The sequence below is a fragment of the Henckelia pumila genome, chromosome 3 (genome assembly GCF_033568475.1).
Source record: "Henckelia pumila isolate YLH828 chromosome 3, ASM3356847v2, whole genome shotgun sequence".
Classification (NCBI taxonomy): Eukaryota; Viridiplantae; Streptophyta; class Magnoliopsida; order Lamiales; family Gesneriaceae; genus Henckelia; species Henckelia pumila.
Window position 1 is genome coordinate 146,577,103 of NC_133122.1, and position 72,089 is coordinate 146,649,191.

Here is a 72,089-nt window from a genome sequence, read left to right on the forward strand (position 1 = left end):
CGATGTTCGCATCCAGGGCAGTTGTTGGACCTGCAATAGAACCTTATCATCATAAATATGATGATTTGAGTCGATTTCGCCAAGAATATGTCACATCAAAGGTTTTTCCCATTTAAACGACGGAAGTCACATGCTATATATTAAAGTTCATATCATGATGTTATTTGTCACACCTCAAACATTAAAGTTTATGTTAAAAATTGACTTGAACCCAACTCACCTCAAAAGCTAGCTCAAGAGGTGAGGGCAAGGGTTCCCAATAACTCTATCCTGTCGATGTGGGACAATATTTCAACACCCCACACGTCTAGGAATGAACATCTGAAGCGTGGAGATGTTAACAGATGGCCTAACTATAGGCAGCCCAATTATGGGCGGTCCAACACACACGGAGGGTCTGGGCTTCGATATCATGTTAGAAATTGACATGGACCTAACTCATCTCAAAAGCTAGCTCAAGAGGTTTGTGTTGCCCTTGTCTATATTAAGGGCTCCCAGAAACTCTATCCTACCGATGTGGGACAATATTTCATCATTTTAAATAAACAGTAATCATACAGATATTTACTTAATAAGATACTAACCTGAATCCCTGATGGTTGCAGTTTGTTCGAGTCTGGCAGAATGCAAAAGTTGAATGATTTGGTTTATCTTTTCGGTAATATCCTTGTGATCATTTCGAAGCTCTGCAGCAACACAAACAAAATTGGCAAATACTCAGTTTGGATAACCAATTATGATACTTGCAACATCACTGCACCAATTCTCAAGAGTTCCCTAACATGTTGGATATTATTACAGGCTCGAAACCATTTTACTGATTAAGAAACAGTTTTGTTTATACTGGTACAAATCTTGCAGGACATGAGCTGTTAATCGCTTCTGATTGCAAATCATCAAACTCATAAGAGCCGTGAATTCATTGTCAGACAGATGATGAATGTATGCAAAACCATGACTTAAGAAATGGAAAATAATGTGAGTACAGAGAGAGAAGCCTAAAAGTATAAATTTAAGTTTTCAGAAGGGTGTGCGGATGGGAAATGAGCTTCATTTCCAAACCGAAGCTGGTTTACTGGGGTAATACCATATTACCATGATAGGATGATATCCTTTGACACCCAATTGTAATTGTCATAATTCAATCAGGCATCCAATTAAAATCTGTTTCTGAAATATCATAAATGATAGATCTGATCACACTTATTTTCAATTACCGCCCACCACTAGATGCTGCTCGTGCCAATTACTTTATTTCCCTATCATCCACAGCATCGATTCACCTCACTTTTTTCATGCAATTACAATCAAACACTAGCAGGAAACCAACCAATTTTGGGTCATCATCTAACGAACAAAATAGAAAAGAAAAACAGCAAACAGGAGGAGGTACCTTCAGCAGAGGTTAGTAGTAATGGGAGCCAATTCTGTAGACCAAGAAACAGTGACAAGAATTCGTTGAATATTATACTATTAGAAACTAGATCTTCTAAACTCACTGCTGTTCCGCTCAAACACCAGAAAAGCATGCATTCACAAAATCAAATCTCTCTCTTTCAAAAAGATACACGGAGCATGATTCAATGAAGACCATTCTTGTATGTCAACAAAGATTGAATTTTTAGATTCTAAAAAACCTAAAACCTACAGGTGCAGCAACAGACACTATAGCTTACAAATAGCCCAAGACGTAATAATCTGAAGGCAAGCCAACAAAAATAAGAACTTGGCTTGGAATATCAATTGTCAGGCAAAGCTATTTATTAAAATTCATCATCGGTGACCAAATAATTCGTCAAAGGAAAAAAGTGTGAGCTAGTAAAATCACCAGCAAGTCGATGACGGTCTGCTCTCACAGTGGGGATGTCGATACCCGTCCTCGGGAACCCCTGCACAACCCCAAAATCCTTTTTTCAACACTTCTATTCAACAAAAACAAGTGAAGAAAAAAGAAAAGACCAATAAGGTAACGTTGCCTCGGAATCGATAAGATTTCCGGACAATCCAGGGCCATTTGGTGGCGCGCAGAGACGTTGGATAATGATATTCATCTCCTCCTCCATTGCGCTTCGCTTGTCCATCAATTTCATTGATTCAGCTTTCAAATTCGTCCCCACCATATCTTCTCGAGGAGAACTCGGTGATTTCGTTCGAATTTTGCAAAATTGTTGAACTATTACTGTGTGATGACTGAAAATTTAGGGTTTTGCAAATTCAGGATTTCCACCAAAATTGTCGGACGGGTAGCAACTAGCAATCGGATTGGAGCAAAAAAAATGGGATTATCGAGTTGGGCCTTGGCCCAGGTGATTTCTACTATAAGAAATTAATGTAGCTAGCCCATTATGCTTAGACCTCAATTCATATATGTTATAAATTAATTTTATTGTGTCGTGATACAAATTAATTATAACAAAATATTGATGTTTGATATATTGCTGAGAATTAAAATTTTTTTTTTACGCTTACTCGATGATTTAGTTAATGTTTGGATAAATTTCTAATAACTACTTCTCAATTTTTCGTGAACTTCTCAACTCTCCTTTGAAGTCGTATACAAGTTATAGTAGACGATTAATCTAATATTGAGCTATGATTTTACTGCATTCTTTGACTTGTCCAAATAATTTATCGGTAGGATAATCACCTCTGATTTAAAATATAGAATATTTAATAAACCCCTAATAAATTTAATTAATGATATTTTCATCTATTCATTAAAAAAATCATTGCCCTTAATTACAAAAGACAAAATGTCAATTTTAGTCATGTATGTATTGGTGCGTGACATTTTTAGTCCTATATGAATAAAAAAATAGTCCTGTAATTATGTTCTTTTGATCAATTTTAGTCTTTTCAATCTAAAATCATGTAATTAAATGAACAATATCATTGTTAAATTTTTTTTAAATACGTTGTCAGAAAAATTCTCGAGATATAAACGCATGGTTTACAACGTTGTTATAAATTTTAATAATTATATTATCCATTTAATTACTTGATTTTGATGAAAGGACTAAAATTGATCAAAAATACATAGTTACAGGACTATAATTGATTCATTGAAATATATCAAACTAAAAATGTCATACACCAATACATGCATGACTAAAATTGGCATTTTTCCATTACAAAATGTCCTTACTTTTTTATCTTTAATTGTAAAAATAATAATTTTTATACACTTTGGGATGGATTTCTATTCATTTATTCTCGTATCAATGCTCCTTGGATGTTGATTTTTTATATCAACGCTCCAATTTGACACACTAACTTTATATATACTAGGGGTCAGACACCTATAATACGTGTGTGACTTAAATATAACATTTTCTAAAGTGAAAACATTTCCGGGTTGTTTATGCGAAAGTTTTGTGAACAATGAGACTAAACCTAAAACAACTGTATTCGATTAGACTAGCATTCTTTTTTTTTTTCTTTTTTTTTTCAAAACAAAACATATGCATTATGTTAGAACTCAAACAGAAGTATTTCAAACAACGATATTAATAAAATTTTCACTTAATACAAGAAAATCACAATTAATATATGCATCTTCGAAATTGGAAGACCTCTTACTTTAATCACGTTATTTCCAATGCTTGTAAGAAATTACAAGGGTGGGGGACACAACTTCTTTCTTTTGGTAGTAAGCTGGCATTGATCAAAAGTGTTCTTTGCTCTATGTCTGTTTATTTGTTTCAGGTGTTACAACCTTTGGGCACAGTCTTACAGCGTTTTGAAATGTTATGTGTGAAATTCTTATGGGGTTCGAAATTACCTGGAGTACAGTCTATACATTGGATTTCTTGGGAGAAGATTTATCGTTCTGTTTCTGAGGAAGGATTGGGTATTCGTAGGCTCAAAGATACGGTAACAGCATTTTCCATTAAACTTTGGGTTAGATTCAGAACTGTGAAATCGCTTTGGAGTCGCTTCCTTCATTTAAAATATTGTCAATCTGCTCTTCCTGCTGCGGTGCAAATTGTGCGGCAAATGTCTTCCACTTGGCCTAGAATGATGAAAATTAGAAGCCTTGCAGAACCTGAAATTGGGTGGCATATTGGTCATAGGAATATCAGTTTCTGGTTTGATTCTTGGCTTCCGTCTAGACAAATCGAAGCCGGTCGACGAGCAATGACACGAAATGCACGCCGGGCCCTTTAGCTTCTTTGACTCCTATTCAAGGGCAATCTTGTAGGCTGGTCAAATGGTTTTTGAGAGATCGTAATTGGAATTCATAACGGCTTCTTATTGTGATTTCTCATGAGGTTTGCTTTTCGTGTTATGAAAGTGCTCATACAACCTTATTCAAGGATATCGCTATTTGGAAAAATTCTCAGAATGGGAGGTTCTCTGTTAAATCTGCCTGAGAGTTGATTAGGCACAAACAACCTGCTATTGGTTGGTTTAAAGTTTGCTGGTCTAAAATTTTTAGGCCCACCATTTTCTGCCGGAGATGGTTTTACAAATGGCTTTCGATTGATGATATTCTTATGACCAGGGGAATCAGTTTAGCATCGAGATGCCAGTGTTTTCAGGATCAGGAGACATTTGATCACTTATTTTTTTCGAGTGATGCTGCTATTAATGTCTGGCATTTTTTTGCGAATCGTTTTGGAGTTCATAATCCTCAAAACTTTTCGAGCTGGAAAATAGCAGAGGATTGGTGCAGGGATGGGCATGTTAGGGAATTATCTGGTTTCTTTGGAAAGCTAGAAATGACAACAAGCATAGTGTTTGCATCCTGTCGGTCAGAATTATAACGCATATTAATGAGTTTATGGCTTCTATTAGTTGTGCAGGAGTTCTGAAGCCTAGGCATTGGAATGGTTATGAGAATGTGGCTAGATTGATGGGGATGGTTTTTCAAGTTACTCGTTCCACTTAAATTCGGGTAGTTAGATGGTTGGCGCCACCTGCTGGTCGCTTCAAATTGAATACAGATGGGTGCTCTAAATGTGGTGGAGAGTCGGGGATTGGAGGTATTATTAAAAATCATTTGGGAAAGCCGATCCTGGCTTATCATGATTTTATTGGTTATGGTTCCAACACTAGGGCCGAACTTTGTGCAATTTTAAAGGGGCTACAACTTTGTGAGCTTTATAATATATTTCCGTTATGGCTTGAAGTGGATTTCTTGGTGGCTTTATTCATCATAGATGCGGATAACACTTGTTGGAAATTCAGCAATCTGCAGATTCAAATTCAGACGATCATTCATTCTTTAGTAGTCATGAAATCTCATGTTTATAGGGAAGCTAATGCTGCTGCGGACGAATTGGCTAATGTGGGTGTGGTTAAGGGTGCGGCTGTTTTACATCCTTCAGACATCCATGGACAGCTAAAAGGGATATGCAGATTAGACATATCTGGTTTACCTTATGTTTGAGTCAAATTTGTTTTTTGTAATTATTAATTGCGGTTGTATTTGATTTTTGTTTTTTTTTATCTAATAAATGGGTAGAGTCTGCTTAACCCCCGCCACAACAGGCGGCTTTTGTAAAAAAAAAAAAATCTAAATATTTAGGATGAGATGATTTTTCATAATTTCGTTTATTTTTGGATTTAAATATATTTAATTTAATGATAGTACCGAATCGCAATTCCTGTTTGACAATTCAAAATATCAATAGTGATGTATCTGTCAAGTATCACCTTTGATCTTAATTTGATAATACATATATTTAGATTTGTGAAAGATAAATTGGTGTAAATTGTAATACTAATTTGTTTTGAATGATGTTAAATTTTTCTTTATGTAATTCAAATAAAAATGGAAGTAGATCGACTTTAAGATGAGAAGTTGGAATCGACATTCAGAATTCAGATTTTAAATTGAGATAAGGAGAAAGTTAAAATTATATATAAGGAAGTTAACATCAATAAGAACCTAGTTTTATAAACCAACTAATTTAAGTTTAAGGTTATAAATGACTATGCTTGGTACTTCCGAAAGGCCATTTAAGAAAACTCACCCTATAATATATCTATTATATTATTGAGATAGGTTTTGTTTTTAATTATAAAATTATTCTAATAAAGAATTCGAGATATGTTATAATTTAGCTTCAAAAAAATATGATGATTTCAAAAGTAACATATAATTGTGTATGCGCATATAATTTATTTATTATTATATTTATTGATAACGAATATATATATCATATTACATATATGCTAGTTTCTTTGTACACACAATGTATGAATACTAATCATAATTGTAAAAGGTATTATTTTGTTATGATTTTTAAAATCAATGTATTTAAGATGTTATATTGTGTAAATCTTATTAATTTGGGAAAATCAATGTATTTTAAGATATTGTATTGTTTAAATAAATTTTCCGAATGTGGAGATATTATATTAAAATCGACAACTTTAAAAACCTTTTTCATGATAATTTTTTATGTTATGAGTTATATTTAAAAATTAAAAAATATAGATAAAGATAAAAAATTATCAAGACATAATATATATAATTTACTAAAATAGGTTTAATTAAAATATTTAATAATTTTAAAAAATGGTATTTTTTGTTTATAAAAAATATTTTTCACACTAAAGTTAATTATTCTAAGCTCTTCCATTTTAATAACATATTAGTCATTTGCACGCGTTACATACTTGTACCGTTGAAATAATTATTTAAACATGATAATTTTTATTATTTTCAAATTAATGAATTTTAAAATTATTTTTTTTATCAAGAGTGATATACAAATTTAAAATTTAGAAAATAGATATAAATTTTAAAAATATTTAAATAATTAAAAAGTGGATAATGTTACACCAAAATATAAAAAATAGTTACTCCAAGAGTTTAATATCTTATAACATATATCATAGTATAATGTAGAACAGTAGAAGTAATTAGGAGCAAGATATAAATAAAACGAAAAATAAAATTAATATTTGAATATATTAATTAAAAAGAGAAAAGCCATGTTTGGTTCCGTCGACCATATTTTTTTTTTAATTTTTTGTTTTTGAAGGATTCCGTCGACCATTTTGTAATGCCAAATAAATAACCCCGTTGAAATTATCGCCCATTGCTTCTGTATTTTATTAATTAATAATAATAATTAATTGGAAGCGGCTTAGTTCACATTGTCTCACGTTCCAAACTAATAATATATATCCATACTCTGTTTTGGAGAATATTTAACAATTATTTTAACATTGGAAAAAAAATCATATTATTATTATTAAAAGGTATGGTATGAATTTTATATCTATTCCAAAGCAGTCTAAAAGGAGTCACACCACTTATCTCCTTATTTTTCTAATTTTTGATATGTTCAAGTTCAACAATCTTTTATTTGAAGTAGCAACCGATCTTTTAGTAAAATCCTTTTTATACCACAGTGCTTTCTTAAATTTTTATTTGATTTCAGATCAGTTTGGATACAGAAGCTGTAACTTAAAAAAATGTTTAAATAATTTCAATTTTTAAAAGTGTTTTTATTTAAATTTTTAAATAGAAGTAAAAACAGAAGTTAAAAAACCAAAAATTCTAACCAAACACTTCATTTTTTTAAAAGAACATTTTTTTAAAAAATGCTTTGTTGAGTTGGCTCTTCACGTCTTAAAATATCTACATCTTATCAAAATTAATTAATTTGAAACAATCGTAAAAAAAAAACCAGGTCTCTTGATCGATATCAACTATAAAAAATAAAATAATGGAATCAGGTTAAAGATCTATATGATAAAATTGACTCGAAGACTATCTCATAAAATTTTTATGTAAAAAAAAATTAGGAAGAGATTATTTATTTATTTATTTTTATATAAATAGATAAATGGGAATTTGATAGATGAAAACTTGCTAACAAAATATTGGGGGCGCACTCCCCATCTTGGTAGCAAGAGAAACAAGATATGGTAGCAAGTAGTAGACTGATACTGAATTGGTAGCGACCTCTATAAATAGCACGAGAGTGGCACGCTCTACAATGGCCGCCATTAAAATTCTCTCTACTTCCCTCAATCTCATCGCTTCTACCTCTTATTCTTCTTCCTCCTCTTGTCACTATCGTTCTTGCCCCTCAGTTTTTGCCAAATTCGGATTTGCCCCCGTCTGGGACATTTCCGTTTCTATCCCACCAGTCTCGTCCAGAAGAGCGAAGCGAATGGCTCACTCCATTGCTCGTGCCACTCTCGGCCTCACTCAACCGAACAAGATCGACCCACCTAAGGTTTTCCTTCCATTGAAATGGTGTTGCTTGCTTTTTTTTTTTTTTTTAGTTTTTGTTTGGTAGTCTTTGATTGTATTCTGGAGCATCTGTAGAGTTTGCTCTCTATTAGTTTACTTTCGTAATGAATCTAGTGGGTAATTTTGTTTTGCAGATTTATGATTATGATAGAGTTGCTTGCTCTTTTTTTTTTGCTTGTTTTGGCTGAAATTCTTATAATTTTTTCTTGATCTTTTTATTTTAATAATTCCAAATTAGATTGGTTGTCTCTCTGTTTATGCAATATTTCCTGTGTTTGTGCTTCACATCTTAGTCAGAAATCGGTACCATGTTTGTGTTATGATACATGTATGTATGTGAAAAAACTTTTCTTTTGTTTGGGGGATTTTAATCTTTTCGGCATTACTTAGTTGGTTTTTTTTTTTTTTTTTTGAATGGTGTAAGATCTCTTTTGCTGCAAAAGAGATTGATTTGGTGGAATGGAAAGGAGACATACTCGCTGTTGGTGTCACAGAGAAGGATGTGGCCAAAGATGAGAATTCGAAGTTCAAGAATTTAGTCTTGCAAAAGCTAGACTCACACTTGGGTGGATTGTTATCCGAAGTCTCATCCGAGGAGGAATTTGCTGGAAAGAGTGGTCAGTCAACAATTCTCAGGCTTCCTGGTCTTGGTTCGAAAAGGGTTGGTTTAATCGGGCTTGGATCAGCTTCTGCTACTTTGGCTTATCGTGGTCTTGGTGAGGCTGTTGCTGTGGCAGCCAAGTCTACTCAGTCAAGTAATGTTGCGATCACACTTGCTTCTTCTGAAGGCTTATCTTTGGAATCAAAGCCAGCCACTGCTTCAGCAATTGCTGCTGGTACCTTTGTTTTCCTTTGGTTCCTAGATATTACCCTGACACATGAAATTTTTTGTTTCTATTTTGGAAAAAGCTAGAATTTATGATGTTTTTCAAATATATACAGGAGCTGTATTGGGAACTTTTGATGATAATCGGTTTAAGTCCGAATCAAAGACACCAGTCCTCAAATCTGTGGATATTATTGGACTTGGTACTGGAGCTGAGATTGAGAAAAAACTCAAGTATGCCGAAAATGTCTGTTCAGGAATCATTTTGGGAAAAGAACTTGTGAATGCCCCAGCAAATGTAGTCACCCCTGGTTAGTATCTTTTGCTACTGGTGTGTTTTCTTCGTTTTGAATCTTTTAATGTAATCAGAGGGCTAAGAACATGAATCCCAGTATCCACGGACATTTGCTCTCTGGAGATATTGTTTCCTTTGGACTTTTTTCTACAGTATTTTTTAATTGAATAATATTTTGGCCTTTATGGCATAGTATTTTTTTGTTACATTTCAGTATGGGGTTTTTTCAGGAGTACTTGCTGAAGAAGCCAAAAAGATTGCATCACAGTACAGTGATGTTTTTTCTGCAAAAATATTGGATGTAGAGCAGTGCAAAGAGTTGAAAATGGGTTCCTACTTGGCCGTTGGTGCTGCATCTGCTAATCCTCCACATTTCATCCATTTATGTTACAAACCTCCGAATGGAGAAGTCAAAACCAAGCTGGCCTTAGTTGGAAAAGGCTTGACTTTTGACAGTGGAGGCTACAATATCAAGACGGGAGCAGGCTGTATGATTGAACTCATGAAATTTGATATGGGTGGTTCTGCAGCAGTTCTGGGTGCAGCCAAAGCACTTGGCCAAATCAAGCCTGCTGGAGTGGAGGTTAGCCATCTTGACCTGATTCATGTGCATCTTTGTGTTTTCCATCTATTGCTGCCTATTATCCACATTGGCTATAAATCGGCCTATTTGCATAGGTCTTAGCAAATGACTCAAAACCTAATATTTTGTTATTTTTTCGCAGATTCACTTCATTGTTGCAGCTTGTGAGAACATGATAAGCGGGACAGGCATGAGGCCTGGAGACATTGTCACAGCTTCAAATGGGAAGACGATTGAGGTAAATTTTCATTTCTGCATGCTATGGATTAACCTTTTCTTTTCTGTTCAGTTTGTTGAATTTTAGAAATATTTTTACATCCATTTATGCCCTTGTTTACAGAAACATTAATGTGTGTATGGGTTGGCTGGTTTTGAGATGTCTTTTTCATGGCATGCTTTGAACAGTTTTTTGTGCACGTGTAAACTAATTCCGAGTCTTCAGTCCGTTTGGAATAGGATGTATCTCAATTCACTGTGAATGTAAATACGAATAACTAATAAGTTTTTTTAAAAAAAGAATAACTAATGACTGTGCTTATTTGTACAAGTTTGTAAATTAAACAAATGTCGGGTTATGAGTTTGGTTTACTTGGCATTCTTAATCTAGTTTGGCACCATTTACTTATTTACCTATAAAAACACTTTCAAGGCTAGTTTACATGAGTACTACAGTTACTCTGATTGTTCCATGTAGATTTTAGTGTATGGACTGATAATAAAAATTAATATCAAATGAACCTGTCTTTGACAAGAATTATTATTCTGACATCCTCCAACAAAACACGAGGCATTCAGTATGTGTAAGTACTTTCATTGGTGTTTTACATCTCTCTAGTTTTAAATGGAAATACTGAAGTCCTAGTTTCTATTTATTTTGACAAAAGGGTCTTTCTTGTTTGGTTCTCCTATCGTGTTCATACATTTGTATACACGATCCTCTCTGGTTTCGCTGGTCATTTCTCGATTAAATTCTCATCAATCCATGTTGCAGGTAAACAATACTGATGCTGAAGGAAGACTCACCCTAGCTGATGCTTTAGTATATGCTTGTAATCAAGGGGTAGAAAAGGTATACTAAACTATGTTTTATATGCATTCTCGTCCTTATGACACTTTTTGGGAAGATCTTTATCGTTTTCCTTCGCAGCTAACATCCTTTGTCCTGGAAAGATGCCTTAGTACCAACATTTTTATGACATTATGTAGAGTGATGGTTTCTTCTTCCTGTATTTGATGCTCCTAAACAGTGAATACATACTTGCTTATTTGAACTTTTGGAAGTTACACCAAGTATGGTGAGGGGAACAAATTGAAAATCAGGATGCTACTAATAAATTGAACGTGCCCCTTTTTACCGAATCAGTTTTTATGTGACCTGAATGTTTTTACGGTCCAAGTTTCTATTTGCCATCAGACAAAATCACGAGGTTGTGTGGAGTATAAAAATCCCTTGATTTCTACACTAGACTTCGATGCCATAGCTTATTTTGATGCTAAGTGTTGCATCAAACATTTACTTGGTTTGCAGATAGTAGATCTTGCAACGTTGACAGGAGCCTGCGTCGTTGCTCTTGGACCCTCTATTGCTGGTAAATTCGTTAACATCTATCTTATTCGATATGTTTTAATTGTTTTGGACTGGAGTAATATCGAGGAAAAAAAAACAAGATTGTTATTTGAACATTATATCAAATTACATTTGATTTATTTAGATAGCTGAGTGTAAATTTGTTTTAACATATTGTGAGGGTATGGACGCCAAATGTTTCTGAACTAATGAGTACGTGGGAATACTGTCATACAGAAATCAGCGATATTTTTTTCTTGAATACTGAAAAAACAGGCATTTTTACACCAAGCGATGACCTTGCGAAAGAAGTCCTGGCAGCCTCAGAAATCAGTGGTGAAAAGCTTTGGAGAATGCCAATGGAGGAAAGTTATTGGGAGTCCATGAAATCGGGGGTGGCTGATATGGTGAACACGGGTGGTCGTCAAGGTGGTGCCATCACTGCGGCCCTTTTCTTGAAACAGGTCAGCACTCAGATGTTAGGAATTGTTTTCTCGTGCTTCCCCTCTAAAGAAAATAACGATTCATGATCTTTGATAAAAAAAAATAAAAGAGAATTGCATCACGATACATGGGATTGGAATATATTTAAAACAATGTAATACACTTACGTGGTGCATTATGTATGTGTTCAAGAAGAAGAATACTGCTTTATAATATGTGATAGGATTGATTTTATCGCTCTATACTGCAAATTTTGCGGTTTGGTAGCAGGTCTCTAAAAAGACAATTATCTCGCTCATAAACATATCTGGGCTGGGCTAATTAATATACGACAAGGTTACCTGATATTGTAATCATTGTTGATCAGCATGAAGCGAGCGTGTATCATTTTGGGAAGTCCAACAAGTTTTTTAATTGATACAACTTGTGAGCCTGATCTTGCAAAGATTCATTTAGATGATGCAAAACTAATTGCTAAGAGAGAGACGAAAAATATTTTGAAATGGAGGATGCTATGGCTTCTATTGGCTGCTCCCCTGCCTCACCCAAGGGCGTATCGATTAGTTCTCTGTTTAAGTCAAGAAATCCGACTGTTTATTGTTTTCTACAGTTTGTTGATGAGAAGGTGCAATGGATGCATATCGACATGGCTGGCCCCGTTTGGAGCGACAAGAAGAAAAATGCAACGGGATTCGGTATTTCGACTTTGGTTGAATGGGTGCTAAAGAACTCTTTGTAGTTTGAGTTTCTATGTTGCCTGGCAGGAGATGCGTTTTTGAGAATTGATATTGATGCATTATTCTTGATTGGAAAATGCATACTTTAATCGTTGTAAGAAATCCAGGCCATTGCCTCTCTTGGGCTTTTGCTTTGCGAGATTGGAAGGCCGGATGAGCCATCTTTGGCCTCTTTTTTCAAGTATTTACTCCAGTGGAAGACAAGGGATGTAAAATACTCGGGAAAATTATATTCACCTAACATTTTTTTAATGCAATAATTTGATAGGCTGATATAATCCATATCTGAAATGAAAATTAATACTTTTAACATAAAAAAATTATTATTTTTTCATGAGGTTGATCGAGTAGGAAAATTGTCTCACAAAATGACACACCTAATAGTAGTTTTTGTGCATGATTTATGAGCAACTTATTGTCTCATTGATCAAGGTATTTTCCTAATCATCCTAATTTACAAGTATATAATATCTCTCCAATATTGATAATTTACGGCGGCTAACAAATTAACTGACATTATACTCATTATTTATCGGCATTCTCCCTCAAGTTGATAAATTAAATAAATATTTATCGTTTTCAATTTGGATAAACTTATTTGCAACAAAAGGCTACTAAATTCTTTGATATAGCTTCCGTATGCACACTCGTAGCTTGTTTCTAGTCCATCAATAATCCATGACAAACAAGGTAATGTCGTTGCCATCCGCAGGATACTACCCTGTGAGTGACGTGGCGAATCGTGATTGGGTAAAATCAGTGACCACTGATTTTACCCAATCACGATCCGCCACATCACCCATAGGGTACCACAGGGTAATACCTGTGGGTGCCATGTACTAAACCGACAAATGGACACTTGAGGATGATTTCATACCAACTCAAGTCTTAGTCGTCTTGGACTCTTAGTCTTCTCCCAATTTTCCTGTTATCAAGGCAACTCTCAAGTTATGAAACACTACGCATATTATTAACAAATTATTTTCTTACACACGCTTTCTATTAACCATATATTCATTATTGTAATAGAAATTTGATGATGATGTGTGATTAGATATAGTTTGTTAATACATTCTTGTTGGTTTAAACATCAAAACTTTTGTGAAACCATGGATTTTATTTTATGACACTGAGTCTTCTGCTCAACCGATGTTTGGGGTGTAAAAAGGAACATTTTTTTTTTGAAAAGTTTTTTTTTTTTTTGAAAGAGAGAGGAAGCGGACACGATTAATTGCTTCTAAGTGCCAAAAATGTAAAATTTAATACAAAGAAAGTCAAAAGAAAAAGAAAAATAAAAAATGTTGACAACAGCCAGTGAAACGTGTCTCTTCCCATGTGCCATTCGAACAGCGACGGAGCCCACATTTTTTGTCTTCGATTCAACTTGATTCAACTCTACAAGACTAATTGCATTCACACCTTTTATGAAAAAAGTCTAAAAAACATAAAAATTTTTAAAATCGAGCACATTTATATCCTCTCATAAAAGTTTTTATGCTAATTTTAAAAAAATATATGGTGTAATATGCTATTAACAACTCCTGCAACGCGTTTGCTTTCTTTGTTTGCTTGCTTTTTTTCACTCCTCTTCCATTCCTCGATCCATGTAGGCGAGGAAACAACTTATCTCTCATTTTCTTGGATGAATCATCAGTAAGAACGATGAGTGTTTCTTTGACTGTAATGACCTTTAATCTTCTGGAGGACCAGCCAGAGGACAGTCCAAACTCATGGCAGAAGAGGAAAGAGTTATGTGTGACAGTGATAACCAGTTATTCTCCAATGATTCTTTGCACGCAGCAAGGTCATTATATGTGTGTGTATATCTATCTTAAGTAAAGATTCAACTTTTGATTTGGATCTTGATTGGTTTAAGAAGTTTCTTTTCTTGACTTTTGCTGATCTGGGCTTTCTTGACTTTACATTACGCGGATGGTTCGCTTACTTTTCTAAGTTGTTAATTTTTTTTACTTGTTTTGTGATCTTGGTGTGATTTAATGAGTTTTTCACTTTCTTTTTTACCCTTTTGCGTATGATTAGGTGTGAAGTCACAGTTAGACTACCTACAGCAATGCTTGCCAGGTAAAGCTTAAAATGGTTTGGTATTTATTTTCTAGTTAATCGAATCATTTGGTTGGTTATGAGCTTCAAAGTTATTTAGAATTTTTTCTTATTTTTCGGTTAAAGGAGGTTAGGGTTATGCCATTGTGTCCTTATCATTGGAAGTGGCCTAATTATTTTTTTCTCGAACTGATCAAATTATTTTTTTCTCGAACTGATCAAATTGGCTGAGGTTGGGAAGCTATCAGATTGTCTTGATTTTTACTTTTTTGGGTTGACATTGGTACACATTGGCAATTTTTTCTGTGTGTGAAACAAAGCTAGAATGTATGAGATGACTTTACTTTCTTAGATGCCATGAGCCTTGTCAAGGCAGAGACGTTGGGGTTCGAGCAGAATTAGTGGCCTCCCCTCGAGCATTAACCATATTTAGTAGCTATCTGAGTGACTAATAATGTATTGTAGATGACTAGAGGTGTCTTCGTCATCGTGGGAATAAGGTTTTTTATGCAGATTATACATTGTTTTACCCGGGTTTACCATATTACAGTTGCATCTATTTCAGCTTAACTGTTTGCTAATAAACACGTGCAGTGGGTCTTATGTAATTTAATTTTACGCAACCTACACTTTCTTTTCCATTATATCTTGGGGACAGGTATGCATGACTGATTCTGATCTAGAATGACATCCCTATTTTTTAGCTTATCTTCTATCGGCATTATCCAACTATTGACAAATAAATTATAGCATTCTACTGCCGATCGGAATTGCAACACTGAGATTTTTCATTCTTTCTCATTACATCAATGTAATCTTTGATAATATATTGATGGAAATAACTGATTTGGCAGGGTCATCTACATGTTTCTGTTGAATCTCAAATTCTTGTGGAAATAAGATTATATTGAAAGACAACGATGTTAAGCACAACCATATCAAATGTCAACAATAAAGAACTATGAGACAAATGAGCTTAATTAGTGGCTATTCTGATAAATCAGAGGCAAAAAACATATCTGTTGTGATAGCTTGTGCGTTAGGTATTCCTTTTCCTATCTATTCAATAAAATGGAGACCAACCAGAACATGTGAGTTGATGTGATATAATTCTTAAGGTCATGTCTATCGACTTGGATTTTGTATTTTTATCTGGGAAGCTTCATCTGCTACATTGTTAGGAAATCCTCAAACACCATAGTTAGTAAATATGTGAGATCGATAAGGTGTCATGGGAATTTGAGGTAAACTTTAGAGTATGTATGTAGTGAACGTGTCTATGTCTGGATGATTTATTTCTTATGGAAGTGAATAGTGATTGGTTGGATCGGGTCGTATGGAGCCATTGGTTCCCACCACTAGGACGGAAAAAAACAGCTTATGTTCATGGGAGGTGGAGATGGGTACCGATGATGGTAAGAGTGAGCCGAAAAAAAAGATGTCTAAGTTTTTAGAAATTTTTTTGTAAGAACTATCCAGCTCTTGCGGGAACCTTGTGTAAGAAAGATGTGGATTATTAGTGATATTTGAAAAATAGATTTAGTTTCTTTCTTTTGAGATATCAAAGGCATTCCTATTGATTTGAGACAGAATCTTGGAGAAAGATGGTTTTATTTGCTTTGAGTTAGTAATATTATCTTCTTGTATAAAGAATTTGAAAAGGAAAAAACAGAAACAATTTGCAGTATCTTTCACTCTTGTTATTAATGGTCTTTGCTCGTCTGAAATTTTGATAAAAGGTACATTGATTCTCTTCTTCACACTCATGAGTTCATAAGGCTGTCTATACCTTTGTTATTAATTAAAATTCAAACTGCTAATTAACGGCCTATGTGTTAAGAAATTGGACTTGAACCTAATTCCATCCCAAAAGCTAGCTCAAGGGGGAGGGTTATATATTGAACTCTCAAGCACTCTATATGTGTGACATCTCAACACTACCCTACACGCCCAAGAATGAAACGACTAGAGCGTGGAGATATTAATGGGCAGTCCAATTATAGGCAGTCCAACACATACGGTATGTCTGGGCTTTGATACCTGTTAAAGATGATGAACTTAGACCTAACTCCACCCCAAAAGTTAGCTCAAGGGGTGAGTGTTATACTTGTCTATATATTGAACTCTCAAGAATTCTATAGTGTTGAAGTACACAAAAAAAAATAGGGCATGCTAGATTCTACAAACGGATAGACATATCACTAGATTCACACCTGAGATTTTCTGTGAATAGCAGTCATATCTACCCCCTATGGTCCTTTTCTATTTGTAGGAGCAAATAAAAATTGTTCGGAGAGAGGGCTGCGAAACTGGATTTAAAAAAAATACTAATTGAAGGGATGTTTCTTCAATCAACAAGTGCTAGGTTAATAATTCAATATATTGAGCATGTTTCCCATCTCTTCTCGAGAAAGGTGGGCTGTTATTAATTGATATTCATGGTTTAAATTCTCTCATTATTCACTTCAAGCTTTATTTGATATGGGAGTTATTCTTTTGATCGACAAGGTTATGAACAATTTGGAGTTTCAAGGAAAGGATTTGAAGATACCTCGGATCAGCACTGCACTATCTTTTATGACAAGGATAAGGTGAATTTCATCTTTAGAAAATCATTTTGGTCTTATTCTTCATCATCAGCCTAGTTGAGAAATCAAGTGTTCAGATAATATTTTAGTGCTTGATGTAGATTGAGTTGTTGGAAGGTGGAACCTTCTGGTTGTCAGAGTCACCTTCAGTTCCCGGAAGCATCTCGTGGGGTTCCACAGATCCGTGCATTTCAACATGGGCTATATCCTTTTACAATTCCATAATATTGTTTTTGTCAAATTTAGAAAATTTTTCTTCATTCATGTAACTCGTGGCATCACATCTGTATTATTTTCCTTAATAAATTGTGTACACGTTTCAGCTCAAAGGAGTTGAGCCACCCGGTTTTTCATTTCAGATAGTGAATACATACATGGATGAGCTTAGTCCTCGTGCTCGAAGACGTGGTGCTTTACTCACATGGCAACATATTGCATCCTTACCTCCAAGCCTTCCTGTTGTATACTGTGGGGGTTTTAACGCACAGAAGGAATCAACAACAGGGCGTTTTCTTCTTGGAAGATCAAGGTATTACTTTCAGTCGCTGTCTCAATTTCATTGTTTGATGAAGGTTTTCGATATACTTAAGTTGGTGACATCGCCACTTATTCATGAGCTGTTAGAAATTTTTTTTACCCTAAAAATCTGACTTCATCGGATTGATATGCGAAAAAATCAGTGACGACACCTGATGTTTACACTTGGGGTCTCATAGTTCTTATGTAGATATCAGATTACCTTATTCCTCTTGGTACAGGTGCTAACTTTCTTGAAACTTGATAATGAGGTCTTGGTTTTTATCCTTGCTATTTCATTTTTCACTTGTGGTGTCATCCCCGTGTCATTTTATGTCACTGATGGTCTATACTTTTGTCTTCTTCATTTGAACACACCCCATTGCATGTTCTGCCTCTGCAGCTCCGTAACTTCCTCATTGCCGCCTACTTTAGCAACTTTTCCTCCCGTACTCTGTTCAGTTTTCTTTGTCAAAAAATATCGAGAAACACTGTGAAGTAATGCATGATGCACAACACCAAATAGCACAAAAATTTATTGGATTCTTGTATAAGTTGAAAAGGGTTCAGTGAACCTTGAAAGCAATATAAATCTTAATATAAAGATGTTATTAGACTGCAGCCCAAAGAGGTTGAGCATTCTAGCATGTCAAGAACGATGGGTTTTTGCTTGAAACACCCTGTAGTGTTAGCTGCAGAATTTCTACCCTGATCCTCGAGAACACAGGGTCAAACTTCTATTTCTGTTGAATTCTGATATCTCGAAATAATTTTATTGAGGTTGCTTGAGAAACAAGTTGAAATTTATGACAGCACGAGTTTGCATGAGTCACAAGAATCTGTGTTATGGTTGACATTAATGATATGAGAACTCTCTAGATTTGACCAAGCCACAAGAATCTGTGTTACACATTTTTTCCCTTCTCCCTGTAGTTATCACGAACCATTATCGTATTCTAGTGTTTCTAGCATCCATAAGGAGTGAATTAAGAAAAAAAAATAATATCAATAGGATTTTTCGTATCTAATGGCAATGATGTCTTTTCTCCTTTCTCACCACAGCTCCATGACGAAAAGGATGTGCAAAACTTGAGTAGTTCATGCACTTAGTGGACCAGAAAAACCACCATAGTCGTCCCTCTTGCATGACACGGTTGACATTGGTGTTCTTCATTTTTATTTTTATTGGCGTCTATTCTCATTCTCCATGACATATACACACTTTACAAGGTACCATGCTTATGGAGAAAATCTAATGAAACCAAAACAAATTCTCATTTAGAGAGCAAAAGTGAATTATTTTGGGCCTTGGATTGTTGTGAGACTGGATAAATGTTCAAAACATCAAACTCTCTTGTGTGTTGATGCCAAACAAATGTCAGAAGCTCCGTCGTCTCCTCCTCCTCCTCCTCCTTCAAAATGTGTTTACAACTAATAGGTTTAACCATAGGCGATACTTATGCAACTCTGTTCAAGTTGGAGCTCTGTATTTTCTCCGATTTTATGTTTGCTGCTTTTACAGGGAACATGGTGTTGTAGGTGATATGAGGGATGCCTGGCCCAATGCACGTATGAGGAAAAATGTATCTTTAATTCGTACTTACCATGGATTCAAAGGTATAATCTTCGCACTGCGCCACCATCAAATACTAAACTGAGGTCTGATTGCTTGGGCAACGTCAATTTCCTCCACAGTTATTGGTGTTGCCTGTATAACACATCAATCAAACACTAGTGGTTGGCTTTTTAAAAAAATAAAAAGATTTGAGAACGGCTGTTTTTTCAATTACATGGCATAAACACAGTCCTTGCATCAATAATTTTTATCATATTAATTGTGTTATCAGGTGACAAGCAAGGAGTTATTGAGTTCCTAAAGTTGATTTTTCGAGCGCTTTGCCTTTGTTGGGATCGACAAACTCAAGATCTTCACATAGACTGGATTCTTTTCAGAGGAAGATCATTGACCCCTCTCTCGTGTGAGGTGGTTAGCGACAATGTCGATGGTTATTATCCGTCGTTGCACTATCCTATATTTGCAGAATTCATGCTGCCACGCACAGTTAGATTCATCGAAGTGCCTACTCCAGAATGAATTAAAGACACCTTACAGTTTGGCTTCATTTCTGCAAATTTCCTTGTTTTGTTCAATATTTGGTGGTTTACAGTATTTGCTCTTTTAATAACTTTTTGTTCAACATTATAATCGTCTTCGTGTTTCATAGCTTTATATTATTATTATTATTATTATTATTATTATTACTATATATCTATACAATATAATAATGAATGAACCCTTTAGAATAACCACTTTGGTCAAATTAATAAATGGACAAAAATCTCCTTGCTACTTATAAAAACCATCTTTCAATTATATTTTTCAATTTAAAAATATAAAAAAAATGTTCATTATTTTTAAATGTAAAATAAACTATTTATGCACGCGAATTTTCGCGTGCGTGAATTACTAGTCTAAATAATCTGTCTATTGGACAAAACAGGACACAATGTTTTTTTGTGTCAAAATTGCCTTTATATGTTACAAATATTACATGCGTGCATCAACACACTAGTTATATATAAAGAATTTTTCTTTTATAAAAAAAACACACATTTTTTTTCCAAAATTACCCTTATATTTTATAAATATTACACTTTTGTTTTTTTTTTCCCTTTTGCTTTTTTTTTTTTTTGTTTCGACATTTCATATTGCAGTTTAGTCTCTCGATAATTTTTACAAATATGATATTATTTTTTTGAATATAAATCAAATTAATTAAAAAATATTATACAATCATGCAACGCGTACATCGATACACTAATTATATTAATGTTTTTGTACAAATTAATAAATGGACAAATTAATAAATGGACAAAAATCTCCTTGCTACTTATAAAAACCATCTTCAATTATATTTTTCAATTTAAAAATATAAAAAAAATGTTCATTATTTTTAAATGTAAAATAAACTATTTATGCACGCGAATTTTCGCGTGCGTGAATTACTAGTCTAAATAATCTGTCTACAAAACAGGACACAATGTTTTTTTGTGTCAAAATTGCCTTTATATGTTACAAATATTACATGCGTGCATCAACACACTAGTTATATATAAAGAATTTTTCTTTTATAAAAAAAACACACATTTTTTTCCAAAATTACCCTTATATTTTATAAATATTACACTTTTGTTTTTTTTTTTTCCCTTTTGCTTTTTTTTTTTTGTTTCGACATTTCATATTGCAGTTTAGTCTCTCGATAATTTTTACAAATATGATATTATTTTTTTGAATATAAATCAAATTAATTAAAAAATATTATACAATCACGCAACGCGTACATCGATACACTAATTATATTAATGTTTTTGTAGTTGTAGAAAACATTTAAGCCAATAATTTTGGTCCTTCAGAAATAATTAAATAATTGTTGTGTGCACACTAGTTATGTTTTTGTAGTTGTAGAAAACCATTAAGAAAATAATTTCGGTCCTTCATAAACAATTAAATAACTAATTATTAACTTTCAAAAATAGAAACTTAAATTGTCCCAAAATCCCATTGGACATATAATATTTTCAATGAGCCCTTCATATTCCACCACAGCTCGCAATAGATTTCAGGGTAATTCTTATGCCACGGATTCAACTCAAAAATCAGTAGAACATTTAAATCATGCAATTGTCAATAAAATTCAGAACTATTTCAAAATATACAATTGTACGCTTGAAGTCACCAGTCATAACTCATAAGAAGTTGGTTGACAACGATATTGACAAAACATCAAACAGATCTTCACAAAATATTTTTTTCCCCAGTTACATTAACATAATACCATTTTCCTCACAATTGCAAGTTCTTCCTGGTACATATTTTTCACCATTAACAAGCATCTAACATCACTCGTTAAAAAGTCGAAATACAAGATCAATCAGCATCTGCAGTAAAATCAGGTTCTGGGGGCTTCTGCAGTTTGACCAACTCTCGAGCACTCTTGAGATTTCGATTTCTATGAACTCCACGAAGAGCATTTGCAGCAAATCGAGAAGCCAGGAATGTTGCACCGATGCTGTATGAGCCTCCACTAGCATTGCTGCTAGCTGCAGCTAACTCTTCAGCTTCTTCTTCCTTCTTTCTAAGTTCCAAGATTTTCCTCTTTGAATAGCGACGCCAAGCTGCTTGAATGAAGCAAGCTGCCCAAGTACGCCATTGCTGTGAGTAGAAACGGAAAGTGTGCTGGACTTGTCTACTGTGGAGACGTCTGAACTGACCAGCGACAAATTTCAGCTCATCAGCTGAAAGGGCAAAAGCTTCAACTTCAGTTAGAGCCTTCACAGTTCGAGTAGAAGACGGTAGATTAGAACCAGATTTGGGATCGAGAGCCCAGGTCAATAGCTCCTCCCCACAAAAATCTCCTTCTTTCAGTAAACTTCGGTTGAAGAATCCACTTCTTCCACCATCAGTAGTCACACTCTCAAGACGACCACGAATAAGGAATATCATCTCGTCAACCGGATCTCCTTCCCGAACAATGTAAGTATTATCCGTGAATAGAGAAGGCTTGAGCCTCTCACAAATGGCGTCAAGCAACCTCTCATCCATATTCTCGAAGAGAGGGACCTTAATGTATTGGAGATTGTGGATATTAGCAAAAATGCAGATCTAATTCATCAGTAGATAGGATCCAGAAATGGGAGGTCGTTTTAGGCCAGTTTAAGGAGCAAACAAATAATGAACATTACATCATGTGACGTGCATGTAGAAGACAATGCTTCTGTGAGTTAAAAGAATTAAAATCAAAGTAATCAAGTTACCCTTTTAACGAGGGCCAGACAGAGATGCCTTTTTATGTCTCTTCGAAGATCCTTGGGTAGACTTTGCACCAAACTTTCTTCATCAACTCCACGTGTTTCCAACCACTTGTATTGGTCGTAACGTCTAACTCGCTCCCTGAGATCTGGGGGGAGCAAGCGATGATGCATCCATTGCTCTGAGTCACGCCGTTTTACTCTCATCTCTTCAAGTCGAATAGTAAGTGACTGAAGATATGTCTGTAACAGTGATACAACCAAATGTGATTCCTCCATTTTCAGGTACCAAACATTATGAATTCCTCAGGATTATAGAGATGGTAATACAGCCATAAGTAACAATTGTCTCATACAAGAAACACTGGCATTAGTTCAAAATTAAAAAAAAAAACTGGACATTGCTCTGAAAAACCAAAAACAAAAAGGAACTAATTCAAGTTTGAGGCAACAGAAATCAAGTATAAGAAGAAAGGCGAGTTTATTAAATTACCTGCATGTTTCCAATTAATAATGCAAAGAGAAGAAGTCCCAAAATGGCAAGGGCGATGCTGAATATAGACTCTCCAGGGTAGGTACTGGTTTGAAGCCCCTGGCCAAGTGTGCTGTTGAAAGAAAGATGAAAAAAGCTGTAAATGTTGGAAGAGGCAACTTGAATTACAGTGGTCGGTGAAAAATATTTTCCTGTCCAAAATACTAAAATATGAGAACCCAGCAAAATGTGTTCAGTAGTACACAAGTACAATATTTTATTTTTACAAAGTTAAAGCTTTTGGACAGAGAAGCAAGGATTAGGAAATGAATGCTTATTAATAAAGCCACAAGATATTATGAAGGCCAACTAAGACACTCTACTTTGTTCTGTGTAGCCATAGCAAAGTGGTACAAAAGACAAAATTATATGCAGAAATTATAGAAAAACATTAAGGCAAGGAGTTAATGAATTGATCAAATACAGCAGAATAAAATAAAATGTGCAATAGACCGTTCACTGATTGAAGGGTAGATTTGTTCATGAGTCTACTCTTCTCTAATACAAAAAACAAGGAGTTGGCATCTCTGAGCCAATCTTGGAGTAAAAAGCCTATTGGCTACAACATATTCCTCTTTTTATTGTCTCTTTTCAGCTATGAAAGCAGCAACATTTATTAATTAAACCAATTCTTTCCAAAGATCGTTAAAAGCAATATGCCCTTCTCCACAGTGCAACAATCTTCCAAATTTTCATACAAAGGATTTTAGCTAGTCTCAGCACTTTAAAGGTGAGCATGTCTTGTTTCATCTCCAAAATCCACACAATAAAAAAAAGGAAATGAAGAAAAATAAAAACTATCAATGAATCACGACGAGAAAAAAAGCATCTGCACTTGGTGAACACATCTTAACCACCGTGAATTTGGCAGGTCAAAGACGCACTGTGACAAAACTTCAAAATTACAGAAATCCTCAGGTTGGATTTAGATATGTGAGTAAGCTTATGCACAGAAGTTTGTTCACCTCAAATTTTGCAGCCCCCACCACAGACAATAACAGTATTTTGACAGGAAGTTTGTAGATGAAACAATATCAGATGACAACGCCTGCCTAAAAATTCCAAAATCAAATGGCGGATTATCTTGATCATCCACAGGGCAAGCCGAGCTTAAGACAGTACTGCTGATGTTGCTCCAGGCATCATAGCCATTCATCTTCTGATTCCCGCAATACAAGAAATCTTTGTGGCATTCAGTGGTGTTTTTACAAGCTTTCTGCCAGCAGGTATCATTACGTTCCACGGACAATAAATACCAGAAAGCTCCAACTATCTGCAAAAACCCCATGCAGAAGATGATGGTAATGTTTACTTACAGAAAACATAAGGTGGAAATGCAGATGAATATTAATATCTGCAACAAACTTCTTGAATGGTGATATTTTGATGATATTGGCACTTAAAACGAGAAACTAAACTCGAAAGCAACACCATAAAAATGTTCAAGCAATATATGGTTTACATTTATTTTATTCAGACACATGTTTACTAATTTCATGAACTACATTTATATGCTACAAATATCTAATAAATGAATTCGACAATATAATTTCAACAGAATAAACAGACCAAGGAGCAAAAGGACCTGAAGGAAATTGCTGATATTCCCCACATCTATGTTTAGTCCGCGACATTAGCATTAAATAGGTGGAAACAGGTTTAAATTGGTTAGAATAGGGAAATGGTAGCGACCTCTTAGATCTGTAAAGCACATCCCCAAGGATCTAAATTATCTATGTTTCACATGAAACAAATTCAAAGCATGAAAAATAGATCGTATAAATTTGACCCTGAGCTGAACAAAAGTGAAAAAAACATGGAAATAAAATGGAAGAGAGATCATGTATTACATAAGACAATAATTCATTTGAACCTACAAGTATGTGTCCCAACTCAAATTAAAGTCTTAAAGAATGGAGAATATATAAAATAAGAGCGCCGTTTTATCCACAGCAACAGAGAATGTTAATGAGAAGAATATTTCATAAAGAAACCAGACCCACCAAGAAGCGCTTTGTCCATAATGAGCCACTTAGGGCCAAGATATGGTAGAAGTTACACGAAATTCATTACCACTAGCTATGGTGGAAAAGAAAAAGGTGTCAAGTTTTTTTTTCTCCGTTAATACATTCAAATAACATAACACCACTGACTCATTGTTAGGGGCTTGGAAAATCATCCAAAGCCCAATATAAAGTTTGTTTACACTAGAAGGGCTATGCGGCCCATTTAGGAACTCACGTGGTAAAGGGGAATATTAGAGGGGAGAGAGAGAGAAGTTGGTTACTAATTTTATTTGTTTATTCACTGTGTTGCACTAGCTTTGCTAGGGAATTTACAGAGATTTCTCTGGGAAAATACTATCTATATTCTACTTATATTTTAGCTCATTTGAATCGATAACCCTCTATATTTTCTTCTGTTTGTTGTTTCCATTTGAATCAAAGAACCAGCTTATCACTCACAATTACAACAGTTAATGCATAAAAGTATATCTCTAAATCTTCAACTTTTTCACTTCTCGTTTAAACTTAGAGCTCTTCATTTCCAGATTTCCTTTTGCATATGCCAGATAAGAGAAGTTAAAAAATCCGAAAGGTACATTATTGATAGGTCAGATAGCAGTATAAAGTAAGCATGGACATTTTTTTGCAGGAAATTTCTAGAGAAAATTCGAAAATATATTTCATATGATGGCTTACGTGACTGGCAAGCATGTATAACAGCAAATAAGAAACTGCACCAGCCCATGCAGATTCAGCGAAGACACCAGAAGTCCTTTTCAATTCCGAAGTCAATGGAAAAATTCTGAGAAATCTGGGAATATACTGAAGCAAAATGATATAAAGTAGTGCCTGTTTCGTCGCCAGTACATCAGAGCCTTTTGAACTATGCAGAAATCTCCACACGACAATCTGAGCAAGTTCAACAGGATTTAGAAGTATTAATGAACAAAAAATCTCCAAACAACTTCCTCAGATATCAAACATATTATCACTAACAAGAATTCCACAATAATAAAATCAAAATAATCAAGTCGTTTATATCAAACAAAATAAAAAATAAATCAAATCTTTCTGTGTGGCTATGAAACAAAAAGCTGAGGGAGTTTTCTGCAGACCTGTGGTAGGGGCAGCACAGCAAGGAAATCGATGATAAAATGGCACTTCAAGTATCGTTTAGCGATTTTTGCTGGATCTATGACAAGTTCACCTCTCCCAAACACTCGAGATGATGGAGCAATATAAGCTGTTCGAAATTGGAGAGCCATGTGAATAAGATAGAAAGCATCAACAACTGTCCGCAGTGTCGTAGCGGTGATCGCTAACTTTCGATCTATATCTAAGCAGGTTGATGATTGACCAATAATGGGAAGATAGAAAAAAAGTGGATCAACGGATACACCCAGAATACATGACATTACAAAAAGCTTGTTCCAAAGTGTCAGAAATTTGTCTTGAGGGTCAAATATCTTCTTCTCTGAAACTTTGAGATCTTCGGGAAATACTGCCCGAGAGACGCCAAATCCAAGGGACCGGCCTATGGATTTTAGTCCTTGGGATCCTTTCCTCATTCCTCTCTTAAAGGACTTTGCTGGAGAGCGAATTGGACGCCTAACACGGCCAACACCATCAATATTGAAGCCACATTTGTTCGATACAGCTGAAGATGACGGGGAAGAAAGTCTGGAGTCCAGGTCGTCCAACCTTAACATAAAAGAGCCCTTCGTAATCACAACACAAATAAAAGATACAGAAACAACATCTCAAACCATGTAAGCATGCAAAATGATGTGTAGCTATTTGTGCGGCATCATTTTCTGAGAAATTGATTACATCTCAAGATAATGCTCGTGTTACTTGAGATTCAACCTCGCTTTGGAAAATAATATGTAAGAAGACAAATTTTTTTTTTGATAAGATCATAAGAAACGATAAGTGGTCTGTGCAATCTAAGAGGACACATTTTAGATTAATTATAAACCGATCTTTTCCCCAAGTTAGTTAACTGAATTCTATCAGAATTTGTGGTGTTGCATTTCACGCCGATGAAAATCTTTCACGCCAAGAACAATATTCAAGAGGACATGTTTTGCATTAGTTAAAAACTGATTTTTTTCTTCCAAGTCAACTAATTTACCTCCTTCAAAATTTGCGCCATAGCTATTCACTCTGATGAAAGTCTACTCTTACATAATGTTTAAGAAACGAAACTTCTTCGCTTTTTTTCTCTTCAGGGAAATAAGCAACTAAAAAAACGTCATATTTGTGACATAAAGAAGATAAAATTTCTTGGAAAAATTAGGATTTAAATAAGTTTCGTAGGAGAAAGAAAATCTTCCATTTCATAACTTGTGCGGGTAAAAAGAATAGGATACCTTTGAAACTTGTCACGCGGCCCACTGAGATCAAACATAGCGTGTAACACACAGAAAACAAAAAATCAGCTGCAGAAAAAAAAATTAAGATTACAAATGAAAGTGGTGAAAGGGCTTCAAGTTTCTAAACACTTTAGACCAGAAATTTCTATATGCCACATTGTTTTACACTTTAGACCAACCCACATACTACTTTCTCTGGAAATATCAAATCGAACAAATGAAATCCAGAAATAGGTACTCTATTTGTTCAACATAGAATATCTCTAAAAGAACCAGGAAGCACTAGCTAAACACGGCCCAAAACACCCCAAACATTCATTTAGATTAGAGCAAATTCCGTATACATGACAAATAACAACAGTGTTCAATATATCAAAGCTAATCCACTAGAAAAGAATTGTATTACACAGCATAAAGGAAAAACATAACCATGCTGTCGATAAGAACTACAGTGATAGTTGAAGTTGTATATGTTTCGTGGCATTTCTCATAAAATGATAATAGAAAGAAAAAGATTTTATTGAAAGAGGCCTGAATACAAGAAAACCTTTTTCATTAAATAAGATAAAAAATTTCTAGAGAAACTTCTCGTGTAAGATTGGCCAAAGAATATCCAGATCAAATGTTCCGCAGAGCCTAAAATAAACATAGTAACATACTACTCACCTAAAACCCCATTTATGACTTCTGAATTTATAATGAAGAGATAAATAATCCAAGGCCGTAAAAATCATACTAATTTAGCCACAGGTATAAATCACCTAAATAACACTGCAAGATCCAATCAGACTTCCATAAAGCAGAAACATCATAAAATAAAACTCTCCAAGGACATATGATTTAAATAAACCAAAATCAAAATGTATCCGCTTAAGTTCTAAAAAGACAGCAAAGAACAATACGGGGCAGAAAATCATAGTTTAATTTATGGTAAAACCAGGCAGACAAATGAGTATCATATCAACACAGATACCCATTTCTTATGCCACAGAACTGCATTTCCATATTTTTCCAATACGTTTTTATATCTTTCCGAAGGTCAATTAAATCAATGTACCGAACAGATTCCTTAAACCCAACAGCTAAAACTACACACAATCCATTGATGTGTAATTATCACAATAGAAACCATAAACTTGATCAACTCCTGAAACAATTTTTTTTTAAATATTTAATTCTATATTTCTACTCTAGAACACCTAAAATGACGAGTCATAGATACCATCAGATCAAAAAGATTGAAAAAAAATAAGGAAAAATAAATCTAAACAAGACTTCAAACACCAACTCTGATTGTACAATAGATATCACAAAACAATAAAAATCATTCAAAGTTTTGAGATGGTACAACTAGAACTCAATTATATTAAATGTTCCACAGATAACAAAAGCAGGAAAGCACAATAAATCGCAATTCAGATACTGAAAAATAAAAAAAGGAACGGATCAGAGACGAAACTTACAGCATAAATCTTGAGATGAAGCAATTAATTACAGCGAGAAAGGTATGTTTGAAGTTACAGAAATGAAGTCAAGCATTATCTAGACGACGACTATTCATCACCAGCTTCGAAATGACCGATGTGCCCTTTGTTTGTCTATCTGTTACCTCGTGACCTTCTAACATGGATGGATATACTTATTTTCGCTAGTTGTTTATTTATTATTATACAAAAAATCTTATTAATTGTTTCATTATTATTTTTGTGAAACGGATCTTCAAATTATATATGATTTATTAAAAATTATTTTTTATATGAAAAATGTTACCATTAATTCTAGATATAAGCAAATTTGTCAGTCTTAATGATTCGTGAAATTATGTCATATGAGACCTATTATTATTATTTAAAATAAAGTTTTTTTAAACAAAATGTTTTGAAACATAAACATTCAATTTTTTTTAAAAAAACCTATCGTTATATGATGTTTTTAAAATGAGTGGATCTCTGTGAGACGGTCTTACAATTAAAAGATTCATGAGATGTTCAATCATGTTCATATTTATAATAAATATTTAATAATATTTTTAGCATTAAAATATTTTTTTTTCATGTGTAACTCAAATAAGAGATCTGTCTTACAAAATTGACGAATCGTAAGATCGTTTCACAAAAGTTTTTGTGTTTAAAATATACTAGTGATATGCATATGTGATACGCGCGCTATGCAATTTTGATTTTTGGAAAGCGGTGTTTCAAACTTATATAATGGTTTTTCAACTGTGTTATGAAAGAATTGAATCTCCTCTGATTTATGGTGATTATTTTTTTCTTCTTTTTTTTTTGGGTTGATATTTGTATTAGTTTAGTTAAAGTAGGATGAATATAGATATAAATTGATATTGATGTCATATTGATTGATTAAATTAATTAGTATACACGAGTCAAGTTTAATTAATGGTATAGATATTAATATTTTTACTAATAATAAAATTCTACTTTAATTTCTATTTAAAAATAAAAACAAAAAAACTTTTTAACATTTATTGAAATGTCAAAACAATTTCTGCTTTATTTAATGAAAATACTTATATATATTATATATAATGAGAAAAAATCAATGTGTTTTATCAAAAAAAGAAAAAGGAAAAAAAAGAATCAAATGGAAGCTTTCATTCAAATATCAAAATCAATACAATATGCAAGATGTATGATGTGGTCAAATAAAGTACTTATCTGAATTAAGTGAATTCAAGGGTGTGTAGTGAACCCTAATAATAAAGTCGTTGATTGTCATTTATGTCACGAATAGAGTGTCAGAAGCCTCATGCGATGGGGAGTGCTCTGCGAAAATCCGACACTCAAGGCAGCGCTATCCAAAACCAAATAAGGAAAAAATCTTTGAGAGCATAATGAAGGAAACTTGAATGTAAAAAAATAAAATTAAAAAAAAAAAGAAAAAAGAAAAAGGGAGAACCCCCTAAAATGAAATGAGAGGAAGAGATGTATTTAATAGACCACTTGATTAGCTTAAAGCTAATAGACTCTTTTGTCTGGGTTTGAGCCCTCTGTAGGCTTGCCTCTTAATTTTGATGGATTTAGTGACGAGCTAAATTATTAAAATTGGGTAATATATTATTATGTATAATTTATTATATTCAATTTCACGTTCTTTTTTTATATTATTTATCAAATTATTAATTATTTATTTTACATCAATCAAATCATTAATTATTTATCTTATATCAATCAAATCATTGAATTTAAATTACTATATTATCCTTTATAAATAATTTTATTCATATTTTATTTACTGTTAAAAGAACAAAATAATAATTTATCATTTTTATATAAAATTTAATCAATCAAATCAAATAAACTCAAATAAACTATAATCTATCAAATACTATATTAACTATAATTTCTTATTTATTTTCTATTGCATTATACTATTTATCTATGTATTATTTATCTCACCACTCAAACCAAACGGTACCAAGCGATACTAAGTAAATGTTTGTGCGATGTCCCCTTTGTTTTAATTTTTCAATCCTTCATTCATAAAATATTGCAAACGTCTCTTTCTTTTCTATGGTGTGAAAGCTTTGACAATATGCACTTCTAGCCTGTTTTCACTTTTTCGCCCCTTGCTCTTTATATTTTCACAATTTTATTATGATATTCTTTTTTTTAAAAAAAGAAAAAAAAAAAGAAAAAAAACTTTGAAACTTCCACGAGTTTGGCCATCCGAATTTACCCAGGACAGACCAGAGGAAATATCGTCCTCATTATAATTAATCGGCAAAATTAAGCTGTGATACTTGCTTTTATTTTTATTATTTTCTTTTTCAAAAACGATTATGACATATAATGGAGATGATTTTGTTGAAAATAATGATAGATATATCGAACATATATAGGGACCATAACGCCAAGAACGAAAGGATAATTATTTCGCTTGTTTATATGTTGTATCATTGGTTGCCACCAAACAAAATCACGATAAACTCATAAAAGTAATATTAATTCATTTAATAATGTTTTCCAAATTACATTTACTTACGCGAGAAGCACACATGCACATGAGGGATGGGTTTTCGGTATACCGTATCAATAATATTGATAAGAAAAAAATTCATACCGGTATCGATATCGAAATTCTGAAATTTTGATAAAATCCATAGTGATATCGTATAGATACCGAAAAAAAATTCGATATACCAAAAAACTGTCAATATATTGAAAAAATTTCGATACGATATCACGAAAAGTCGGTATTTTGGCTCGGTATCCTAACCCTGCTCACGTATAAAAAATTATGTTTCATTGATACTTGGGAATAACAATATTTTTAATCTTGTTATTGATATTTTTTCACTTTTGATTATATTAATAGTAAATTGGTATTTTCATTTATGTAGCTTACATTTTTTTTTTGGTTTTGTTACGATGAATTTTCATTTATTCTCATGTGACTTGTATATTGTTTTTGTTTTTTTATCATTTAACTTATATTTTCTTTCATTTTCAGTCCTTCCTAATAAAATATAACCTTGGCCAAAATATTTTTTGAAAAGTACTAACCCTTCCAGCAGCGTATTTGAAGTGTTTCAAATACACTAAAGAATGTGTCTTTTTTTTTTTTTTTTTTTTTAAAAAAAAAGTTTGACCAAGTTAACTATCTCTATTCTCGATAACACACATTTGTGTAGCCAAAATTTTTATGTTTGAAATTAATTAAAAAAATATATAAAAAAATGCATGTATATAAAAAATAAATTGCAAATGAACACGATGGTTGGGGAATTACTATACCTACGTGGGTACCACTACAAGATCAAACTCATAATTAATTAGCTTGCCAAAAAGTATCGCATCTAAATCTCGAGGGGAAGAATTCCATACAATATTTCCTTCAATTTCAACGACAACACAATCCATATATGATATGTAACCTTAAAATGATGTTGTACGTTTCTTAGTTTCGGGGACGAGTATTTTCCGGTAAGGCGGTTGCAGCGACGACTTTGGCAACATCAAGTGCAGTAGCCTCCGGTTTCTTGTTGGAGGACAAGGTGAAATAGCCAATGATAGCCGCACAAGCGAACCCGCCGATGGCCATTCTTTTCGGGCAAAACGGCATCTTGCTCCTCCGGTGGAGAACCTCTGTGTTATGTTGTGTTGCCCCGGGCATTCGTGGCGGCCCATGGGGCAATCCCTCCGAGGCCACGGTGGGGGTGGCTGCCCCCGCAGCCTTGATCACTGGCTGGCCTTGCCCCGGTGGCGGTGGTGGCCGCATTCCTTTTGGATTCACATTCCCTGGTGCTACCATGTTTAATATAATTAACCTTGTTATGTGTTGTTAGTTCGATATATATATATATATATTTTGTTGATGAATTTGTACGAGGGGAATTGAAAGATATAGGGGTGGAGATTGTTACATGTTTGACAAGTGGAGTGCCATCAGTGAATCAAGCATTGTAACAAATTAAACAACGATTCATTTTCATTTTCATGCTGTTGAATCGGTCTCTTATATATTATCCGGTTCTTTTGGTTATAGTTTAGTTCGTGGTTTCTATAATATGTTCGTGCCAATGTCTCTTGTACGTATTATTTTTTTTTTAAAAAGATGGTACATGTCAATTCTAAGTCATATTGGGATTATATATTGGAAAAAAACGTGTTTAACAACTTATCAAATAATTGTAACATGAGTTATTATGAATTGATGATAATATTTTAACTTTTTTGCTAATCTTTTAGTTGATATGATCAATCACGCATATTCGTGATTTTTTATTAATCGTATCCAATAACAAAACCATATTTTTATTTTTGCCTTAACTAAAATTTTATAAGCTCTCTATTTCTGATCTATTTTTATGTGTTGAATTTGTATCTTTTTAAATGTACGAATAAATCTCCAATGTCTCTTGTACGTATTATTTTTTTTAAAAAAAAGATGGTACATGTCAATTCTAAGTCATATTGGGATTATATATTGGAAAAAAACGTGTTTAACAACTTATCAAATAATTGTAACATGAGTTATTATGAATTGATGATAATATTTTAACTTTTTTGCTAATCTTTTAGTTGATATGATCAATCACGCATATTCGTGATTTTTTATTAATCGTATCCAATAACAGAACCATATTTTTATTTTTGCCTTAATTAAATTTTTATAAGCTCTCTATTTCTGATCTATTTTTACGTGTTGAACTTGTATCTTTTTAAATGTACGAATAAATCTCCACAACTCCAATTGTGAATTTACACTTTAACCCTTACCAAATTGAAAAAAAAAAAAAACACACACACACTCGCACAACCCATTGCTTCACGCCTTTTCGTCCTTCACAACCCACACTCACGAATCTCCACCCTTCACAACTCACAAACTCACACCAAAATTCCAACGCAACCAGAAACACTCAACAACAAACATTCCCTCACAATTGCAATTGCAAAGGTCCTAAGGCTTCGGATCAAGATCGGTCATCTACGTACCTCCTTCCTCTTACGCCAACCAAGTCCGACAGGTAATTTTAGTTTTAATTTTAATTTTAATTAAATACATTTTAAAGCATCCCCATATGAAATTCTGCAACTTTTATTAAAAAATTCTGCAAATACGTTATAATTATGCCACCGTATACCTCCAACTAAATGGTAAGCAAGATTTAATTTCCAATAACAAACCTAACATATTTTAATTGAATTCCACCACAGTTAACTTTCACAATGCCTAATTATTAATAGTAATAATTAATAAAGTTGTAGTGCCAAATTTCTTACTGATAAGTTTTACAAATTCCAATTCTCTAAACAATAATTAGTTTACATTGTTTAAGATTAAATGTTCAGTTAAATTTTCAGAGTAACGATATAGACACATAATCTTGGACTAAGTGAATTGGTGTCTAAATGTCTATGTACACATTCAAATGGCCAGCCCTAAAATTCTGCATATTTTTTTATAATTCAGTCGTACATGGTTAGGAAATTTAAATAAAAAAAATGTATAGTAACAAAAATAGAGACTAAAGATGCTATAAGCTTAGTGGAATTAATGGCAAATGTTTATCCAAAACTGATTTAATGTGCTTTGTTTATTATTTGCTCTGTCTGTTATGTTATGTTATGTTATGTTATGTCTGTGTGTGTCACCTCTTGTTTATAGAGGATCAATGTGTTGCATATGCTAGACAATAATGAGTGAACTCCTGTTTTCCTACGAAATAATTAAGATGATATATCTTAATAAATCATTGATATCAGATACAATCATTTTTCTTAAAGTTCAAAAATATAAATATGATTCAAAAATTTGCATCCCTAATTCTCCATAATTATTCAAAGATTAATTCTCTTCACCATTTTCATTACAGGTTCCCAAGCTTCATCAAACTAAAATTAAAATCAAAATTCATCATGGGCCGAAAAAATTCAGTATATGATACAACATTTTACCAACTCATTTACTTTTTGGATTTTATCAGATTCCTATAATCATTTCTCATTGCATCATTCTGTATTTCTAACCTCAATCATGTAACGAAGTTCTTAATGGGTTGAAAGATAACAATTCCTCTTATTTCTAATCTGATTTTTTTTATCAACAGGTTATTGGAAAGTAGTAGTTATAAGGCTATCGATAATATGCCATCAAATTCTACCTCGCAAGGTATAATTCTCTTCACCACCTATTATGAACCTCACTTCAAAAAAAAAAATTTGTTGCCTCACAATTCTTACTTGATGTTGTCCACTGTGTTAATATCAGAGCCACTCGCAGCAAGTGCCCCAAAAGTAAAAAAAAAAAAAAAAAAAGTATGATGACGCATTTAAGCCAAGCAAGAATTAAAGTAACAGAAAGCGGTTCCATCTCAAAAAGGTTTCTCAAATTTCATTTCATCATTGTCCTGTTTATTGTCATCAATTGTTATGTTGTAAAAAAACAAATGATCTTTGCCCATATTTATTTACTTGTATATATCATTTTGTACGGTAACTTCTCAAAATCATTTCATGAAAAAATAAATAAATTTGATTAAAGTTCTTTTAACATTTCTATACAATTTCAGATTCGCTATGCAAGTTTAGAATGGATTAAAAATATCTATCACCTCTGAATTTATCACTATTATTATTGTTATATGCTATGATATATGTTAATATGCATTTCATTATCCTTTATTTTTTCCACTCAGAAGGGTATCAATTTTCTCTTGTTTTATTATCGTCGTTATTGTGATACGATATAATATTTAAAAATTATTTTCACCAACAGCTTGTTATTCAAAGGTGGTCAGATGTTACCTCCCAAGGTATATTTCTCCTTGCCACCTATTATGAATCTCACAGCTCGAAAAACAATTAGTTGTCTCCCATTTTCTACTTGATACCGTCAACTATATTAATGTCAGAGAAATTTGCAGAAAGTGCCTCTAAAGACAAAAAATGACCCAGGAACGCATCTGAGACAAGAAAGAAAAGAAAATATAGAGGTTACAAATCAACCAGGTTTTCGATAATTCTCATATAATAAACTGTTAAATTGTAAATAAATATAATAATTACTTATCTTTATTTTCTTATTATTATTTTATAATTAATCTCCTCAAAAATATTCGAGAGAAAAAAAATGATTACAATTGTTGTATCATTTCTATACAATTTCATTTTAGTTGCACACGTTTGTAACTTGCTGGAAAACATCTATTGTCTCTTAAATTTTAACTGTACTTATTAATATTTTTTTTTGTTTATTTTATCAAAAAGGTATTATCCAATGATGGTAGTCATGTGCCTATTGATACATGCACACAAAACATATGCCCCAAGGTATATTTTTTAAGATAAGTCTTATATATCATAGAATTATCAATTACACCGTGTTTTAAATTTCATTCTGCTAACTATAATAATTATTTACAGACATATTTGTAGAAAATACTTCAGAAAAGGACAAGACAGAATCCAAACATTCAAATCCGCTTATTCAAACACGTCCTCAACATATTCAGAATGCATTACAGCCAAAAAAAAAAAGAAAAAGAGAAAGATAATGTCACGTCACTCATAGCTGTAAAATATCAAGGTAAAAAAATAATTATTAGTAATTTATTTCTTCATGGATTTCCTATGCTATAATTTTATACATTTTTTGCTTTCAGAATTAACATATAATTATATTTTCTGATTGCCATAGCATGTAGGAACATTAGAATTACGTGAAATAAATTCAATGATCATATGTCATAACTACGAGGCAAAAAAGTTTGAATTTGAAAGCCCCACGTTCTGCTGTGATAATGGTAAAATCAGATTAGAAGCCACAACCATTCCAAATGAATTATTTGAATTGTTACGGACACTCAATCTCAAGAAGCTGAGGATTTTCGAAAAAAAATCAGAGTATATAATAGTATATTTTCGTTTACTTCTTTTGGTGTTAAAATGGATACAAATCTTGCTTTTTCAAGACGTGGAGTCTATACATTTAGAGTGTTAGTACATGCTTATAAGAGATAGAAGATAGATAATATAAAAGATAAACCAAAGTTATTCCCAGTTTCTCTCTGAAGAAAAAAAAAACTGGTGGTTTTCTTTTAATAAAGGAAATGAATAATTCTGTTATTTTTCCTATCAATTCACTTCAAACCAACCAAAAAAATGTAAGAAATAAAGTACTGGTTCTTAGACAAGGACATCAAACTTCCACAATGCAAAGTTCAACAACAATTCGAAAGATGATATTCATGGATGATGAAGTAAGTTGAAAGGTTTAATTTTAATTTAATTGTTCCATTTGTTTTTGGTGAAACAATTGTTTTTTTATACCTATCGATCTGTTCAATCACATTTTATAAATTTTGATGATTTGAATAATTTCAAATATCAATTTTCTTTCTTTTTAAATCGAGAGAGACATACAACATTTAAAAATGACTACTAAATTATGTAAATGAACGTGATACCTCTGTAGCACAGCCAACATCTTTATAAGTATTCTTTTTATGAAAAAGTGTTATTATATTTATGCAAAAATGTTCTGAAAATTATAATATATACGCAAAAGTGTTCTGAAAAATGTAATATTTTGCCTATTAGTTGTAATAACTCAAACTACTGAATTTGCTTCTGTTTTCTGTTTCATGGGTATAATGATTCATGGTATAATGTTTGAAAACATTATACAAATATTTGAAGATCAGATCAAGGTCAGCAAGACGTATATCATCGAGAACCCAATTTTCCAACCCATACAAACAAAGTATCCAAATGTGAATAAAAGAATTGAATTGCAGCTGCATAGAGGGATACTCGTAAGCGAGGCACAACCACAGTTGATATGTGACAGCTTGAACTTTGAATTCAAAGAATTTGCTTATATAAAAGCAAATCTAGCCACTGATAATGAACATGGTAAATGTCATTATAGCTGTTGTTTTATATTTATGAGAAAATGATGAATTTGTTTAAAGTCTATCCCCTTTTGTGCAGATGTTATTGGAATTTTGATAAAAGTTCGGCAACTCAACCGTTATACAAAACAAGACAAGATCACATTTAGTTACAGAAGGAAAATAATTTTGATGAACTCAATGTAAGTTCATTGAACATAATCACCTCATTCAATAATTATTTATAAGTATTTTTTCTTGCAAGCTCCAAACTATCACAATAAACTTATGGGATGATCTGGCACTAAATGAAGGACAAATTCTGGAAGAAAATCGTACTCAGAACTCAATTGTGGCCTTCTGCAATCTTAAAATGTGTATATATCATGGTATTGTCATTAAAATGTTTATCATTTACTTCTGTCGTGTTCATGAATAATTTGGGTCATCATCTATATGGTTTTCAAAAGGGATTTCCATAATATAACAGTCCATAAATGCTGACAGTTTTATTATCTTAAACGGGACATGTATTACTGCTTTAAGGAAAATATATGTTAGATTGAAAATAAGTCAAAACCATGGTATGAAGCATGTGCTAATTGTCTGAAAGCAGTCACTAAAATAACAAATGGAATTAGTTGTGCAAATTACATAAACCAAATTGTTCAAGCATACACTCATATGTTGAATTGATGTTGAAAAGTATCTGTCAATACTTTGATGTCATGTCAATCTCTATAGGTATCGTTTAACAATAACGGTGCTAGATAATGACACATTAGCAAGACTTACATTATTTGAAGATGTCGCTTCAGATTTTATTAGCTGCTCTGTGAAGGAATACATTGAATTACTTGATAAGGTATACATGATTGTAACCATAATTTTAAATTTTGAAGTTCTAAATTTATTGCTTACTGAACTACCCATTGAAGTTATTTACTAATCTGTACATTGAAATTATATATTAACATGAATCAAATGAAACAAAATTTCTCATTGCTCTTGACAACACAATCAAGGGACAACATGTGTTCCTTTTCAAGATGGATCAAAAAATTTATAAACAAAAAAATACACTATATATAGTAGTGAAAGCCTTCCAAAAGCCACAAGCATAATCCTCAACACAAAAATATGTGAAACCCAAGAGGTGCTTGCCAGTTGTCGGAATCACAAAAGGAAAAAGAAGAGAGATTCATTGAAAATTACAGAAAACCAAGATGATGTGAAGGTATCAAAATCACCGACAGATGAAACCATTGAAATTAAAAATGACAAGAACATATATAGCTGTATTTACTCAAAAAAAAAGACGGATGTTGAATCAAAGGAAGGATGCTGGAGTTAAAGTGATTAACATGAAAAAGAGAAATTATTGATTACTTATATTTTATGTTATGTGTACTATTAATATTTAAAAAATTTTCTCCCAATAAAACAGTTATATATATATATATATGAATGATTATTTAAAAATATGTTTCGGTATTTGTGGGTATTCTATGAATTTTTTTTCCAATAAAAATTGTTTATTTTCGTCGCATTACTATCATATATATTTTACGTGCAACACACGTACACTTTTTCTAGTATATAAAAAATATGAAAAGAACAGTGCTACCAAGCTACCATCCAACGGAGCAACACATGACTCCGTCTTAAATTATATACTCCCTGAACAAAATTTCTAAGTCCGCTCCAATATTATACAAACACAGAATTCCCTCTTGTCTCATATAAGCTATTATCTGTATCATCGATGGACCAAAACTCTGATATGATTCTATCATGTTTGATATGAAGTGATTTATCTAGCTATTTTGTTCCCATATACTAAAACGACATATCGTTTCAATCATTATTTTATGACGAATTCTTCCAGCTTACTTGTATGTGAGAAATTTGTATATGAGAAATTTGTCCAGTGGCCATTTTCTTTTGATAACCTCCTTGTGTGTGTGGATCAAATAGAAATGTATATGGTGAATTGGCAAATATATATAATATAGTTACCATCTGAAAGGAGGAAAATAAAAATAAAAATAAAATTAAACGGCGGCATTAAATCTAGACATAGAATCCTGTACGGAATTGGATCCCCTACTGTGGCTGATGCTGTGGGGGGTAAAACGGCAACGTTTACCCCCACAGTCAAATTTCTTTTTTTTTTTAATATTTAATTATATTATCTATTTTTATTCAAATTTTTGGGATTTTTTGCAAATTATTTTTCCCCCTTATATCTTTTTTATTATACATTTTAAATCATTATTGTATCTTTTTATTTTCTTATATCATTTTATTATGCTTGAAAAAAATAATAAAAATGAAGTACGATATTAAATATATATAAACATTTAAACATATCATAAATTATATGTAAAGTTAGAAAAATCAAATTAAATTGATTTGTTTTCTAAATATTGAAAATTAAATTTATAAAATTAATAATTGAATATTAGATTTTTATCATAATAAAACACATTATAGTTGGACAAATTAAAAATAAAAAAAAATTAAATATATAAATATTTTAAAGTATAATAACTTATATGTAAAGTCTAAAAAAATAAAATATAAATTATTTATAATCCGTTAATTCAGTTAACTGATTTTTTTAATGAAACCAATAATCAAGCTGAATTAATCAAAATTTTTAGAACTAAAATCAAATATCTGAATTAACCAAACTGATCAATTTTTGAATTCATTCAGTGGGTTAATTCGGTTTAACTAATACAATATGCATCCATAATTATCTTGAAATCATTACTTTTAATAATAATATATCTACTAAACATTTTTAATCAACTGTCTTTCTTTTTGATATTATAAAAATGTTAGTTGAAATGAAACAACAAAATATTTGAATTATTTACGTGTGTTTTCATATTAAGTATTAACATTAATTCGTTGGTGTATTATTATATAATATTGAAATTAAATTATAAAAAAAAAATGTTACAAGAAAATAATAAGATAAAATAATAAGATTTTTTTAAAAAAAATTAAAATGTATAATAGAAAGACCTAAAAGTAAATTAAAAAAAATAAAGAGATAAAAAACCAAAAATTTTAGAAAAAAACCTAAAAATATGAATAAAAATAAATAATTAAATATTTAAAAACAAAAAAGAATTAAAAAGAAAAAAAAAAAAAATTTGGCTGTGGGGATAAACGATGCCCCCCACAGTATCCCCTACTGTGGCTTAGCCACAGTAGGGGATCCAAATCCAATCATGTACATACGTTCTGATGTTTTGTTTGGTAATATTTTTTTTAAAAAAACTAACTTATAAATTGTTTTAAAAAAAGTTGGATATCTTCAACTTATTAATTTTTTACATTAAGATCTTATTTGAATCTCTTTTAATATAAATTATGTTAACTAATACCATTATGATTACTACTAATAATATTTTAATTTGAACAACATTAATAATAATTAATTACCATAGCGTTGCTATTAAATAATAAATATTTTAATTTTCTATTATACTAATAAACTAATACATCTAATTATATTAATTATTAATTAATATATAAATAATAGTAATTATTATTAATATTACGTGTATTGATATTATCTTTAGTACTATTACAATTACAAGTACTAATAATAATAATAATAATAATAATAATAATTATCATTATCATTATTATTATTATTATTATTAACATAATTATTATTAATACTCATGATACTATTATATTATACTAATAATAGTTATCATATTATAAGTAAAGCTACGATAGATTATAATCATGATCATGAATGAAAAAAATTGTCAATTCAACAAGGATGAAATTCACATTTTTGTATTTTACATGCATGAATCCATGTATGCAATGTATATATATGTAAAATATTATTGCCATATTGGACATCGAAATAATTAATTAAATCTTCTTAAGTCATAGAAATGCCACATGATTTTTGTATTTTACATGTATGATGTATCCATGTATGCAAAAATGTAAAATATTGCCATATCGGACATCGAAATAATTAATTAAATCTTCTTAAATTCATAGAAATGCCACATGCGAATGCTCCTGTCATTCCAGAACGGATCCATCATGCAAGTTAACAAATTAGCCACTAATTAAGCTAATTACCAAATTTAAAAAAAAAAACTCCATTGAACATAAAAATCACCCTAATAAGTAATAACAAAATCATAACAATGCCAATCCAAATTCAACAAAATAAAGAAACACAAAACAAAGCAACAACATTAATTATGGTCTAAGTAACACAAACACACGCCATGCAAATTAAATAATTGTCTCACGAATTAATGTACTACCAGCTACTCGATATTTCTATAATTAAATCGAAGATAAAACTCCCACCGCAACAGCTCCGGTGACAAACCACCACGTCTTCGGTCCGGAGACAGCGGCGGAGGGTGCCGGAGCTGGTGCAAGGTGGCCTGCAATATCCGCTGGCAAAGGTGCCGGCACCACCGGCTGAAGGCGGCTGTGGTTGGCCGACATGACTTTGATCTCAAGCTTTTGGCCTTTCTCGCAGTGGCCTTCTGCACCACTGATGAAGAAAAATGGGCCACTTTTGTCTAATGCGATCTTCGTATTTCCGTCGCTGTAATACTCGATCGGGTTCGATTTGTTGCAGTTGACGTAGTTTTCTTCCGTCACTTCCAGCACTGAATCTTTCTTCGAATCGTACTTCAACACTTTGCCATTCAAAATGAGAGAAAAAAAAATCAGCGATATATATCTTGCATGTTACATTACATATACATATACACACACACGAAAGGTTTCTTGAACAGGGAAAAAAAAAAGAAGATGAATGATCTATGCGTTACAAGTAAAAGTTGTTGAAAAGCAAAATTAACAACCAAATGAAAGATGGCTTTTTTAATTTGACCCACAAATTTATGTATTTTTGTATACAAGTATACGCGAAACTTCAAATAAAAAAATTCCAAGTGATACATTAATGCAAGATCCAAAAGAAAACAATCTGGGAAAATGAATTGAATTACCAATGGAATCGCCGATTTGGAAGCGGATTTTGGAAGCCCATTTGTTGAATTCATCGGAAGAAGAAGGGACTTGCCACTTGTTCTTATTTCCACCGACGACGAATTCTCTTGCTTCGGAGATGACAAACAAGGAAAGAAGGAGAGGCAAGCAGCGAACAAGAGAAGCCATTGATATGATTAATTGAATTGAATGAGAGAGCAAAAGTAGTGATGAGAAAGGAGAATTAAGAGTAGGGTTTGGAGCTCACACATTTGCCTCCTATATATAGTGACACACCAGGTGATTGGCTGGCTTGGTTCGGGAATCTTTTGGGGCCTATTGGTTCAGGTTTGGTTTGGCTCTTTTCCTGAATTTAGGGATAATTTTTTTTTTTTTTTTTTGGAAAAAAAAAGAAGAAAAATTTGAATTTAGTTACGTGAGAAATTTAAAAAAAATTCTGTGACGTGGTATCTTGAATGTTGTTTTTACTCTCTGGAATATGAAACGAAATTTAAAAGAAATCCAACTTACTGTATTAATTAAAACAGAATTAAGTTTGATTATTTTCGGGACAAAAAATCAAAACCAGTCAACTTAAAGGATTATTTTTGCTATCTTCCCTTAATAAATAGCACATATTAATTAGTTTTTTAATGGTTAATTAAAATGAAAAAATGATAATAATAAAATATGAAAAAATGTTGAGTTATTTCAAAATAATAATAATAATAATGACAAAGTTATAGAAACGAATTGAGCAAATAGGTTAGGCATTTCCGAGGCTCCAAAGGCCGAACCAGAACAAGTGACATATGCTTGCACGAAATGTGGGATTTTTTTTCGAACGTTGGGTGTAAATTTACTTGGAGGTAATTATTCTTCATAATTAGCAAAAAATGTGAGCCGTTTCATGTCAATTTTTGTGATTACCGAAGAAGGCGTTAAAACAGAAATTAAATACTCCTATTTAATTATTTGTGTAAACTAATTAAATTTGAAAAAAGAGTCGTTCAAATTTTAAAATTGTTAACATCAAATTTCCGATAAAAACAGTCTTAAATATTTATGATGGCATTTATTATTCTCATTAAACCGATTAGTGATTTAAGGGAAAATTCAAAGCTAGCACTAGCAACTAATTGATTTGTATATGTGTTTCTTGTGATTTTATCAAGAATCGTGTTGATTTTCATTTGAATTTTTAATAAATTTTATGCGGTAAAATTGGTGTTTTAAGAAAATAATTGTTGTTGGAATTTAAATATTTTTTTTAATTTGTCTCACATATATGCATTGAAGGATACTATCTACTAGCTAGTGATGCATGTGTCCTTATGTATAATATTAGTTTTTCAAGTTAAGTGTTTTAGGTATCAAAATAGAGATTATATTACCGGTCATAGGTGAGCAGAAACTGAAGCAATTAATTATCCGATGGTTTGGATCGATTTTTAGTTAATTATATTTTCATTGATTTTAAAATATGTCAAATCCAAAAAAACTTGGTTTGGAATAAATTCTACTTTTTTAAATATTAGAATAAATTCTACTTAAAATTCCAAATCAAACCGATCTTATACATAAGAAGATTATATGATAAACTTTGTCAAAAACAAAACTTGCAATGATTTTTTGAATCACAAGTACTTGTTTTGTTGTGATTGATTTTATTTTCGTTTTAAACCTATTTATTAACACTTTGGTTTTTATTTTTAATGATATGGTTGTCGGTATAGGTTATAAATTATAATGGATTCTTTAGGTTATAAATTATAATGGATACTTGTGGAATGTGATCTTTTGAAGCTAAATTTATAATACACATTATATAGTTAAGTACTTTCATGAAATTAAGCTGCAAAAACACCCAAAGAACGCATTATATGTCGTTTTTTTAATAGAAAGAACCTTAAAATTAGATTAACCAGATTGAAGGGAGTGAAACATGTTTTATACGCACACACATATATATGTATAATATAATAATACACATAAAATCGGAATATATATATATGTATATAATTTCCATCGGTAAATTTTAAAAAGTACACATAAGAATTTTTAAAATATGTACATGCATGTATTTAGCATGCAATATGCAGAGGTTCTTGAATTAATTCGTAAAAAAATTAAATAAATTGTGATACATCAATGTTCACTTCTATAGTTTTTCTTTAATTTTTTTAAAAATAAAACATCAATAGTTATGATTCTAAAAAACATCAATAGTTATATAACTGAAAATACACCAGTTGTACTGCTGCTGCTGCAGTATTTATCTAAATTTGATTGTGCAAACAATTCAAGCAAAAGGGCATTAAATATATATAATTCCCCACAAAAATTAATGTGTGGATAATTCATTATTAAGTTTCATGATCGACACCTACATGGAGCTTCTATTATATAAATCCCATGTTAATTTTATTACATATTCATCTTGCATTAAAATTCAAACGTATATGGACTACTTTCCAATATAAAAATAAAAAATTTCCAAGCATGGACACGTCGTCCCCTAACAACTCATAATAAAACATTATATTATATTGGCATCAATTACCAATTTTAAATAATTGAACATGTGAAATCAGGGCGGAGCCAGGATTAAAAATTACCTGGGGCTAGCTCCGCCCAACGTTAAATTATAAATTATATAATAAATTAAATAAAAAAAATCAATATATGTTTTTTGTTTAAAATTAAGTTGATGGTATTTTTTTTCTTTTAATTTTATGATTTACCCAGTTGTAAATTCAAAAAATAATTATTTTTCAAATTTCACAATTATTCAACGTTTGGTTTTTTTTTTAACTAAAATATCGCAATACAAGCCCAATAATAATTTTATATCAATATTTTCAAATATCGCAAACAATAGATTATTTTCTCAAAATTCGCAACAATATATTTTTAGGCTAAAAATTCAACCTCGAAAATTTATTAAATACACCACATTGTATTAAAAAAACAAACACATTGTGTTCCGAAATATGTAAATAATAAATCAGTTATATATTTAAATAATATAAAATTTAAAATTTTTATTTAAAATAATTGTTAAGTTATAATATGTTGGTAGTTTAAAACCTTATGTTAATGGGAAAAAAAAGCCTCAACAAGTAAAAGTAAGGAGATTTCGGTCAAATTATGTGAATAAATTGACAGAAAAACTAGCAAATAAATGTTTCAATATAGGATGTATTCAAGTTGAAATTTGAAAATTAAATGGTTCATTAACATATTAAATTAAATTAAGAGATTTTATATTTATTTTGTAAATGATATAAGGGTTAGCTGAAATTTTCAATTTTTTACATGGGGCTACAAAACACAAAATATATATATAAAAAAAGCAACACTATTTTTTTTTTAAATTTAGGTGGGGCTGGAGCCCACCCTAGCCCATAGGGTGGCTCCGCCCCTGTTGAAATTCAATAAAATTTGCGTATTTTTCACAATAATTCAATAATGATAATGATTAGCAACTATCTCTAATTCTCTATGAAATCTTGTGTGTGCATGTGTTTCTGTATTGGCATATATATATATATATGTATGTATGTCTGTGTGTGTGTGGGACATGAAAAGCGAGTAATAAAAAAAACCAATACTTGAAGAGTTAAATTAAAAAAAACAAACAAACAAACTGACATCGTATATAATATCTTGACCATTTTGTATTTGCAGTAACCCGTATCCAGTTTTACAAGATTAATTGGTCTAAACATGTTTAAATGGGTAAGACATGATCGATTAAGGAATTTTAATAAGAACAAACGGACCAAGAAATTTGATCCAGAACATCCAAAAATAGTTAATGGGCTTATTTGGGCTCGGGTGATTCGAAGAGTCCAAACCCAAAACCTTGTAGGGATCGGATGGTCCGAAGAGATCGGATGCAGCGAAGGAGTTCGGAATCTCTGTAGAGTTCGGATTGTCCAAACCTTGGATCGGATCGTCCGAACGTGGTTAGGCCATGTATTTATGAGGTGTCACTAGGGGTGCAAACGAGCCGAGCTACTCGTGAGCAGCTCGTGAGTAGCTCGATCAAAGCTCGGCTCGAGCTCGATTTGACCGAGCTCGAGCTCGAGTAGATCGAGCATCAATCGAGCTTGAGTTTTAAATCTATGTGTTCGAGTAGCTCGTGAGCTACTCGATAACACACACATATATATAAAATATAATACAATATATATATATATATATATATATATATATATATATATATAATATTATATTTTTTTATTTATTAATATATTTTTTATTCATATATATATATATATATATATAATTTTCGAGCTCGAGCTCGAGTACTCGAATTATAGACGAGCTCGAGCTCGAGTATGAAATTTACTACTCGATCAAGCTCGAGTAGTCAAATACGAGTCGAGCTCGAGCTCGAGTAGTGTGCTACTCGAGCTCGGCTCGGCTCGATTACACCCCTAGGTGTCACCATTGTTAGGACACGTAAGAGTTCGGATCGTCCGAAGGTGGGATCGGATCATCCGAACTGTGCATTGATGCGACGTGGCCATGCATGCAGATCGGATTGTCCGAAGTAGGGGATCAGATCGTCCGATCTCTGCCTATAAATAGGGCATTTGGGCATGCGAGACTCATTTCTCTTTGCCAATTCACAAGATTTTTCTCCTTTTCTTGGTTGCTTGGGTCGTGGTCTAGCCTTTTGGGTGGTTTCCGGGTGTTGGTGAGGCGTTTCAGAAGTCGTAGCAGAGTTGTGGCCTGGAGTTATGGCTTCAATAGCAAAGGGCTGACGACGGACGTAGGTATAGTCCGAGACTCTTAGAAGTTATTAGGATAATCTAATAGCTTATTTAAGATTTTCAGACCCAGTAATAGTGATATAGAATGATCTTGACTTGTAGGCTTGGACCCTAAACTTGTGCTGCTAGGAGTTGCCTATAGAGGTACGTAAATACTGACATAGATTGTCTGCGAGTATGCATGCTTATATATTGAATTTATGTGCTAAGCATGATACATGTTTTACTGTTTTATGATATATTATGCTGCATGAGCATATAGCATGTTGAGCCCTGTATCCTTGTGATAGCCTTTGTAATAGGGTCGTTCAGCCCTATATCTATATTTATATTGTCGGACATCGGGAGACGCCGTGTTTACGGGGATTGACGCTATGGTGATCTTGGCTAGTGTATGGATGTACCCAGCGGAGGTGATCCCATATGGTACTATACACGTTTTGGCGCCTAGTCTGAGCCGGATTCGATGTATACCAAGTACCTTATCATTTGCATGCATCATATTTAGTCTGTATACTCGTATTTATTGTATTGAGCGTAGTTCGCTCATGTCCCTGTTTTTACCATGGACACCCCATTCGACGGGGCAGGTCATAGGTTGAGCGAGGCCGGAGGATTGCTTCAGGGTTGAGGCGGAGCTAGAGATCTTCTTAGGTGTTGATCTAGTATCTTTGCTGTACTGATATTAGTACCGTTGAATTATTTTTCGATATGGTTGTATGCTATATTCGTGTTTTCCGATTGTTCTGCCAGAGGATTTTTATTGGGTTATGTTTTAGCTATTAATTTTCGCAAGTTATCTCTGATTAAGTTTTTACCTTAAGTAATTGCATGTTTAAGAGTTATTTAGTATGTGATTTGGGTCGGATCACTACACTTATGGTATCAGTGCATGCATTGGTTATCTTTGGGATATAGTTTAACTGCTTTGGGGTTAATGTGCTAATCTTTTAGATGGCTGATAGAGACGACAGTAATGTGGGTCGTTGGGGTGAGGATGATTCTCCTAGACGTCCACATAGACGCCATCATAGCGAGGGTAAGCGTCGTTTTGAGATGCATCGGTTTCTGCAGATGAGGCCTAAGACTTTGACTGATGGTAGGGGTGTTCAAATTTCGGATAAAACCAAAAAACTGGAAATCCAAACCGAAAAAATCAAACACCAAACCGAACCAAAATATGAGGGATGTAGTGGACATCCTAGCCAATAGATTGGAATTACCTAAATAATATGAACATAGATTCTAATTAAAAATCATGACAAGAGATTGTGATCCATCGCATGCTTTTGTCAATAGGAATAAAATGATCGTACTGAAAATCAGGTTAACAAATATAAGACAATGCATATGTAATCATCCCTGAGCGTGTGTGTAAATATATATATATATATATATATATATATATATTCTACATTCCCTATAAATATACCAGTATAATTATGTTTTTACGTTGTCACCCTTCTCTTTTTACCTATGGTTTGACCATTATTGTTTAATTGTGTTTTTACGTTGTCACACTTCTCTTTTACCCATGGTTTGATCATCATTGATCAATTATTAGTTTGACCGTCTATTACTTGCATGATGATGGAACCCAATCCATCCAATTAATTAATTAAATTCATTTACCGTATGGTTTGCCCATGGTTAATTTATTGAATGTTGTGCATAGTTAATTGTATTGCCGATACATGTCCTTTTAATTTATCATAGTTTGACCGTCATTGATTGCTTGAATTTGTCCATATAGGCAATTTTTGGTAGCATTGATTAGGCATTGATAATTTAGGTATCCACCGTTTGACTCGTTTTTAACTCTAGTTGAGATAATAACCAGGCCCGTGATAATTCACTGTGTCGGACAGAAAAAGGCTGATTAAAATCCGTACTTCGGCCTTGGTAGTAACAAACCCAATTTGTACAGTTCCTTAGACTATTGTTTCTTAGAAATTTCTACCCTTGCCCTGAAGAAGAGATCCCATCGCTCAACCCAATCTCATTTCTCCATTGTAGGCTCCAGTGCGTCCTTCACGGAGGTACAAGAGCTTTTCCTTTGCAATTTTCAATTCACGCTTTTTACGATGACCTTCTCCTCCCAGCAAGTAGAAAATGTGCGTACTTGCTTGCGAAGCTTCTGAACTTGTGTAAATCAAACTACAGATTTGAGATTTGCGTAGCTGCTGCAGTATGCGTTGGAGAAGATCTCTGAACCTTGAACTCGCACTGATATCATCCAAGCCGCGGTCTTTGATGTTTTGTGTATGTCTGTTTCACCATATCAATCACCCTAGCTGTGAGACCTCGGTTCTAAACAACTAATCTCGGATAAAATAACAATTAAACATACAAGATCCAAGACTAAAAGTAATAGAGAAATTTTTTTTTTCTTTTCAAAGTTGCTGCGCTCGATCGCATGAACTCGTGCGATCGAGCGCGCCATCCAGCAAAACACACTACCGGGAAATTGGAGGTGCCGCGCTCGATCGTGCCAACTCGTGCGATCGAGCGCACCCTGAGCCCAGAAAAACATCAGAAAACAGAACATGTTTTTCCAAATTTCAACAACAATTCAAATTAGAAATTACAACATGCAAACATCAATATTCGATAACCAAAGTCGACTTATTCAATACAACAAGATTCAACAACAATTCGAGTCTAAAAAGCTCTCAAAACATAACTAGATTGGAATGCAATTTCATTTCTAAACCGAGTCTCACTTCTATCACTTCCAACTTGATTTAGTCATGCAGTTTCTAACTCGAACCTGTCCCACCTATGGCCAAGTACACATACAAAACAAGACAACAGCTGGATAAATCCGGTGAGAATACAATTCTCAATAAAAGAGACAAAACATTCATATCAAATAATATATCTAACGCGATATATGAAACAACCAGACAAGGATTTCAATATCATGTCAATAACTCCTAATCAAAATGCATAAAATGCAATGCATGTCTTTAAAACCAGGATTATAAAGTCTGGATAATCACAAGGTAAAGGTTTTTCTTCTCTCATTTGGGATCCCAAGGACAAAATATCACCAACACACCGACTCTCCCGATCGAGGTGGACGATGCATATTTTACTCCTCTAGACTCTGGGCACCTATAGAGAGTGTTTCTCGACAATTGGTAAAAAAAAATCTGCTAACCAATGTTACTCAACTATAGTACACAGAACATCTAACTCCTCTGAGCCTCTTTTGCCCGCAAAACAAAGGTAATTGACTCAAAATGAATGCAATGAAAAATATTACTTATTCAACTAATTTCAAGTAAAAACAAATAATATGCAAGTATGTGATTTCTTCGGGACTCTGGAATATAACTCCGATTCGAAAACTCATCCCATTCCAAACGATGTCGTCTCTTATCTTTTCTTGATTGAAGTAGCTGTAATTCGGACAAGCTACAAGCACAAAAGGCTCAATCAAACATCATTCGATTCAAGTCAAAGAATAAAGTAACCTCGATACCAAACCTTGATCAATTCTTCAACGATTCGAATTCTGTCAATTCCGGACTCCAAGATCTGCAGCTGAATCTGAAAGGAGATATAAATGAATTCCAAATTCAATCCATCCAATTCAAACCATTCAAACTCAATTCCAACTCCTAAATCCAAAATCTCATCAATAAAACGATTCATATTCCAAAACTCAAACTAGCGGCATAACGACTATAACTGATCAAACCGGAACTACAACAGCAGTAGAGCATTGAAAACAACTCAAAGCAATGCTAATATAACAATAACAATCCAATTCCAACAAATCACAAAATCCTCATTTTCGAAATTTGCTTCCAAAAATCATAACAAATCCGAACGACGCTCTATTTCAAAACCGACTGAGAATAAACGATCAGAACTCTGTAAAGAACAACATAACCGAAACTCAATCGATTCTAACAACCTCCAAAAATCCAAGTTTAGCTAATCGAAGAAAAACTTAAGAGAGAATGAAGCCCTCGCAAGCGTGATCGCTAATCTGCCTTCAGAAATAAATTCTAACGAACGGATCGACCGAAAACTAAAATCTAAAAGCTTGAAAGTGAAATGGGGCGTCTTCAATTGTGGAGAAGGCGATGGGGGAGAGATGGAGTGAAGGAGAAGAGTCAACACTTGCTTAAATATCTAACAAAGTCCAAATTTGCGTTTTAGTCCCTAAAAAATCCGAAAATTTTAAAATATACCCTGATAAAAAACAAGTCGGCTCTCGAACTCTGTAATCTACGATTATCTCAAATAAAGTCAGTTAAGATAAATTTGGGGCGTTACAATTCTTCCCCTCTAAGAAATGATTTCGTCCTCGAAATCGAAGCGATTCAATCTCATAAGAAACGAGATAGAGTCAAAACTGTCATAAAGATTCTTCTCTCAGAACTAACTCTGAATTTGCTGCTCCCATCAAACTGTGTTCTTCTAACTGCTTCTTCAATTCCGTATGGGCTCAACTGCACAAACCCAACTGAAACGGTTTGTTATGGAATTGCTACTCTGTTCGGTCAAAACTCTGAATCGTTGTCTCAACAAACCTTCGACTCATCAAACTCTGTCTCCTCATCAAAAGAAAATCTGTGAATTCGTCAATAATAGACGTAAGCACGTCTCGAATCCCAGAAAGAGAAGGAAGAAACGCATGTCTAAGGCAAGTGTTGTAACACGGTCGTTCTTCGGATCGAAAAAGAAAGTGATATCCGTTGCAGCGGAAGTTTTAAAATTTTTATATGGAACGATTCCATATGGGTATCAAATTCCTACGATTAAAATTGATAACATAAAATTTAAACAATGTAAATTTTACCTTAAAAACTCGAAGCGAGATTATGGACACCAACAGATTAAACTGCTCTTGTTGTATATCCCAGGAACTGATGAACGAATGTTTCTTCAATCAGGTCCACGAACAGAAGTTTAATCCCTCTGATAGACTGCACTAGAAAGTCTATCAGAAGTTTCTACGAAGAGAAATAACAGATTTGATCTGTTAAATCAGACTGCAAATTCAGAAATTTGCAGACTGAATTTTCGAACACAGTAGAGGAAAAGGGGGCGGCCGAATTCCTTGAGAGAAAGCTCTCTAGGTTTTCGAAATTATGACCTTGTTGTGTCAATTTTTGTACTGCAATAACTTATTTATAATGTGGGCTGCTAACAGCTTAGGGCCCATTAGTCATAAGTTCAAGCCTGAAGAGCAAAGCCCGCATGTTCAGAAATTAATATAAAATTCATCGTGACTCAGATTGATAAACCAATTTCACCAATGTGCACAGAAACCATTTCTGCATCTTTTAAAGTCAAGACAAATTTTCTGAATCCGAATTCAGTGGTTTCCAAAAATGTCCATCACTATGTCATTTTAGGAAATCTTACTCCCTCTACTCTTAAATAAGAAGTCACACTTCTTTATTCACTAAATTTAACTCTTTAAATTTAATTATCTCAACGGGGATTAAAAATCCATTACTTGTGTGACCTTCAATGGTTCAGGGATACAGCTAGCCGTGGGCTCACAACTCCTTGTGACTCGGAACAATAATTTCCGACTTACCCAACGAATCATGGTAAGAGCGCCTAGCAACATCGCCCCATGATTCCCTAAGTATCACTGATAGTGCCTGCAAGAACCAATAGATTTTGGTTAGCATACAGTACGGTCCCTTCATCCATATATCCCGATCGAATCAACAACCATTGGTACATCGAGAGTCGTTCGAGATTCGATAACTATGCAATGCATCTTAAAGATCAAATAGTGACATCGCATGTGCTACTAGGAAACCAAGTAACCTAAAACACATCATGTACTCTGGCCAGAGATTCGTCACACTAATATCTCCTCAGATTGCATAGGATACCCACACTCGCAAGTGTGCGGTGAATCCTTGACAACAAAGCATCGACTCCTATATGTGTCATAACTGTACCCAATCTCGACACCTGATGACCCTAATAGAGTCAGTAAATGAGTCAAAGCACAGTACTAGCATATAGAGTCTCAATGATGTTTCAAGTAATAAGGACTAATGGTGTACAACCGAAACCGCGGACTATATCCACTCGATAAGTGATAACCACTTGGAAAGTCCGAATAGGTTAGTTCGATCATTCATCATATGAATATCCATTTGCATGCTTCGAACATCTCTATGTTCCATACCAATGAAACGTGGTACTCGGCATCGCAAATGCTAGTCTCAATCTCGAGCGATCCTTATCCTTATTTGTGGACGGCTCAATTGACTAGGAACTGTTTAGAATATACAGTGAACATAAGATGTGTTTCATGACAGTAATTTCTCTATATTCACTATCTCATCTTACTTTAGTATATTCAAGGTCTTTATCAAAATAGCAATAGTATATCATTATATAATAATAAGATAAAGTGAACGCCATTTAAAGAACGTATATTATATTAAACACATATTGTTTACAAAAAAAGACTCTCAAAGCCCTTAGCCACAAGTTGGCTAGCGGGGCATCAACTCTTTCAGCAAGATCATCTATCTCCTTTAGAATCTCAAAGAACCAGTTAATATACCGAGACCATCTCTCTATCTTCTCAATCAACTCTGGTCCGGATCAAATAAAAGAACTCTAATTGACCTCATATCTGCTTCCAAACTCGAAATCAAAACTGCATCAATCATCAATCAAAGAGAATATCGATAGTAGATAAAATAAGAACAGATCTACACTCCAACCGAAAGTGAAGAAATCACCGGTCAAAGAGAATAAATGTAGTAGATAAAATAAGAATAAATCTTCCGGCTCAAAACATCAGTTGATGCATTCAATTCCTTCAAATCATATAAGAATTCGCAGTCAGAGTCTTCATAATCTCTACTCATTGCTTCTGACTCATATTCCGTTCGGACGGCGAAAACATTGCTCCAACTTCTTGTCTCAGCAAAGATTGCGAAATCTCACTGGAAAGATAGTGATTCCCGATCTTCCAAGCAATAATATTCCTGCCAATTCAAATCATGAATCGGATGTTGAGTCTTGTACGGCTTCAGCTGCTAATATGACTAAGTTGTCAACTGCTTCCTCTGAATAGAAGACCTCCAAATCTCGATATTAAGATGCAATGCACTGAAGATTATCAGTACATAAGAATTAAGAATACTGCAGCGCTGTCGATCTCTTTTTCCGGTTAAACAAACTGATCTCAAAAGATTCGGTTCAGACAAAAGTGCATTCTCTGGAGATAGCTGAGAAATCGGCTCCACGACGATAAGAATCTCTCGAAGAATCTGTTATAGAACTCATAATCTTCAATTCTCAGGTACGGATGTCGGTCTTGATCCATTAATAACAGCTTTGGTCTTGAAATGATCACAGAATTCCAGCTCTATGAATCATATACTCGAGGAAGAACATCTCGATACAATCAAAATTCAAACTTCAAAAGGCTAGCATGCAACGGCTCGGCACACAATTCTCCAATACTCTACTTGATCAGAACAATTCTTACTCCGGAGGGACAAAAAAATCATCGATAAGAATACTCACAATTCCTCTGAATACTTTGATAGACTCAACTCAAAAGATCTATAAACATTGTAGACAAGTTGTTCAATTCAGATGGTATGGCAACAGAAATAAAACGGCCATACCTCGTTCCCAGTCCAATCTTCAATACCTCTTTCCTTCAAACTCCCAGCTTCTGATGTCTGATCTCAAGTCGTTGCTGAAACTAACCTTATGACTCAGAGGCAATCCAAAAATCTCATCTGGAATACATCAGCAAACTCTCTAACCACTGGTTTATCAACCAATTCAGGCTAGATTAGAACATCAACAGCAAACAAAAGAATTCCTCCGCACATCTCGGAATATTTCCACTCGTCTATCGACTCGGATCTGAACCTGACAACTTCTGAAGAAATTCACGGTTGCCTTGAAAATTGATAAAAGCAGTTAGACCACCAATATAATCAAGATCGGATTCGACGATAATCTGAGTAGTCAAGAGATTCAACCACTGATCAATACTTCTATTCAACTTCTGCATCCAACAACATTCTCAGTATTAGTACGATCTAAATCAGTCGAAGGGGTTACTGTTGGTTGTCACCTGCTCAAACTCTTCAATGATACCATTCTGATAATTCTAGATGCTAGGGACACAAATATCTCCATTTTAAAAATTCGGTACCCAAAAATCTCTGTTCGATAAGCTCATTCTACTCCAAAGGTGTTGAATTTTGGATCTCAATCTGATTCTCATTCGCACCTCAAACAACATCTGTTCTGCTTGCTCAAGTAATTGAAATTCGGATCCGAAATGAAATACAGTTCATATTTCAAATAATTCATGCTTTAAAATTTAAATTACAAAATCATGTAATTCAAATAATTCTCAATTAATAAAGCATGCCCACATGGTATTTAATTTACTCAATTAAATAACTCAAACGCATGCGAGAAATCATTTCAAGCGGACTCGATCTACCCCGCTCACTCTAGTTCAAACCAAGAACTTATCGCTATGATACCACTTAATGCGAGACCTCGGTTCTAAACAACTAATATCAGATAAAACAACAATTAAAAATACAAGATCCAAGACTAAAAGTAATAGAGAATTTTTTTTTTTTTTCAAAGTTGCCGCGCTCGATCGCATGAACTCGTGCGATCGAGCACGCCATCCTGCAAAACACACTGCCGGGAAATTGGAGGTGCCACGCTCGATCACATGAACTCGTGCGATCGAGCGCGCTCTCCTGCGCTTTCTTCTGTCCAAGAATAAAAGGGGTTGCGCTCGATCGTGCCAACTCGTGCGTTCGAGCGCACCCTGAGCCCAGAAAAACATCAGAAAACAGAACAGGTTTTTCCAAATTTCAACAACAATTCAAATTAGAAATTACAACATGCAAACATCAATATTCGATAACCAAATTCGACTTATTCAATACAACAAGATTCAACAACAATTCGAGTCTAAAAAGCTCTCAAAACATAACTAGATTGGCATGCAATTTCATTTCTAAACCGAGTCTCACTTCTATCACTTCCAACTTGATCTAGTCATGCAGCTTCTGACTCGAACCTGTCCCACCTGTGGCCAAGTACACATACAAAACAAGACAACAACAGGATAAATCCGGTGAGAATACAATTCCCAGTAAAAGAGACAAAACATGCATATCAAATAATATATCTAACGCGATATATGAAACAACCAGACAAGGATTTCAATATCATGTCAATAACTCCAAATTAAAATGCATAAAATGCAATGCATGTCTTTAAAACCAGGATTATAAAGTCTGGATAATCACAAGGTAAAGGTTCTTCTTCTCTTATTTGGGATCCCGAGAACAAAATATCACCAACACACCGACTCTCCCGATCGAGGTGGACGATGCATATTTTACTTCTCTAGACTCTGGGCACCTATAGAGAGTGTTTCTCGACAATTGGTAAAAAAAATCTGCTAACCAATGTCACTCAACTATAGTACACAGAACATCTAACTCCTCTGGGCCTCTCTTGCCCGCAAAACAAAGGTAATTGGCTCAATATGAATGCAATGCAAAATATTACTTATTCAACTAATTTCAAGTAAAAACAAATAACATGCAAGTATGTGATTTCTTCGGGACTCTCGAATATAACTCCGATTCGAAAACTCATCCCATTCCAAATGATGTCATCTCTTACCTCTTCTTGATTGACGTAGCTGCAATCCGGACAAGCTACAAGAACAAAAGGCTCAATCAAACATCATTCAATTCAAGTCAAAGAATAAAGTAACCTCGATACCAAACCTTGATCAATTCTTCAACGATTCGAATTCTGTCAATTCCGGACTCCAAGATCTGCAGCTGAATATGAAAGGAGATATAAATGAATTCCAAAGCCAATCCATCCAATTCAAACCATTCAAACTCAATTCCAACTCCTAAATCCAAAATCTCATCAATAAAACGATTGATATTCCAAAACTCAAACTGGCGGCATAACGACTATAACTGATCAAACCGGAAATGCAACAGCAGTACAACATTGAAAACAACTCAAAGCAATGCTAATACAACAATAACAATCCAATTCCAACAAATCACAAAATCCTCATTTTTGAAATTTGCTTCCAAAAATCATAACAAATCCGAACGACGCTCTATTTCAAAACCGACTGAGAATAAACGATCAGAACTCTGTAAAGAACAACATAACCGAAACTCAATCGATTCTAACAACCTCCGAAAATCCAAGTTTAGCTGATCGAAGAAAAACTTACGATAGAATGAAGCTCTCGCAGCCGTAATCGCTAATCTACCTTTAAAAATAAATTCTAACGGACGGATCGACCGGAAACTGAAATCTAAAAGCTTGAAAGTGAAATGGGGCATCTTCAATGGTGGAGAAGGCGATGGGGGAGAGATGGAGTGAAGGAGAAGAGTCAACACTTGCTTAAATATCTAACAAAGTGCAAATTTGCGTTTTAGTCCCTGAAAAATCCAAAATTTTCAAAATATACCCTGATCAAAAAAAAGTCGGCTCTCGAACTCTGTAATCTACGATTATCTTAAATAAAGTCAGTTAAGATAAATTTGGGGCGTTACACTAGCCACTGATTTTCCCCTCTTTTGGTCACTTTCATTTGATTCTCTGGAAACACCAGGGTACGAAGTTTGTTGATGAGTAGATGATTGAGAATTCATGGCTGAATGATTGTGAAGAAGCATTGATTTTCTCAGATTCGCTTTGCAAGCACAATTGCACAAGGGTACAATGATTGTCAAGAAGCATCAGTGGAAATATAGGTGGGTTTGATGATGTAGATGGTTAACGATTCAAATGGGTAAAATGGTCACAAAAACTTTAACACAATGTTATCACCGACTTAAAAAATAATACCAAACAACAAATAAATTACTCATCATTAAAATTTTTCCTTGACTTTATCCTAACTAGTCAGTATACATTATTAATCTCATCACATCTACCAAACATATCCTATAGTTGATTGCTTGAATGGTGATATCTCATTAAATTCTTATGATTGATGCATACAAGCATGTTTTATATATATATATATATATATATATATATATATATATATATATATATATATATATATATATATATATATATATATATATATATATATATATATACTTGCTTGACGATTCATGTAGGCACGTCTGCTTCCAATGGGTTAGTGAGTCTTTATATTTGTGTTTCGTACTTGGCGATCTTGTTGACTGCATGCCTCCGAAAGTTTTCGTATTTTGTATTTCATACTTCACAATCTCGTTGTCTGCCTTTGTTTGTTTTTTGTTGGATTGGCTTGCTGGTAGTTGGTACAAAAATACTCATGATAGTACATGTCTCGGGATTATTGGGCTCCTTTATTTTTTATGGGATGTCATTGTTCTCGAAAATGATGGTCAACCTAGAAATATAATGGAAATGAGGCTCGATTCATAGAATTGAAGGCCACCAATATTGGCTTCAATGTTTTCTGAGATATTTTGGTCTCTAACTAAAATATAACCTCTTTCATGGTTGATTGATAACCAAGTTCGGCAAATCTCAGAGGATTTGAAATAACATATATGATTTAAACAACACGCAAATTGCATTCTATTTTAAAGATTAAAAATACTAGTATTTCACTCGTGCGATGCACGAAGCGTATTTCATATATAACATTATTAAACATTAGATAATACGAAAATTTTGACAATTCAATTAAAACGTATACAAAAGCTAACTTAACAATGACTACTACATCTGACGTGGAAAAAATATTACAAATTATGAAAAACTTCCTTAAATACGATATTTGTCGTTGAGTTTTCCTCGTTACCATCTGTATCACATATTAAAAGTTCGAGACCCTTAGGATTTGTAACTCTGGATAAAGCAACGTATAGTTGGCCATGACTGAAAACAAGTTTCTTCAAAAAAAAAGTCCTACATGAGTTAATGATTGTCCTTGACTTTTGTTAATTGTCACTGCATACAAAACAATCAACAGAAATTGTCTTCGTTGGAACTTGGAAGGAAGTCTTGGATCAGAAGGTGTCATTGACATTCTTGGAATAAACACTATATGAACAGCATTACTTTCAGTAAGAATATGTCATTCCAAAACATGGTTTCCAAGCCTCGTTATAATCAATATAGTTCCATTGCATAATCCAAGAGAATTATCTATGTGTCATAACAAAATAATCGGAGTTCCAACCTTCAAGTTTAGCTCGTGATTCGAAACTCCAGAACATCTAATTTCATTTAAGATTTCAGGCGTATGCACATCATGCAGTGGATCAACATTTTTATCCGAATGGCACGCCGAGTCAGAGCTTAAATACAATCTTCCCTCAAAATTGTTTAGTGATGTCATGTATTCATTTATGGATTGAACAACATCAAGAGTCTGAACTAATATAGCTTTCTGATGGAAGTATGTTGTATAACTTATCATGGTACCAAACAACGGATATGTACTCTCCACTATTGTTTCAATAGGATCATTTTAGTCTTTCAGCAACATTTCATCTGGAATATCAATGTTCGCATAGCCATCATTTGGTTCTTTAATTTTTCCATCTCCTATATCTGCAATCCAATCAGAAAATCTATTAATTTCATCATTTTCTTCATCACAAGACAAATTCAACCGCATATTCTTAGTCAATCTCAAAACTATGCAGTGTCTCCAAAGATACGATGAATTAATAGTAGCATGAACAATATCGTATCTACTTCCTTCGAAATAACATGCAATATCTGTCGAAAATCACCATCGAATACAATTGCATTGCCTCCAAAAGGGAGTTGAAAGTTTGTAGGATTTTCAAATCTCATTAAATCGCGCATGCTTCTGTCAAGTGATTCGAAACAGAATTTGTGCATCATTGGAGCTTTATCCCATGTGATAAGTTTGGATTTCACAATAAGTTTCGCAATATGACTCCCTTGTTTGATATTGCATGTTGATTCTTCATTGGGATTAAAAGGAATTGCAAATCGAGAATGAGTAGTTCTTCCACCAGGCAAAAGAAGAGATGTGATACTACTGGATGCCACATTTAATACAATTTGTCCCTTCGATCTCAAGGCTGCCAAAAGGGTCTTCCAAACAAATGTTTTTCCAGTACCTCCATAACCGTAAACAAAAAACATTTCACCTTTGTTTGAATCAACTGAAACCATTACTGTGTCATGTACATGACATTGCTCATGATTTAAATTTTTCAAGCGATGTTCGTATTGCTCTGACAAAGATCTTCTATCATAACTCAACTCATCATGTTCTAACTTGTTTCTTGAAGATTGGAAATATTGATCACCGGGAAAATGACATTGACTGAAAATCACTTAGACTCTTTCCACAACCTCGCAAAAGCTTTTCGATTTTTACCAATGCATAATTTTTAATTTCGTCCCCGTTTAATTGTAATTTTGTAAAAGAAACAATACAATTAACAAATTTCGTAAAAAAAATTTATTATAAAATAAAAGTCATGATATTACTTAGTGTTTACCGTGGTGTTTTGGCATGTTTTGTTGTCTGTACAAAATACCATCTTATAAGTATGTCCAGCAGGACTCCCAAACTGATTCGGGTCGGCTGAAGCAATCTGATGATAACGTACAGTGTAGCAAAAATAACTCTCAGTGATCGTGTTGAAGCACATTGACTTGTCTCAACAATACCATCAATATACTCACTGTCATTGTTTAACAACCCTAATCCATAGCAGGCATTGCGAAAGGACTGATATTGGACACCATTAACAAAAGATATATCATCGTAGCATTTTGCACCACGACTGACATTCAATAGATATCTCAAGTAATACAAATTCCCGTATCCAGGTGGAACGTAAAAGATAGAGAATATTCATTTCCTTGGAACCCATTCACGTGCATCTTTCTTCTAGACAAATTTCATTGGAAACTGAGCATACGTTAATTCTCTTGCCTCGTGATATTTTTTATTAGATTCGAACCAAGCTAGAAACATGCTCTGATTAACAGTAGGACGAACAAGAACATTTTTTATTTGATCCAAGTCAGAAAATACAACATTTTGTTCATTCGAAAGATGAAAGCTCAATCGCTCAACTGGTGGATCTCTATGCTGAATGTCAAATCCAAAAATTCTCCAAGAAGCCTACATGGGGAAATATACCTGCAATCATTGTACATATTAACTTCGTCAAACATGCTTACCCGAGTTCTCATCATCACCACTCTCATAAAATGATTCAGTCACACGATCGTGTCCCTTATTTATATATTTGAACAAATACTTAATGGCTCGAGATTGGTTGCACCATTCAACATTCATATTGTAGTAACCCGTATCCAGAATTAACGATTTATGAGTAATTAATAATACGATCATGTTTAGATGTAATAAAACATGATTAAGGGAGTCCCAGATGGATTAACAGAGTTCGGAAATGGATTTAGAACGCTCAAAAATTGTTCGGACGCTCCGAATATGCTGCCGACAGTCGTCATGGATGACGTCATTGTGCTGACGTAAAAAATGACGTATTATTGGGTTCGGACTACCCGAAGTCGAGATCGGACGGTCCGATCATGTTCGGATGCTCCGAAGTCCAGTTCGGACGATCCGAACTCCGTCTATAAATAGGAGGGCCGAGATTCAGAATTAGACGCACCAATCACCTCTTCTCTCTCGATTCCTTAGCCTTCTAACTCAGATTTAGGGAATTCTAGGCGTCCCATCGGGAATCCGAGAGTGGCATAGCGATCCAGGCGTCGTAGCGGAGCTGTGGCCTAGTTTTGATGCAATCGACAGCAAAGGGCTAACGATGGACGAAGGTATAGCTTTTGCTTCTTAAAAATATTTAGGAGTATGATTTAGCTTAGTTAAGGCTTTTAGAGCGCTATAATGATAGTAGTATCATTTGGCAGTGTAGTGCGGATTATAGGCGTGGACCTAGGGCTGATAGCACTTGCCTAGTATTTGAGGTACGAAAGTACTGTTCGAGATATCCTGACTGAGTATGAATGTATTATGTGACTGCATGATTTATATGTCATTGATTTATGCTGCATACATTTGCATATTGAGCTATCTCGTTCGAAATTTCTATAGTAGGGTTTTATCCTATCCTGTTAGTGGTTGGACTTCCATCGATTTGGGTCCGGCATATCCACTGGTATTTTGGTATGGGAGCCACCTCCTGAAGCGACGACACAGCGTGCTACATACCAGGGCCCGGTCTATTTCTGTTATCTGATCCTTGACCTCGAGTTTATAGGGATTTCACTTTGCATGCATGTATACTCATACTCTCGTGCTGAGCGTTTTATGCTCACGTCTCGTACTCTGTGTTTCTGGATACCCTATTCCTTGGGCCAGGTTTGCGATTGGACGAGGCGGGTGGATCCAAGAGGGGCTAGGCAGTGGTTGATCAGCTGGAGCTTCGTTTAGGTTTTTATTCTGTTGTTTTGGGTTTATACAGCTATTCGATTTGGTTGTATATTAATTTGGATATCTACAGATTCCTTTTCTTGGGATTGTATAAATGTTATGGCTTTTCGCAGTTGAATTCTGATTTCTGTTTAATTAAGTTAATTGCATGTCTAAGTTCTGTTTAGTAGGTGATTCGGGTAAGGGTCACTACATTTATGGTATCAGAGCATGCATAGTATTCCTGGGATTTAGATTCTGCATAAGGTAATCGTGAGGTACTTTTGTAGATGGCGAACTACGATGACCAGAATAGCCATGGTAGTGGAGCTGGAAGCTGGCGAGATGACGATCGTGAGCGTCGTCGGGACCGTCATCATCGTCGTCGTGATGAGGACCATTTTAGCGTGCACCGATTCTTGCAGATGGGTCCTAAGCCCTTGGTTGGAGGTGAGTCTTTGGAGGATGCGAAGAACTGGTTAGACCATATGGAGACGACTTTTCAGACTTTCCACTGCACCGAGGAGCAGAAGATGGAGACCCTTGGCTATCTTCTGGATAGGCGAGCTCGTAGGTGGTGGAGGTTTACTTCTGCACCATTTGTTACGGCGAGAGGATTGGCCACCTGGGCCGAGTTCCGCACAGCTTTTCAGAAGCTGTATTTTCCTCCTGTACTCCGTCAGTCAAAGGCGGGCGAGCTACTGAGTCTGCGACAGGGAGCCATGTCTATTGACGAGTAACAGCAGAAGTTCTTTGATCTGCTATCCTATTGCCCCGAGATTGCTGACAGCTCTGAGATGAAGTATAATCTGTTCCTTCAGGGCCTTAACCCTGAGATCCATGACCGTGTGGCGGTCGGTGATGACATGTCCTACAAGGGTTTGGTGAGCCGTTGTCACCAGGCAGAGGACAGCATTCGGCGGAACAGGTCTTTCTCTCAGTCGAGGCCTGCTAGTTCTTTGGGTCCCCGTGCCCAATCTTTCAAGAAGTCCGGATCTACTTCTTCCTCTAGTTCTGGAGGTGTTGTTCGCTTTGGGAAGAAGGACAAGTGCGACCATTACGGGAAGAACCATCCGTCAGACAAGTGCCGTAGAGCTTCTGGAGCTTGTTTCCGATGTGGAGAGGTTGGTCATATCCGGAGGGATTGTCCACTTCTGGGGAAGGCGGTTCTGGTTTAGGATCAAGTTCTCAGGCCACCGTTCAGCAGAGGTTGCAGGGACAGCCTGCTGGGAGTTCTCATTTGAGGCCGCGGGCTTCTGGTCAGGTGTTTGCATTGAGGCATGATCAGGCTGTGGAGGAGAATGAGAAGGTCATCGCAGGTACATTTCTACTTTATGGTATACCTGCTATCATACTTATTGACACAGGTGCATCTCATTCCTTCATTTCTGCACGTTTTGTTAAGAGGCATAAGTTACCATGCATTGCACTAGATGTAGTAGTTTCTGTTTCTACTCCGACGGGTCAATCTGCTTTGGCCAAGCGTTTAGTGATGGGTTGCCCTTTAGAGTTCGAAGAGAACATTTTGTTGGTGAATCTCATGGTCCTTGCGATGGACGATTTCGATTGTATTATGGGGATAGTCATGCTGACTACCTATCGAGCTTCAGTGGACTGCTATTAGAGATTAGTACGCTTTCATCCGGATGGGAGTGATAGCTGGTTTTTCTATGGTGAGGGAGCGCGACCCCCGATGCCTTTGGTATCAGCTTTGAGGGCATGTCGAGCTCTAGAGTCTGGCAGGGAAGGCTATCTTTTCTATGCAGTTGATTTATCCGCTGAGAGTATTGGGATAGAGAGTATTCCTGTTGTGGATGAATTCCCAAATGTATTTCCAGATGAGATTCCGGGTTTTCCTCCTGCTAGGAAAGTCGAGTTTGGCATAGAGTTGATGTCGGGTACTTTGCCTATTTCTCGAGCACCGTATCGTCTGGCTCCGTCAGTGATGCGTGAGTTGAAGAATCAGTTACAGGATCTTTTGGACAAGGGATAAATTCGTCCTAGTGTATCTCCTTGGGGAGCTCCTGTTCTTTTTGTAAAGAAGAAGGATGGGTCTATGCGGTTGTGCATTGACTATCGGAAGCTGAATCGAGTTACTGTGAAGAACAAGTATCCGTTGCCTCGCATTGATGACTTGTTTGATCAGCTGCAGGGTACTTCGGTTTACTCCAAGATTGACTTGAGATCTGGGTATCATCAGTTGAGAGTCCGAGATTAGGATATAGCCAAGACTGCATTCCGTAGTCGCTATGGGCATTATGAGTTTCTAGTGATGCCATTTGGATTGACTAATGCGCCGGCTATATTTATGGATCTGATGAACCGTGTCTTCAGGGAGTATTTAGACAAGTTTGTCGTGGTCTTCATTGACGACATCTTGTGTATTCTCGTAATGCGGAAGAGCATGTTTCTCACTTGCGAGTGGTACTAAAGACTCTTCGGGACGAGCAGTTGTATGCCAAACTGAGAAAGTGTGAGTTCTGGATGGATCGAGTGGTCTTTCTTGGCCATATTATATCCAGGGAGGGGATTTCTGTTGATCCGAGCAAGATTGAGGTTGTGCTGAATTGGTCGCGTTCAACGACGGTTGCTGAGATCCGTAGTTTTTTGGGTCTAGCAGGATATTATCGATGCTTCATTCTGAACTTCTCTCAGCTAGCTCGACCGTTGACACAGCTTACCCGCAAGGGTGTTGATTTCGAGTGGTCCTCCGAGTGTGAGGATAATTTCTGTGAGCTTCGACGGCGGTTGACTTTTGCGCCGGTGTTGGCATTACCATCAGGACCTGGAGGGTATGTGGTATACACTGATGCTTATCTTCAGGGGTTAGGTTGTGTCCTGACTCAGAATAGGCATGTGATTGCATACGCTTCTAGACAGCTGAATCTTCACGAGGACAACTATCCAGTTCATGATTTGGAATTAGCAGCCATTGTGTTCGCTTTGAAGATCTGGCGTCATTATCTGTATGACGAGAAATTTGAGATCTTCACCGACCACAAGAGTCTCAAATATTTGTTCACTTAGGCGGAATTGAACATGAGGCAGAGACGTTGGATGGATTTTCTTAAGGACTATGATTGCGAGATTAAGTATCATCCAGAAGCTGCTAATCTCACCGCTGATGCTTTGAGTCGCAAGGTGCGACTATCCGCACTGCAGACTTGTTCGATGTCTAGTGCGATCAGTGACTGTTGTACTTCGAGGTATACATTCAAGCATAAGAAAGGTATGCAGAGTATCCAGATGTTTGCGATATTATCTGAGCTAGCTTTGTATTCGTGGATTCGGGATGCTCAGATGTCTGATTCGAAGACTCAGCGTTTGGCTCGCCTAGCTAACGAGGGTAGCTCGTCTGGATTTCACTATCAATCATATGGTTTTCTGTGTTTGTCAGGTAGACTTGTGATTCCGCAGGATAAAGAGTTGCGAGAGTAGATCTTGTCTCAGGCACATCACACCAAGTTGAGTATTCATCCGGGAAGAAACAAGATGTACAAGTTTCTACGTACTCGGTTTTGGTGGAAGGGGATGAAACACAACGTGTATCAGTATGTTTCGAGATGTTTGGTATGTCAACAAGTCAAGTCAGAACACCGACGACCTGGAGGTTTGCTTCACAGTCTGCCTATTCCTGAGTGGAAATGGGAGTTTATCACGATGGATTTTGTGACCCATTTGCCGATGTCCTCGAGGAATTGTGATGCTATCTGGGTTGTGGTGGACCGACTCACCAAGTCAGCGCATTTCATTGCCTATAGTCAAGAGTACTCTGTGGATTGCATGGCACGGTTGTATGTTCAGGAGATCGTTCGACTTCATGGAGTGCCTGTGAGCATTGTCAGCGATCGAGACCCCAGGTTCACTTCTAGGTTCTGGGGGAGTGTTCAGCGTGCGATGGGTACTACTCTTAGTTTGAGTACTGCCTATCATCCGGAGACAGATTGTTAGTAAGAGCGCACTATCCATACTTTGGAGGATATGCTTCGAGCGTGCGTTATGGATTTTGGTTCAGCCTGGCAGGATCATTTGTCATTGATCGAGTTTGCGTACAATAACAGCTATCATACTAGCAATGGGATGGCACCTTTTGAGGCGTTGTACGGACGACGTTGTCGTACTCCACTCTTCTGGGAAGAAGTAGGGGAGAGACAGGCTGAGGGACCGAAGTTTATCCAGCAGGCAGTAGATATTATTGATCAGATCAAGAAATGGATTAAGACTGCACAGGATCATCAGGCCAGCTATGCTAACACTAAGCGTAGGCCTTTGCAGTTTGATGTTGGGGAAAAAGTCTTTCTGAGGGTGTCACCTTTCCGCATGATTCTCAGATTTGGCCTTAAGGGCAAGTTGTCTCCCAGATTTATCGGTCCGTTTGAGATCTTGGAGAGCATTGGCAATTTGGCTTATCGTTTGGCTTTGCCACCGTATCTGTTCAGTATTCACAACGTGTTCCACGTATCTCTGTTGCGACGGTATGTGGCAGATCCGTCTCATATTCTGCAGCGGTCTGAAGTTCAAGTGGATAAGGATTTGACGTATGTTGAAAGACCTATTCGTATCCTGGATCATAAGGATAAGGTCTTGCAGAACAAAGTCATTCCTTTGGTTTTAGTTCAGTGGCAGCGCCGAGGCGCTGAGAAAGCTACTTGGGAACTTGAGGACAAGATGCGTGCAGAACATCCTGAGTTATTTTGATTTCATTTTCGATTTGTATTCAGATGTAAACTCTGTAAATGTTTGATATGAATAAAGAATGTTTTGGATTGTTGTTTTACATTCGGTACTTAAGATCGGATTTCGAGGACGAAATATCTTAAGTGGGGGAGAATGTAGTAACCCGTATCCAGAATTAACGATTTATGAGTAATTAATAATACGATCATGTTTAGATGTAATAAAACATGATTAAGGGAGTCCCGGATGGATTAACAGAGTTCAAAAATGGATTCAAAACGCTCAAAAATGGTTCGAGGGTTGTCGAGTTCGGAGGCTCCGAAGTCAGGGTTCGGAAGGTCCAAAGTCAGGGTTCGGACGATCCGAAGAGTGGTTCGGACGCTCCGAACGTGCTGCCGACAGTCGTCATGGATGACATCATTGTGCTGACGTAAGCAATGACGTATTATTGGGTTCGGACGACCCGAAGGCGAGATCGGACGGTCCGATCGTGTTCGGACGCTCCGAAGTCCAGTTCGGACGATCCGAACTCCGTCTATAAATAGGAGGGCCGAGATTCAGATTTAGACGCACCAATCACCTCTTCTCTCTCGATTCCTTAGCCTTCTAATTCAGATCTAGGGAATTCTAGGCATCCCATCGGGAATCCGGGAGTTGCATAGCGATCCAGGCGTCGTAGCGGAGCTGTGGCCTAGTTTTGAGGCAATCGACAGCAAAGGGCTAACGACGGACGAAAGTATAGCTTTTGCTTCCTAAAAATATTTAGGAGTATGCTTTAGCTTAGTTAAGGCTTTTAGAGCGCTATAATGATAGTAGTATTATTTGGCATTGTAGCGCGGATTATAGGCGTGGACCTAGGGCTGATAGCACTTGCCTAGTATTTGAGGTACGAAAGTACTGTTCGAGATATCCTGACTGAGTATGCATGTATTATGTGACTGCATGATTTATATGTCATTGATTTATGCTGCATGCATTTGCATATTGAGCTATCTCGTTCGAGATATCTATAGTAGGGTTTTACCCTATCCTGTTAGTGGTTGGACTTCCATCGATTTGGATCCGGCATATCCACTGGTATTTTGGTATGGGAGCCACCTCCTGAAGAGAAGGCACAGCGTGCTACATACTAGGGCCCGGTCTGTTTCTGTTATCTGATCTTTGACCTAGAGGTTATAGGGAGTTCACTTTGCATGCATGTATACTCATACTCTCGTGCTGAGCATTTTATGCTCACGTCTCGTACTCTGTGTTTCTGGACACCGTATTCCTTGGGACAGGTTTGCGATTGGACGAGGCGGGTGGATCCAAGAGGGGCTAGGCAGTGGTTGATCAGCCGGAGCTTCGTTTAGGTTTTTATTCTGTTGTTTTGGGTTTATACAGCTATTCGATTTGGTTGTATATTATTTTGGATATCTACAGATTCTTTTTCTTGGGATTGTATAAATGTTATGGCTTTCCGCAGTTGAATTCTGATTTCTGTTTAATTAAGTTAATTGCATGCCTAAGTTTTGTTTAGTAGGTGATCCGGGTAAGGGTCACTACACATATGACCTCCATAACGAATCAATAGATAACGATTATGTGGCACACCGTTCTTCTGAACTGTTCGCCCATTATCTCTACGTCTATAGACTGGGTATCCATCCTCATCTAGTGATGTGACGTCAACAAACTTTTTTGGAAAATGTTTTGTGCAACGACCATATGACATGCATGGAGAATTCTTTCTTGCCGCACCGCATGGACCATGAATCATGAAGTCACGTACAACCACATGATAAATTGGATCCTCTTTCTCATCAGGAATTTCAGCTGAAATTATATCGTTTATTGCCTCTACACCTGGAAATTTGTCTTTTTTATGAAAAAAAAGATAAGAATGTACGCGTGAGGTAATCCTCACTTCTAAAATTCCATCGTATATATAACTGTAATAAGGTTAATAAATATTTTTTAAATTATTATTAAAAAAATAGCCCTACATAAATCAATATAAAACATACATATATAGTTATAGTTTGATGCAAGATATTTAAAATAATTACCTCCTTGAACATCATCGAAAATATTGTTCTTACGAAGATCTTTGATCAAGCCATCCAATTACGCTTTGAATATTCTGCTCACAATATCAGGACGATCTTCAGTCTTCAAATCCCTAGCCTCGACAAATCTTACAATCTCGAGCCATTTGGGGTTGCATGTAAAAGTGATAAATAAATAAGGATATCCAGCCCATTTGCATATAGCCATCGCGTCTTGATAGTTCTGAATCATGTATCTCGCCCCTCCAATAAAAGAAGACGTCAATATAATTTGTCATTAAGGAATAAATGGCCAAAAAAAATAATAATTAACATAGTCTTTATGAAAAGCCCGATCCAATACTAATTTAATTTTTTTAAATCTAATTTAATACACTTCAATGAGTTTAAGTTTCTAAACTTCCACTTTAATTTGTAGAGTTAAAATATGGAGATAATTTAAAAATTATATAAAATTAATGTAAATTTTTATTGATTTAGTGAGTGTTTGTGATTTAAATAACGGATAGGAATTTCTTGAATATATAGTCATATACGGTTAATTAGAAACTTCTATTGATTTTGAATTTTAGAATATCATTATGAATTACCGAGCTATATAGAAACTTTTCTTAAATATCATTTTCTTTTTTTTTTGTTATTTTTTTTTTTGTTTTTTGTTTGTTATGTGCAGTCGTTTCTTCTTTTTTGTTTTTTTTTTGTTTTTGTTTGTTATTTTTAAATTAAAATATTTTTCATGGTTTGAATAAATATAGAAGATCTGTTTATCAAATATAATTGTGATTTTGAAAATTATTGTTAACCGGATAAATATATTTTAAAAAAATATTATTTTTTTAAAAATTTAATTTTTTTAAATTCAACTAATTTATGATAAATCAAATAATATTTTTAAAATAAATTAGTTTTTTTAAAAAAATGGTTATATGGTTAAATATGATTTTCAAAATCACAAAAACTCTATATAATGCCTCTTATATATGATAGACAATTCTTCTATTCGATCCAATCTATAAAATATTAATTTTTTTTAAATTCACAAATACTGATAAATCAACTAATATTTTTAAAATAAAAAAATTTATAAAAAATGTTATCCGGTTAACAATCATTTTTAAGATCACAAAAACTCCAGATACTGTCTCATATATAAATCTCTTATTCAATCCAGCCAATGAAAAATATTAATTTTTTTAATCAACAAATATCTGATATTAAATCAACTAATATTTTTAAAATAATTTTTTTAAAAAAATATTGTTTTCCAGTTAACAATTATTTTAAAATTACAAAAAGTTTAACGATATCATCTCACATATCTTATATATAGACGGATCTCCTATCCGATGCAACTCATGAAAAATATTAATTTTTAAATCAAATAATATATGTTAATTCAACTAATAATATTGTAAAATAAATATTTTTTTAAAAAAAGATGGTTTTCGAGTTAACAATTATTTTAAAATTACAAAAACATCAATGATATTTTCTTAACAATTATCAGATATGTGAGACAATATCGTTAAATTTTTTGTAATTTTAAAATAATTGTTAACTGGAAAACAATATTTTTTTAAAAAAATTTCTTTTAAAAATATTAGTTAATTTATCAATTAAAAAAATTAATATTTTTCATTGGATTGATTGAATAGGAGATTTATATATGAGACAATATCTAGAGTTTTTTTGATCTTGAAAATGATTGTTAATCGGATAAATTTTTTTATAATTTTTATAATTTTAAAAATATTAGTAGATTTATTAGTATGTGTCAATTTTAAAAATTTAATATTTTTATGGGTTGGATCGAATAGAAGATCATCTATCAAATATAAGAGACATTATATAGAGTTTTTGTGATTTTGAAAATCGTATTTAACCGGATAACCATTTGTTTTTAAAAAAAATTAATTTATTTTAAAAATATTATTTGATTTATCATAAATTAGTTGAATTTAAAAAAAATAAATTTTAAAAAAAATAATATTTTTTTTAAAAATATAGTTATCCTATTAACAATAATTTTCAAAATCACAATTATATTTGATAGACGAATCTTCTACCCTTACTCAAACCATGAAAAATATTTTAATTTAAAAATAACAAACAAAAACAAAAATAAAAAAAAAAGAAGAAAAGGCTGCACATAACAAACAAAAAACCAAATTTAAAAAAAAAAAAAAAAAAGAAGGCTACAGCGTCCACGACGCAGCGTCCGCTCTTTGTGATGGA

At 34.2% G+C, this 72,089-nt stretch overlaps 6 protein-coding genes across 8 annotated transcripts in view; 2 read left to right on the forward strand and 4 right to left on the reverse strand.

Moving 5' to 3' along the window:
- LOC140891820 (uncharacterized) overlaps positions 1 to 2,232 on the reverse strand; it is a 3,047-nt gene extending 815 nt beyond the window's left edge. The window contains exons 1-4 of the mRNA XM_073300476.1: positions 1,977 to 2,232; positions 1,829 to 1,889; positions 585 to 686; positions 1 to 30 (exon numbers count right to left, since the gene is read on the reverse strand). The exon at positions 1 to 30 is cut by the window's left edge and continues 316 nt beyond it. Of these exons, the coding sequence (XP_073156577.1) occupies positions 1 to 30; positions 585 to 686; positions 1,829 to 1,889; positions 1,977 to 2,120 (337 nt within the window). The 5' untranslated portion in view covers positions 2,121 to 2,232. The remainder of the gene's footprint in view (positions 31 to 584; positions 687 to 1,828; positions 1,890 to 1,976) is intronic.
- Positions 2,233 to 7,842: 5,610 nt separating this feature from the next.
- Positions 7,843 to 12,922, forward strand: LOC140887416 (neutral leucine aminopeptidase, chloroplastic-like). Its single transcript, XM_073294659.1, has 9 exons — positions 7,843 to 8,201; positions 8,643 to 9,054; positions 9,161 to 9,355; positions 9,570 to 9,922; positions 10,065 to 10,160; positions 10,914 to 10,991; positions 11,451 to 11,511; positions 11,766 to 11,953; positions 12,544 to 12,922. The coding sequence occupies exons 1-9, from the start codon at positions 7,959 to 7,961 to the stop codon at positions 12,670 to 12,672; spliced, it is 1,755 nt and encodes a 584-aa protein (XP_073150760.1). The 5' UTR covers positions 7,843 to 7,958; the 3' UTR covers positions 12,673 to 12,922.
- A 1,301-nt stretch (positions 12,923 to 14,223) lies between these two features.
- On the forward strand, positions 14,224 to 20,057 carry LOC140887035 (uncharacterized). The gene is made up of 7 exons (XM_073294042.1): positions 14,224 to 14,474; positions 14,711 to 14,752; positions 17,240 to 17,322; positions 17,421 to 17,522; positions 17,634 to 17,848; positions 19,358 to 19,452; positions 19,683 to 20,057. The coding sequence occupies exons 1-7, from the start codon at positions 14,333 to 14,335 to the stop codon at positions 19,928 to 19,930; spliced, it is 927 nt and encodes a 308-aa protein (XP_073150143.1). The 5' UTR covers positions 14,224 to 14,332; the 3' UTR covers positions 19,931 to 20,057.
- A 1,437-nt stretch (positions 20,058 to 21,494) lies between these two features.
- On the reverse strand, positions 21,495 to 29,150 carry LOC140892968 (probable cyclic nucleotide-gated ion channel 6). Of its 3 annotated transcripts, none has more exons than XM_073302028.1 (8): positions 29,021 to 29,150; positions 27,555 to 27,623; positions 26,298 to 26,883; positions 25,879 to 26,091; positions 24,142 to 24,449; positions 23,138 to 23,249; positions 22,651 to 22,887; positions 21,495 to 22,456 (listed from the first exon to the last, which is right to left on the reverse strand). In XM_073302028.1, exons 2-8 carry the CDS (start codon positions 27,590 to 27,592, stop codon positions 21,764 to 21,766), a joined length of 2,187 nt encoding a protein of 728 aa, XP_073158129.1. In that variant the 5' UTR covers positions 27,593 to 27,623; positions 29,021 to 29,150; the 3' UTR covers positions 21,495 to 21,763. The 3 variants fall into 3 exon arrangements, with proteins under 3 accessions (XP_073158129.1, XP_073158130.1, XP_073158131.1); XM_073302029.1 differs by having other exon boundaries at positions 27,555 to 27,578; positions 29,021 to 29,121; XM_073302030.1 differs by lacking the exons at positions 27,555 to 27,623; positions 29,021 to 29,150 and adding an exon at positions 27,317 to 27,460.
- A 12,953-nt stretch (positions 29,151 to 42,103) lies between these two features.
- Positions 42,104 to 43,147, reverse strand: LOC140893367 (early nodulin-like protein 14). The gene is made up of 2 exons (XM_073302428.1): positions 42,936 to 43,147; positions 42,104 to 42,620 (listed from the first exon to the last, which is right to left on the reverse strand). The coding sequence occupies exons 1-2, from the start codon at positions 43,102 to 43,104 to the stop codon at positions 42,256 to 42,258; spliced, it is 534 nt and encodes a 177-aa protein (XP_073158529.1). The 5' UTR covers positions 43,105 to 43,147; the 3' UTR covers positions 42,104 to 42,255.
- Positions 43,148 to 60,210: 17,063 nt separating this feature from the next.
- LOC140889694 (uncharacterized) lies at positions 60,211 to 60,890 on the reverse strand. The gene is made up of 2 exons (XM_073297418.1): positions 60,479 to 60,890; positions 60,211 to 60,293 (listed from the first exon to the last, which is right to left on the reverse strand). Exons 1-2 carry the CDS (start codon positions 60,888 to 60,890, stop codon positions 60,211 to 60,213), a joined length of 495 nt encoding a protein of 164 aa, XP_073153519.1.
- Positions 60,891 to 72,089: the final 11,199 nt, after the last annotated feature.

Bases quoted from the DNA above. Each gene is read 5' to 3' on its own strand.
- LOC140887416 (XM_073294659.1), top strand. From the start codon at position 7,959: ATGGCCGCCATTAAAATTCTCTCTACTTCCCTCAATCTCATCGCTTCT. The intron at 8,202-8,642 runs GTTTTCCTTCCA...GAATGGTGTAAG, and splicing joins ACAAGATCGACCCACCTAAG to ATCTCTTTTGCTGCAAAAGA. The intron at 10,161-10,913 runs GTAAATTTTCAT...TCCATGTTGCAG, and splicing joins CAAATGGGAAGACGATTGAG to GTAAACAATACTGATGCTGA.
- LOC140887035 (XM_073294042.1), top strand. From the start codon at position 14,333: ATGAGTGTTTCTTTGACTGTAATGACCTTTAATCTTCTGGAGGACCAG. The intron at 17,849-19,357 runs GTATTACTTTCA...CTGCTTTTACAG, and splicing joins TTTCTTCTTGGAAGATCAAG to GGAACATGGTGTTGTAGGTG. The intron at 19,453-19,682 runs GTATAATCTTCG...TTGTGTTATCAG, and splicing joins TACTTACCATGGATTCAAAG to GTGACAAGCAAGGAGTTATT.
- LOC140892968 (XM_073302028.1), bottom strand. From the start codon at position 27,592: ATGTTTGATCTCAGTGGGCCGCGTGACAAGTTTCAAAG. The intron at 26,092-26,297 runs GTCTGCAGAAAA...GAACTTGCTCAG, and splicing joins CTGTGCTGCCCCTACCACAG to ATTGTCGTGTGGAGATTTCT. The intron at 22,888-23,137 runs GTAATTTAATAA...TCACTGTTACAG, and splicing joins TATTAATTGGAAACATGCAG to ACATATCTTCAGTCACTTAC.
- LOC140893367 (XM_073302428.1), bottom strand. From the start codon at position 43,104: ATGGCTTCTCTTGTTCGCTGCTTGCCTCTCCTTCTTTCCTTGTTTGTC. The intron at 42,621-42,935 runs GTAATTCAATTC...TGAATGGCAAAG, and splicing joins CCAAATCGGCGATTCCATTG to TGTTGAAGTACGATTCGAAG.
- LOC140889694 (XM_073297418.1), bottom strand. From the start codon at position 60,890: ATGGTTTCAGTTGATTCAAACAAAGGTGAAATGTTTTTTGTTTACGGT. The intron at 60,294-60,478 runs GTGATTTTCGAC...ATTGGATTGCAG, and splicing joins CAATGCAATTGTATTCGATG to ATATAGGAGATGGAAAAATT.